The following is a 72,089-nucleotide window of genomic DNA, read 5'->3' on the forward strand; positions in this document are numbered from 1 at the left end:
CAGCACTACAGCGTAAAAAGCCCAAGCACTTGATAAATGCCACTAATCCCCCCTTAGAGAACTCCACCCCCACCCTATCCTTCGAGAAAAACTATATAAACCCCATCTTCTGCTCTGTTTTCTGCTGTTTTTCATCCAAGTAGTCAGCAACCGTGTTTTCCCTTCCAATAAATTTCTTGCATGATGTTTGTTGTGCAGTGTGACGTGGTGTTCCTTGGCTCCTGACTGCCAGAATACCTTTCCATCTAAGCTGTAACTCTTTATCTACCAAATCATTGTAGTCTATCTTCATCCTACCCCACTGTCTCTCTATCTTCACATGTTACATTCCCGTCAAAGTGGTAGAGAATATCCTTTAAGTGTATCAATCAGATTATGTCTACTCTGAATCCACCAGTAACTCTGCCTTTCACTAAGACTAATCTGTCATGCCTGCCTTATCCTATGGATCTTGGAACCTATCCCTTCAAACATTTCACACATTTGTCAGCTTCCTGACTCTGGCTGGGATCATTCACAAATGGGTGTTTTGTTTTCCTCTCTGACATGTTCTTCCCCTCCCTTCCTGCTGCATTACTAGGAACTGAAGGTAAGGCATGAACTTGGAAGGGAAATGCTACATAACTGAACCATATCATAGCTCTGCTTCAGGTCTCTGTTCAAATATAACTTCCTAAGCTAGACACATCTTGCCCGCACTCTTCAAAGGTGTTACCACAGGGTCACCCATCTCATTTACTCTGCCTTACCAATATTTATTACCAGTCATTACTTTTTAACATGCAAAGTATCTATTTCTGTTAATGTACTCTTTCTGTCACTTTTCATTTGAGTATGAGTCCTGGGAGGCAAAGTTATGTCTTAAGTTTCTGTGTATATATTTAAAACCTACACCAGAGCATGGTACTACCAGTGTTGACAATTTATTCAACAAGTGGTGTGGGAAGTCCTTCTACATATGTGTTGTTTTTATTGGTTAATGAATAAAGAAGCTTCTTTATTCTGCGATAGAGCAGAATAAACTTAGGTGAGAAAACTAAGCTGAATGCTTGGTGAAAGTAGGCAGAGTCAGTAAGAAGCCATGTAGCTCCCTCCAGACACAGAATTTTAAAAGTGGGCCACAACCTCGTGGTGATACACAGATTAGTTGAGATGGGTTAGTTTATGATATAAGAGCTAGCTAGAAATATGCTTAAGCTATTGGCCAAACAATACTGCAAATAATATAGTTTCTGTGAGATTATTTTGGGTCAGACAGCCAGGAATGAATAAATAACCTCAACCAGCAAAGTAGTTAATATACAATAATGATAACAATTCCAATGGCCACATCTTGAAAATTTTTTGTTAAAAACTTTTCTGTGTGTTATGGGCTAACAATTCTTTTAAATTCTTTGCATACATTGATATTTAATCCTGAAAGAACACTAGGTTGTCAGTATTAATTTCACAAATTAAGAAACAGGCCAAGTTTAAAAATTAACAAATGGGCCAAGACTATTGGTAATCTTCTTGTTTAAGTTCAAGTTTTGAAAAACGTTAAAATGCATTTCTTTTATAACACAAAAAAATTTAGTTCAACTATCTCTACAATGTCTCCTCACTCAGTAATTTGCTACTAACATACTATGTTTAAATGCATCATTTCTTCCCTTATATTGACTATTCCAATGTATGTTTTCTGTGCATTTTATATATGTAATTATTTGCTACAGTTATAACTATTTAAAATATGTCTCAAAGAGTTTAATATAGTGATCACTTATTGATGTTTTAAATGAGTGTTGTATGATAAATAAGTGAATTATGCAACTTTGAAACCAATGGTACTCATAGTTTTAAGGCAATATTCTATTTGTAGGGTGGCTTAAGAGAGTAACATTTCTTACTATATTGACTTCTATGGTTTAAATCCATTGACAGTACTGAGGAGATTTCAGGAAACTAACATCTTTAGGAAGCCTCCCCTGACAGTTCAACAAAATAGTGCACAATATTGCCTTGTTTTTTTTTTAAGATGGCCCATTACTTATCCTATAGCTACACTGATGAATATCTTGCATATCACCATAGAACCTTCATCCAGTGATGGATGGAGATAGAGACAGAGACCCACAATGGAGCACTGGACTGAGCTCCCAAGGTCCAAATGAGGAGCAGAAGGAGGGAGAACATGAGCAAGGAAGTCAGGACTGTGAGGGGTGCACCCACTCACTGAAACAATGGGACTAATATAATGGGAGCTCACCAAGGCCAGTTGGACTGGGACTGATGGAGCATGTGATCAAACTGGACTCTCTGAATGTGGTTGACAATGAGGGCTGACTGAGAAGCCAAGGACAATGGCACTGGGTGTTGATTCTACTGCATGGACTGGCCTTGTGGGAGCCGAGTCTTTTTGGATGCTCACCTTCCTAGACCTGGATGGAGAGGGGAGGACCTTGGGCTTCACACAGGGCAGGAAACCTTGACTGCTCTTAGACTGGACAAGGAGGGGGAGAGCGGGAGTGGAGGAGTGGGAGGGAAATGGGAGGAGGTGGAAATTTTTAATAAATAATTAATTAAAAAAGAAATGTTTTTAAAAAGCAGGATGTTTAAATACTGTATTTTTAAGTGTCTTCAATTACCTGTACAATTAATTCCTAAAGTGGATGCACATATGGTTTACAATCTAGCAATCTGATGGTATGGAAGACAAAGGACCAACAAGTTTCTTATACAAAAAGACCTACCTTCAGTAACAACCATTAAAAAATCTCAATGTGCTAAAATAACCTAGCTATCATATATAATTGTAGTCATTATTTAGATGAACTTAATAATGGAGGTCAATTGAAAATCAACATAGTATAAAGAAAAGCAAATTTTGAGTTAGTTAAAATATTCCATGTAATTCATTCAACTCTAGTTGGACAGGGAAGGAACCAGTATAGGACCAAATTAGATCCTCTGAATGTGGGTGACAGTTGTATGACCTGGGCAGACAGTGGGGCCCTTGGCAGTGGCTCTAGGATTTATCCCTACTGCTTGTATTGGCTTTTTGGGAACCTATTCTTTTTGGATGGATACCTTGCTCAAACTAGATATGGTAGGAAATGCCTTGAACCTTCCCCATAACAATGTGCCTTACCCTCTCAAATGAGTGGATGAAGAGTGGGGTAGGTGGGAAGGTGGAAGGGATGGGAGGTAAAGGGAGGGGGAACTTGCATTGCTAAATAAAATGAAAAAAGAAAGATAGCTTGTTTTCTATTTTTAAAAAAAAATAAAAATAAATTGAAGCAAAAGAATTCGAGCTTCTTCCTGGGTGCCTTGTGAATGCCTGTGGGATGTTCCCACTATGAAAACAGACACCATGCTGGAATAGAGCTCCCCAGAGAACCACTTGTATCTGTTCTAGTAGAACATGAAAATGAGCTCCTAGGTAACAGCTAGAACCAATGAACATCAATAAGAATGAATCAATTTTCACGCATAGCACAGAAAGCCTTTAGACAATTCTACCTCAGTTTCTAGTGTACTGAAGCTTCATGAGAAATCCAAAGTGACGATTAGTGACTGAGAACCACTAAATGTACAAAACTGTGGAGAATAAAAGAAAGCCATGTCAGTCCACTGATATTGGAAATTTTTTTCTCCATGGCAACAAATATATGTAATAAATGGTAGTCACAGAAGTGGAATTCTGCAATTATGAAGTTTAAAAATATGGGATTATTATTATATAACTAGATGCAGGTACAAACTTGATGAATTCAAAATGATTATGACAAATCTGAAGTAGGAGAGTGGATATATACCACAGGATGAGGTAATTCCTCAAGTTTTTCCTTTGTTGTGTGTGTGCATGTGTGTGTACAAGTTGTGTATGTACATATGGAGGCAAGATGAACATGTAAGGCTCTCCCCTGTATATTCTAAGAAAGGGTTCCTGCACTGAAACTGTAGCTCATCGATGTGGTTAGACTGGCTGAGCAGAAAATGCCAGGGAGTCTTCTGTGACTTCCTCTCTGGTGCTGGGATTCCAGAAGAGTCTGGTTCAATTGGCTTTATGTGGGAACTCTAGTTTTTTTGTTGCCTTTTAAAGATTTACTTGATTTTTATTTATGTGTATGTGTTTATTTCCAATAAATTATATTCTGCTCATTTGTGGCTACCTTTGGAGACCAGAAGATGGCACTGGATCCATCGAAGCTAGAGTTACAGGCTTACAGTTCTATGCCATGCACTGTGGGTAATGGGGACAAAATTCAGAACTTTTGGAAAAGCAGTAATTACTCTTAACTACTGAGTCATCTCTCCCATCCAAAACTTGAGCGTCTGACAAGGGTACCAGGCACCAGGACTCAGATTCCCATTCTTCTGAAGCAAACACTTCATATATTTAGCCATCTCCCCAAAATGAGCAACAGCAATAACTAACAGGGGTGCCGCTCTGGTGCCAATTTCATTTTTGTTCTTTGAGAATGACATAAAAAAATTACTTAATAGGAAGAACCATACACAGGAAGGTAATTCTGTTAATTGAAACTACAGATTATCAAACATATGCCCAATTTTGTGTCTGTGATACCACTTTTTGAGCCATTGTTTAGGAAAAGGTCCAAGAAACCTTTCCAAGGGCACTGGCCAAGTAATAATTTAAAATGATAGTTGAATCCAACTTTCATCTATCCATCTTCTTCTTCTTTCTTTCTATACTTAAATTTTTAAATAATTTTGTATACTAGCCCCAGATAACTCATCAACTCCTCAGAGTAGGCAAGGTCTGCCTTAGAGAGTCAAAAAAGTCTGGTTTACCAAATTGGGTCAGGACTACACCCCTCCCCGTGTACCAAATCTGAACAAGGTATCCCACCTTACGGAATGAACTTCAAAAAGCCAGTTCGTGCACCCAGGAAAAGTTTTGCCCTACTGCCAGCCACCCCATCCAAAACAGATGAGGACACATAACTGTCACCCACATTCAGAGTGTCATCCAGTTCCATGCAGGATCCCCAGCTGTCTCCAGATCTGTGAGCTTCCACTGTGTCAGGTCAGCTGTTTCTGTGGTTTTCCCATCATGGTCTTGTCTCCCCCACTTGCTCATATGATCCCTCTTTCCTCTTTTCAACTGAACTCCAGAAGCTCAGTCCAGTGTTTGGCTATGGTTCACTGCATCTGCATCTATCAGTTACTGGATGTAGGTTCTATGATGACAATCAGGGTAGTCACCAATCTGAGGATTGGGGAAGGGGCAGAGACGGGGAGCAATGAAAGAGATACGTCGATAGAGGGAGCCATTATGTGGTTAGGAAGAAACTAGGTGCTAGGTAAATTCTTAGGAATCCACAAGGATGACCCCAGCTAAGACTCCTAACAATAGTGGAGAGAATGGTGAACTGGCATCTATATATCTTAAGTATTTCCTCTTGGGAATTCTTGTAAGTGCTATTAAATTGGACATCATGGAATAATCTCCAAAAATTCTTTTGAAAACAAAAGTCTATTTCCCTTATTAACAAATTTGCTTTCCTATCATGGCTATCAAAATTTTCTCTTTGCCCAGAGTAATATTTCAATTATTAAGGAACTGTTTGCTTATGAAAATTCACATTAAAATGCAGCCACATTTGGTAATTCTAATCATCTCAGTCCTTCACTTTGTCAAATTTTATCAGTTCCTATGTTTAACAACTTAATCCAACACACCCGAACCTTAAACTATTATCTGATTTTTTTTTTTCTCTTGGGACATTACTGGAAGCCTAAGCATCTGTCAGGAAATCTATGTATTAGCATTCTGCATATTTTTTCCTTAAAACACTCTTATGGAACCAGTGTTTTGTGGTTATCCCTTCTTCTAGTGGTTTCGAAACTCAATAGATAAGAACTGAAATTGTGAGTCTACAGATGTCACAGACAGCCACTTCCTGTCTTAATTTCACTAACGATTTCAAATTTTCAAAATAAAATCACTGTAATGCATGCCTTAAAGCAGATTTTTGAGAACAAGAAACCACATATTTAGTTTCATAGCATTAGTAAGTACCTGATTCTGGCTTTTTTATAATTGAGCCAGGAAAGAGCATGACCATAGAACAAGTGTTTCAGCACTAAAGATTCTCCCTTGCCTTTACATTGCTCCTTTCTCAGTAAGTAATAGTCATTTTATTTCATGAAGAATTAAACAATCATTGTCCATATAGCAGGCTATGTTACAGTTGATGGATGTATATCTATATGTAAATTAATAAGTTACTTATTACACAACAGTTTAACTTCCAGGATTTTATATATGAAACCATAAACATTGATGAATTCACTATCAATATTATCATACACATCTCCTAAAATTGCAATGTGAAATCAGCAAACTACGTAATAATTTGAGAAGAATTCAAATTCATCACTTTCAAATATTTACAAACTTCAATACTAAAGGCTTTTGCTAAATCACAAGATTGCTCCATGGATGCCATTAAACATTAATGGAAAACACCAGATTATTGTAAGTGACCATATAGGAAACCCATGATGACTGCCTGTAGGATTTCATCAGCTGTAACAAAACCCTGGAACCCTCTGAACCCTTGGTTCTGTGGCACAAAGCCTGGATCTAATTTAGAGAACAGTTGTTCATATCATCTAGGTGTAGGAGTGACAAGCGTAGCATAGTAAGTATGTGAGAGGTTTTATCCCATTCCCAGTATTCTTCTTTCTGATGGAATCACTCTGTCTAGAGACTGGTAAGTATTAAGTCTTGAATTTTGTGTATTTACCAGAGGTTCCCTACTTTTGGAGCTATGTAGGAAATTTCCAAATAGTACTAGGGCAAATAGTATGCAAGGACAAGTTGAACACTGCTAGAATTTGAACTATCAATATGAAAGCCAAGCCCCAATACCCAGGTACACATGGCTTCTTTAAGACTGAAGAGAGATAAGGTATGCGTAGAACCGCCAGTTCCTATATATTTGCTAGCACATACTAAAAAGCAATTGTGCTTAACATTTTAAGAGGTATGCAATATGTCAAGACACTTTATTGGCCTAAAGACAGTATCTAGAGTTCATTTTAAATTGTGAAACACACGGAGAAAGTAAGAAAAAAAGACTCCATAGAAAAATCTTAAGTAATAAACATGATCAGACTGAGACATGAGTGAGACATCAGAAATGACATCTATATAGGGACAGGGAGACAGTTGGGTGACAGGTTTAAAGATATGGCTTCAATGGCTTTTGACTTGTTTCAATTTATTTCTTTTTTTCCTCATTATCAAATAGGTATAAACTATACTTCAGACAGTCTCACTCTGCTTTCTGGAATGGTGCGGGAGAATTGTCTGTAATCTGTCAATTAAGTTATAAATAAATGCTGATTGGCCAGGCAGGAAATATAGGCTGGAAAACCAGACAGGAAGTAGAAGTATGTAACGAGAACAGGAGAATTCTGGGAAGGAGGAAGTTGATTCCCCCCCCACTCTTGCCCAGACCACGGAAGCAGCAGGATGTGATCTGCCCACTGAAAAAAGGTACTGAACCACATGGTTAACATAGATCAGAAAAATGGGTTAATCAAGATGTGAGAGTTAGCCGGTGAAAGGCTAGCGCTAATGGGCCAATCAGCTTATAATTTATGGAGACCTATGTGTGATTTTCTTTGGGGCTAAACAGTTCTGGAGTACCTGGTGGGAGGACAAAAACCCCAACAACAAACAAGCCAGGCCCCCTCATGTTATACTGGAACTAAGCTAGAAATGGTTAAATGAACAGTACCACAAGCTTATAATAGTGTCCTGAGGGTGTTGGTTTTATCCTGAGGTTTTGGCCGTCACCTAGCAGGCTCTCTTTTTCATTGAAATATGCTTATAAACTGTTTTATCATGAGTCAAGTCTAAAGTTAGAAAAATATTTTCCTGCTTATGAGCTGTGGCTCATCCTGCAATTCCAGCATCCAGGAGTTTTCACAGGAGAACTACTGAAATTTCAGAACCAGGCCAGAAAAACATAGTAAGGTGGGATTCCGTGTTTCAACAATGAGATGTTGTCACAAGAGGAAACCTTCTCTTATGCCATCCTGCAATTTCCACCATGTGAGATTGTTCATAACCAAGTGGCAGAGCAGGCCTAACATAATTGACAGCAAAGGAAATAGAACTTCCGTGCTGTGGTTTTACCAAATAAGGACTCATTTGGGAACTCTTTGCCCAGTCGTTAGATCTTGAGAGGTAATAAGCCATAATATTCATCTGGAAAGGAGCAATGCATTGTCTACAAATTCCAACAGCACAATGACCACCCTCCTCTCACTTTTTTCATCTAAGAATTATTATAAATTTCCATACTGAATATTGACAGTAAATTTGGCATAGAGAAAGAGAGGAGGTATTTCTCAGTATAAAGAGTTCAGATGAATATGCAGCACAAAATCCACCTATGCACTAAGTAAGCTATTTGTGTCACTAGAATTTTGCAGTAGGCATTTGAAAGGAGCAAAGCTTTTATGGCAATAATAGCTGTCTCCTGTGAACACTGAGTGAATTTGGAGGTAAGGATGGATGACGTGTGTCTTAAAAGAGGGAGGTGGTCAAGTAGGCCCTTGGGCAGAATATAAATCATGTGGAAAGCAAATAATAGAGGAAGCATAAAGAAACCACAGGAATAAAGACAAAATTATAAAAACATGTGAAGTTTAACCAAATCCTTTAAGCCAGGAATTGATAAAAGACCATGTAAGGAATTTGAAGATTGTTAAGTGGACCTATGCCCTGGCTAGTTCTATATCTAATATTGAGCTTCATAGTAAGTCTGGAATTCTCTCTCCACCCCTTTGCATCCCTCAAACAAGCGCGTGTGTGCGCGTGCGCACACACACACACACACACACACACGCTCATAGTATCCAGAATTGCATCTGGTATATATTTGGACTGAGTGGGAATTACGCCATATTATTTTTTAGAATTGTTATACCTTTATGAAACTAGATCAAGAAGACACACACGTATCTGAGTGTTTATTCAACACAGCATATTATCTCTGTGACTAAAGCCACCATGTTGGCTTTATGGATCTACATACAGCTGAGTCTCAAAGGAGTGTTCCCAAGCGACTCAATTTTTCTCTTCTGTTGATGAGAACTTCTCATTTTTAATTGTCATCACACTCGTATTCCTGTGTGTTGTGCACTTACCTTTTTTTGCTTCATTTGTTTTTAAATTTAGCAGACTTAAAACCTATTAGAGGATTGAAGTTAATATGCCAGAAAAGGTCAGGAGCTTAACAATTTGTACTTTTATTGCACTATATTATTTGCTTTAATGTGTTCAAATATACAAGCAACTTAACCATAAATGGAATTACAACTCAAAAGAGTACCATGACTAATTATCATTCAATTGTTTAAACCACTGAAATTAAAGCTATGTTACAATATTCAAATGAAGATTTTACTAAGGAAATTTATAATTAAGACCATATTGCTTGTACTTGTAATTTCCTATTATTTTATACATATTTCATAACAATGGCAATTTATGCATATTTAGCACTTAGCATATTTGTCCCAACAAGAGACTCTCTACTTAAGTTCTTGTCTGATAAATGATACTGTAAATCATTCATGATTAAAGAGTTAATGGGTGGATGAACAAATGCTATGGTTATTACTTTTATAATATATCCAATACTATGTGCTGTCTTTAAACTACATCAAGTAAAAGTTTTGGTTTATAATAAACAAGCAAAAAAATATACTTTAAGCCAGACTTGATGGTGCACACCTTTAATTCCAGCACTCGGGAGGCAGAGGCAGTCAGATCTCTGTAAATTTGAGGTCAATCTAGTCTCAAGTGAGTTCCAGGACAGCCAGGGCTACACAGAGAAACCCTGCCTTGAAAATCAAAAACAAAAATAAAAAAAAAATAGAAAAAAAAAGAAAGAAAGAAAGAGAAAAAGAAAAGGTTCTTTTTTCCTAACGACAAAAGCAGCCTGACTAGCTTTGTATAAGGGTGTACACAAGTGGATATACTTTCTGTCGTCTACTCCGAGGATGTTTTAGTAGAAGAGCTTAATTCCTGTGATTTCCTTCTCTATATATGAGATACCGTCTTTCTATCTCCCTATATCTTGGTGCACCACTTACAGGATGATGGTTAGAATCCTAATACTAAAGCAATCAGCACATGTGAATGTGGCTTCAATCCTAACTAAATGAACAGTGTCTGGGTGCATGGACTCATCTTCTCTACCAGCTCATCCACAATTATGCCGCATTCTTTTATTCTCATATTGATAGGTTATTAAGTCTTGAAAGGCATAGGATTCTTAAAAATTGCAGGCCTACACATATTATTGAAAAAATAATTAATTGGTACTATTTTATAGACACCCCACTGCTTCCTGGAGAATGACTTCGATTTCAGTATTTTATGGTAACAACATCCATTGTAAACTTATTTCTTATAAATATATTCAAATATAGCAAATATTCCAAGCTATGAAATAAAAATTAATATAAGTTAATTCTTCAGTGAAAATAATATATTAAAAGCAAAAGCATTGCAAATGTATATAATTAATAATTCCAACTCCTTTTCTATTTATTACAAGTTTATAGATATTAATTTCATGCATCATCTTGGAGAAGCAATAATTCATGCACCAATTTTATATCAATATTGTTTCAAATTAACAGTCTGTCCCTTAGGTATACATTTGTATAATCACATATGGAAAAGCATATAGATATATAATTTGTACGCAGCTAGAAACCCTTATTCTTAAGTTTACCTGAGCTAAATTGTTTTTAAGTCATTTCAGGTTAATAAGTTCACATCCATCTGGTGGTAAAGAAAAATGAATTTGGCAATCGCTGAATTCAAAGGAAGTGACTGCAGATTCCAGTTTGCTGAGCCAAGGCATTATTTTATTATTTTCTTAAATGTAAGGGCTGAATAACTTAGTTCATTAAAAATGATGGTGCACTAAGTTGATTTGCATATTGCTTCTGCATCTATGAGTTAACATTTGATGTACCCTCTTTAGTCAATTTGTGCATCTGCACAGACAGATTTTCATTAGATCTTTACAAGCTGCTGCCTGCCACACTTGAGGCCGTCAAAGGACAGCTCCTCCCCAAGTGCTTGAAGCAATCTTCAAGATTAATAAAATGCTGGTAGTTGAACCTCCTGGATTTAAAAATTAAAGCTACAAGAAGAGGAAAGATAACAAAACAAAGGGAAATAGAGAGTCATAGTTAGATTTTTCTGTGATGGGGTTACTGAGGCGATTAAATTCTGCTTCAACGTGTGTGTGACACACAAAGCTTAGAAAGTCACTGAAATGAACTGGCCCAAGGAAACATTACGCTGGAAGCAGTAGTGATTTGATTCAATTACTTGTCTGAGAATAGAAATATAGTTTTACCATGGCCAATGCCAAGAGTGTACACACACACTGAGGGGGGGGGGAGAGAGAGAGAGAGAGAGAGAGAGAGAGAGAGAGAGAGAGAGAGAGAGAGAGAGAGAGAGAGAGAATGGGAGGTAAGGAAGAGGGAAAAGGCAGAGACAGACACATAAATATATAAATGTACACTTATATACACAGTGACAGACACACAGACATGCAAAGAGTTTAAGTGGGTTGTTACTGATCACAAGTAATGAGACTTGGTGATTCCTTGTTCTTACAAGTAAGGCCTGGTTGTTTCTTAAGCAAAAATGAGCTTTGCTGGTCCTTGCAGCCCCAATGCAGTAAATAGGGGAATGTCCTGAGCACCCAGTTTCTCAGTATTTGTCTTCCTTTTTACCTGTGAACATTAGGCTTCTCCAATATACATCCTACAGGTTGTGTGCCTGCGGCATTACTTTTAGCATTGTGTAGAAAAAAAAAAGATGAAAAGACCTGGAATTCTAAATATCTTTTACTTTATTTTATTTTGAAATCTATAATTTCTACCGCAGACTGCCAATTTTTTAAATGGTGAACAAGGATTACCTTTTTTAGGTTGTTGGTACCACAATCAGTGATTTTCACAATTTCTGTTTGAACAGTAGCTTTTCTAAGCAGTTACTAACAAAATATTAATATTCTCTAACAGTTTAGCAAGTACTTTGTGTGGAAACTGGAGATTGTTAGGCAGCGAATAAAGATGTTTGTGGTAAGCAGTTGATTCCATTACTAACATGCATAGATACAGATCAAGCACTAGTTTAACACAGAAAAAAAAAAACCACAAATGACCAGCAAAGAGTTCAGTCCTATAAGTAGAATAATTTGAGGTCCCTTCACTGGGTGAAATCCAGTTACACTGCAACAATTAGGAAAGATTAGAAAATGTTCTAATTTTAATTGACATAATGAAATTTGGAATACTATTTATCAATTTGGGTTTAGGATTAGATTGGGAGGTTTTCACATTTAATTTGACTATGTAGTACACTGAAAATTAGCTAAGAATCACAAATGCAAAAGTTTTGAAATTGGAACTGGATCTAATTGTTTCTTAAAGTTTGAACTTTTTCAAGAGTTTGCCACTATGTAATTATACATTGTAGCTGTTGGGGCTTGTTGAAAGGTTTCTTATCTCCCCCAGACCCTCTCTGTAGGATTATGCTGGCTTTTCAGAAGATCTGGGGAAAACACAACAGATCTAAAGTTCTTTCATCTCTGACTGAGCAAATCTCTAGCTTGGACAGGACCAAGAAGTGCTGCAACTTTTCGTGCCTGGAAAGAGGTTCTGGTGATCCAATCTCCGGGGCAAGGCATAAAAAGGCAGGAGCGTAACCCTGCTCCTCGCTTCCCCCTCACGCTGTTGGAGGCTGTTGAAAGAAATTAATCTGAACAGATTTAGGACTCTGGGCTTTATATCCATATGGATTGGCAGTTGGTGAGACCTCGCTATTAACGGTGCACAATTAATAAATAATATGTCTCTGTTTGCTTCGGTAGCTGTTCCAGCAATAAAAAGCTTATGAAAAGATTGCTTAGACAAAACCCCACATATGGGCAAGGTCTTGATCCATGCTGGATGTCTTCCATTCAGGAATCCCATTAGCATTTAGCATGGTACATCACCTCCCAAATACCAATTTGTTATTCGTTTTTTACCAAAACGGACCAGATGAGTTAGGTATAGTTATTAATAATTCTTTCACATAAATGAATGAGAAAAGAAACAAATAGTATTAAAAATTGAAACAAACAGTTGTGGCCGGATGGCTTGTTACTATTAGAACAGCAGGCAAGTTTGAAGGCTAAGAGCATCCACTCAAGTTTGTTGCCTCACCAGGCCCCTTTGTGAGTGACATGCAAAGGACTCCTAGCTACTGCTTTAGCTCTTTTCGCTCTGCTTTCAGAAACAAAGTGGATGTAAAAATTAAAGCATTTATTTCGTAATGCTTCTGTCACACTCTTCTATAGTCGACTTACTCATAAATCCTAGAGGCTCCGCTCCTTCGAATTAAATTGCAAAGATGTAGCCTTTCCTCAACTGCCTCCTCCAATAGACTGAGGCAGGCTTGCACATCCTTTGGTACTGGAAAAAGCTCAGTTTGTGTCATGTACATGTTCATCAGTTAAGAGGGCATTTTCCAACGCTGCTTAAATCGACGACAAATAGAAACAAATGCCACCAAAAGACAAGGCATCTACCCAACTTATGTTGCTGGCAATTTTGGAAATTAATTGTTGTGAAAGAAATGGAGATGGAAGACTGCATCCTTCGACGTCAAAGATTGACTCACATATTACCTGCATCATTTACCAGTATACAACACGGGATTGCAAGGATCTCTGCACTTTTTTTTAATCTTCCTGTAATTTTTTTTGGGGTGTGGGGGGGTTGTCTGTGTATGTGTGCTTGACTTTCCTTTACCTTTTAATCTTAGTTTAAGGGAAAAAAAAATTCTATCTCTTTCTACAATTCAAACTTTTCAGGAAAGCTTATTTGGCATTGTTACTATATGAATGACATTTGCAAATATTGAGCTTAATTCAGGCTCCTTTGAAATTGGTCACAGCTTTTTCTCCAAGAAGCTCAGTTATCAGACAGGTTACAGTGACTGCAGATAAGTTGGGTAGGTTATTTTGGGTAGACTAAAGACAGTCAACTGAAGTCTCGCACGTTTTTCACTGTACTCTTGCATAATGCATACACTGAAGGGCAGCCAATCTTACAAGCATTACATCATATTTAATTAGTAGTTAATTTTCATCATTTCCAATTCACTTATTACCTTTCTCTAAATGCCAAAACATCTGGTCAAGAGAGCAATCATAACAATTAACTGAAAGGAAAAGAATTAACTTTCTTTTCTTAAGGAAATAACACTTCTGAAACCTTCAGGAAAAAATATGGAAAAAGTTGCTGCATCTTCTTAGAAACTCCACAGCTGTAGGTAAACACTTCATCCGGGATGTTCAAATGCAGATATAAAATGTCAGTCTGTGCTCAACTGAACCCCATCTTACCTTCAGGGAAAACCACCTTTATGATGTGCTGTCGATTTAATGTAAACCTAGTATAATGTGGCAGGCTTCCTTCTTGTCCATCGTTGATTTACTGTTTGACTGTAGGAAACACTTTAGAACAACACCCCCAGGACCTCTGTTAAGTTCTTTATTGTCAAGGTGTCAGAAAGTCTGGATCAGATAGCCTCTCACCATACAAAGAATTTATGAGGAAAACTCAACAAGAACTGATCATACATCTCAAGCACCCCCAGAACAAAATAGTTTTAGGTTCTATCATTTGCCTTCTCTGTACAGTGCAAGACAATCCACAAGGGAGCAATTAGTTGATCAAGAGAACAAGCATTAAGAAACTGTTGTAAATATGCACACTTTGCTTGTATTTTATTACTCAGTCGGGTCCATGTCCAGTTTCACAAAGATTTATTGTTCACATACTTAATTTTTATGCCCATAAAACCATCTATTTTAATATAACCCACCATTCAGGAAATGATCACACTGGACTAAATATTTTTATATTAGCCTGAAGTTGTGAAGTGGAATAGAAAGGTGAACGTGATTTTAGAGCCTGCCGTATTTCACACTCTTCTACTGTCAGCAAAGATCCGAAAACAACCTTTTTGTGATATCATTTGGGAGTTTTAAAATCCTTGTTTTGAAACTATAAAATAATTAATGAAATAAGATAGGTAGAGTCAACAATGAGCATAACACTAGTGTATGTTTTCTTTTGTTGCTAACTTCTTTTCCATTATTAGTGCAAAGAACTTTTATTTTGAAATACAACATACTTATAAGCTGGAACACCTGTTTATAAATTAGCATTAGACATTGTCCTTACATCAGGCACAAAAATGTATTTGCTAATCAAATTTTTAATTATAAGCTTATGTATTTTAGAGAAATTACAGCTATTACCAAACATGCTAGTTACATTATTCATGAATTTTCCAGCTTGTGTTAAAATTTGACTTTTGAGTTATAGCTATGTAACTTATTGACCTTATTGACCATCTGGAAGAAACTAAAGGAAAGACTGCTACAACACTAGTGTGACAAAGAACTTACCAGGGGATATTCTAGAAAGTTCCATTAGAGTTTTGTTAAGTCAATTTATAAGGATAGGTATATTTGAGAGACACCAAAGAACATAAAGTTATCCTTGGTGTGAGTGATGAAAGAGAATCACCCAAGCTGAGTTTTCCAATTCTCACTTTCTCATTTAGATCCCTGAGCTGATATTGCAAGGCATTCTGTAGCCAGGCTTCTCTGAAGATACTTTGAAGAATATATTAAGATTGGTGAAGCGTACCCTGTTCCCAAGTTAGGATATGTTACTAGTGGGTACCACATAGATACCAAACAGGATCTGGGAATGTTCCATGGCTTTAAACCAAATTTTAGAACAGAACCAGGAAACGGTATCTCAGGCTTCATTCCATTCCAGAGCCATCTCTGCATTGAATACATTGATATTGCAGATACAGACCTTGGGAGCCCAAGTGACATAACTATCCTTAAACTATATGTGTATATGTAGACCCATAACATACAGAATTTTAATTAATTAAAATACAATTCTTTATGAGTCTTTCCAACATCTTTAGTAGTATATTTCCCACTTTTCTCCTTCGCTTCTGTATTGACTTTCCACCTCCGGTCACAGTAAAACTTCCTCCTCTGATTTTCTAATTTTCTCCTTAGTGTTATTGTGTCCTGTTGTTCTCCTTTCCACCCTCCACCCACATGATACCCTTTTCATTCCTGGTGTCTGTGGTTGTTCCAGGTTATATATTCAAACCTGAAGTCATGTAGTTACAAACTAGAGATGATCAAGAATGTATGACACTTAGATTTCTGGGTCAAGGTTACCTTACACAATAAAATATTATTTTACTTATATCAGTTGAACTGCAAGTTTTATTTTTCTTTACACCTGGTTAGCATTCTATTGTGTACATGTATGACATTTTCGTCATCCACTCATCAGTGGAAGGTAATTTAGATTGTTTCCACTTCCTACCAATTGTTAATAGAGCAGCAGTGAACATGACTGGACAAGAGTCAGTGAAATGAGTATGAAGTCAATTCCTTTTGACTTGAGTCAAAGAATGGTATAGTTAGGTGTTTTAATTAGGTTTGCTAAGGAAAACAAAGGTTTTACTTCAGGGTTCTGATTTTTTCTGTTAATCACAGCTGATTTTTCAGACCCAGATGACCAGAAGCACAGATTCTTTACACAAATATCCCAGTGGGATCTTTGCTTCCTTGAAGGGGTGGGGGCGGAGGAGACAAGTCCTTAGGTCTACAAAGCAATGCACTAGTCCCTGGTAGCAACTTGTCTTAGGGTTTCTATTGTTGCAATAAAACATCATAACTAAAAGGCAAATGGGGGAGGAAAGGATTTATTTGTCTTGCACATCCATATCCCTATTCATCATCGAAGGAATTCAAGACAACACATCAAAGGAGCTCAAATAGGGCAGGAACCTGGAAGCAGAAGCTGATGCAGAAGCCATGAAGAGGTGCTGATTACTGGTTTGCTGCCCATGTCTTTCTCAGCCTTCTTTCATATAAAACCCAGGACCACCTGCCCAGGCATAGCACAATCCACAATTGGATGGAAACCATGCATCAAACACTAATCAAGAAAATGCCTTCAAGTCTGCCTAAAATTCCACCTTATGGATACATTCTTTTAATTGAGGTTCCTTCCTCTGCGATGACTCTAGCTTGTATCAAGCTGAAATAAAAATACCCAGCACACTGGGTCATATGATAAATTTGCTTTTAGCTTTTTAAGAATTTACTACAATGATTTCCAGTGGTCGCACCAGTTGTTAATCACAGAAGTAGTGAATGAATTTTCCTCTTTCCCTACAACTTTACTAGGATTTTTTTTGTCTGTTTTGTTGATTTTAGCCATTCTCATTGGGATGAGATAAAATTTCAGTGTTGTTTTAATTTGCATTTTCCTAATGGCTATCTCTAATAAACTTTTTGTGATATTCTTAAGTATTTTTATTTTTTCTTTTGAGAATATTCTGTTCGGGTCAATGGCCCATTTTGTGAATAGGTCATTTCCTTTAACTCTTCTTACTTACCACACATTCTCAATAGTAACCCTGGGTCATATATAGGTGGCAAAAATCCCCTTCAATTTTGTGGGTTTCCTCTTCACTTAATATAACAGTTTCTTTAGTTAGGCATAAGTCTTTTAGTTTTGTGAGATCTCACTTATTAATTGTTGGCCTTAATTCGTTGACAAATGGTGTGAACCCTATTCAGGAAGTTCTTTCTTGTAACTATATCTTATGGGTACTGTCTGTGCTTTCTTCCAGCATCTTCGTTTTTCACACTGTGGTAGTTCAAATGAAAACCATCAACAGAGTATTAAACTGGCAAGGATTTTTGGGATCCTGCTACAAGTAGGAACTGTTCTTGCTTCAAAAACAGAGATCTTTCATTGATGGAGGTTTGTTTACTTGGAGAAGGCTCCTGTGTAGCATGTTTTGTAACCTGCAAGGGATGGGAGAGGAATTCCAGGCATAGATGATGAGGAAGGGCAGGAATGGGAATGGTGTCAGAGTAGTCTCCACCCATATATACTTGAGTGGACCTTTCCAATATAATTTGAGAATGCTCCTATAATAAATGCCTTTGCTTTGTTCTGCTGAAAAAAAAAAGAAAAGAAAAGAAAATGGCCCCCATAGGCTCATATGTTTGAATGCTTAGTCTCCAGTTGATGAGCTGTTTGCGAAGGATCAGAAGACCTGGACTTGTTGGAGAAAGCATGGCCTTGTAGGTGGAGGTTTATTACTAGGGGTGGGCTTTGAGACTTTTAAAGCTCATACCACCCTCTCCCTCTGCCTGATGCCTGCAGATCATGATCAAAACTATCATCTATTGTTCTAATGTCATTCCTGTCTGCTTCCCACCAGGATAATGACTAACCATCTGAAACTGTAAGCAAGCTCCCAATTAAATGTTTTCCTCTGCAAGTTGTCTTGGTCATGGTGTCTCTTCACAATGACAGACATATGGGTCTTTGACCTATTTGGAGTTATATTTTTGTGCATGGTGAAAGACACAGGTCTAAGTGCATTCTTCTGTATGTGGACTCCAGTTCTCAACAACCTCCTACAGTGTTTTTGAAGATGCTCTCATTTCTTCAGTATATATCTTTTGGCACTATTCTAAAATATCAGCCAGCTATTGTTATGTGGATTCATGTTTGGGTCATCTATCTTGTTATATTGGTCTATATGTCTGGTTTTGAGCCAGTATCAGATTGCTTACGCTGTAATATATTTTCAAATCTGGAGTAGTAATCCTTCCAGAATGTTTTTTTTTTTTTGTACATGATTGCTTTGGCAATTGTCGGTCTTTTGTAGTTTCATATGAATCTTAGGATAGTTTGTTTTACTTTGTTTTCTATTTCTATGAAAAAGGAGGTGGGGATTTTGATTGGGATTGCAATGAATCTGTATTTTTTTAGAGTGATCATTCATTGAATTTTATTTCTACTCATTCATCAATATGGAATATCCTTCTTTTTCAAATGTCTTTCTCAGTACCTTTCTTCAGAAATTTAATGTTTTTTTGTTGCAATGAAACTTGAATTTGTGAACTCTTTTGTTAGTTCTATGTCTGTAATACACAGAGAGTACTAGGACAGAGTGTGGTATGTACAGTCCAAGTAGAGTCTGAGGGTTCTGATTGTATGAAGTCGTGTGGACAAGGAGTCTGGTGTGTTATGCATGTTGGCTCAAGACTGGAGGTTAGGAGTATTATGTTTGGAGCTGATCAGACTAGACCTGAACACTGGATACAGGACTAGAATTCTGGATCTGGGGATTGAGGATGGTCTATGGATGGGGGTTCTGGTGGACGCTTCAGGCTGAGTCTCACTCAGTGTAAGATGTATGAGTCTCTAAATGGGTGAAGGTGATTGGATGGGCAGAGAGGATTTGGGTGATATTTAGATTCTCTAGCTAGGCATAAAATTTCTTTGAGAGAGGACAGTGGATGGGATTAGCCATGCAAAAAATGGTATAGGCTAGTGGTTCTGAATCTTCTGAATGCTGCAGCACCTCATGTTGTAGTGACTTGAAACCATAAAATTATTTCATTGCTACTTTATAATTGTAATTTTTCTACTGTTATAAATCATAATATAAATATCTGATATTCAGGACATCTGATACAATGACCTATCTGATAGGGCCATTGGACCCCCAAAAGGGTCATGACCCACAGGCTGAGAATTGCTTGCATAGGGAGGCAGAAAGAGTATATGTTCCCAGGGCAAGTTGAAAGGGGTGGTTCTTTGTAACTTGTATATAATAAAATAGTCAAAGTAGGATGATTATCAAGAAATAATGCCTATTTTTATACATGATTCTACAATTTAATTTGGTTATAGTCTGCTCACCAGAATTGTCTCACGATAGCAGAGTGCACCACACATAAAGTTAAAGTGTGTTTATGTATGTGTGTGTTTGTGTGTGTGTATACTTAACCTTTAATCTTCTTAAAAATTCATCACAATTTATTTATGAATCTCCACCTTAGTGACTTACGTAATATTTATTGCTTTCTAAAGATTCTAACTTTAAACATTATGGTTAGATTAAGCTTCTTCTCTTAATATCTAAAATTGACAATAAAATTTGATGAAAACTTAAAGGATATTTGGACCATATCTAATCAAAGTAATAATATCTTTTTTCTTCAAATGATAGATCAGTTTTATACTCAAAAATCTTCAGTGACTTCTAAAAGTCTATAACACAGATAATAACCATTTCATTCAACAATCACTGCATTATAGCAACTGCAGTCCTGGATCAAGACTTGAACAGATGAAACCAGTCAACAGAACAGTGCAGAGAGGGATAGCACTCCCAGGACCCAGCCAATATTGAGGAACTACTGACATCTGATATCCATGAGGGAGGCAAAGTGAGTTTTCTTCAACAATGTGTCTTGCTGTGTATCACTTATGATCTAACAGATAATGTGCTACACCCATGAGGACATGACCAAAACCAACTGTACTCATGACTGTGGAGAGACAGAGAAAGAGGACTGGAAGAGAAGAATGAGGAGAAGGATGAAGAGGAGGATGAAGTGGAGAAGGAAGAAAAGAAGAAGTGGGACATATATAAAGTAGAGAGGGTGCTGTGGGAGAATTGGGCTACAGGAAGAGTGGGGGGAAGCAGGAGGTGACTATAACATAAAAACATGACATACATGTATGTTGTAGTAGGAGCGGCGGGCTGCGTCCCCGGCACCCGGCCGCCCCCATGGCTAGCTTTACCCGAAATAATTACACGGAATCTGTATTCTTTTAAACACCGCTTGGCCCATTTCTATCTAGCCTCTTCTAGGCTAGCTCTCGCACCTGGACTAGCCCATTTCTAATAATCTGCTGTAGCCCACGAGCTGGCTTACCAGGAATGATCTTAACCTGCATCTGCCTGGGGTAGAAGAATCATGGCAACTCCTGACTCAGCTTCTTTCTCCCAGCCTTCTGTTCTGTTTACTCTGCCTACCTAAGGGTGGGCCTATCAAATGGGCCTAGCAGTTTCTTTATTGCTTAACCAATGAAATCAACAGATTGATATATGACATTCCCACATCACTTCCCCTTTTTCTGTTTAAACAAAAAAGAAAGGCTTTAACTTTAACATAGTAAAATTACATATAGCAAAACAGTTATCAAGCAAGAATTACAGTTACAATATTTATATCTATTTTATCTTTTATCATAACTAAGGAAAACTATAACTATCTATTCATTCTTCAACTCCATCAAAGACTCCAGAAGGATATAATACTACCTAAGTAAACAAGAAATAAGAAAACTCTAGAAACGACAGAGACATCTCACTGCCTGGACAGTCACCCAAAGTTCTTTTGTACCGTTGGGGCATCCATCTTCAGCCTTCAGGCCCAAAGTATCCAGCAGATATTTTCATGAAGCAGGCAATTTCAAAGACAGTTCAGTCACTATCTGCTGTGTCCTGCAGAATGTCTCACAGACTCTTTCATGAGTCAGGAACCCCAAAAGGCCATCTCACCTTTAGGCAAGTTTAGCAGTCCTCTCTCTGTGGGTTCTCTGTGTCCATTTTATGCAACAGTCCAGGCAAGAGCAGTTTCTTGCCCAAATGGCTATCCAACTCCATAAGGATCCTCTTCGATGCCCATCTTCCTCTCGAAGTAGATTGGTGCCGCCAGGAGCAGACATGTCTCATTGTCATGAAAAGTCCTAAGTTATTAAAATATTTTAAATGCCATATTCTGCAGTCCTTGAAAGATATGAAGAATGTCTATCTAACTGAAATACATCTCTATATATCTAGAAAATCTAACTAACATGACTACAAGCTTTACTATTATTGATGATTATTCATTAACAACCTATATTTTCTAATTATACATTATACTTTTAAAATGAACTACACAATCACAATACCTTAATCAAGAGCAGAAATACATATACATATAGCAAAATTGACCTTAAAATCCATACCAATGCAAATTATTCATACCTATATCATTTCCCCCTTTAAGTGTAAAAGAACATTTATAAACAATATTTTGGGAACATGGGCGCAGTTTTTTCTCTCCAAACTGCTTCCTGCTGAATGGGGGCGTCGTTAATCATGGTATAACCTGTGTGCCAGGGTCATCTCAGTTGGCAGTTAAGCGAAGAAATTTTTTGAGGGTGTTACAGCAACCTTTCAGGAGGGCGTGGTCTATCATACCAAATTGGAATAGAAGAAATCCACAGGGTCTGGTCCTCTGTGAAAACAAAAGAAGACCCTTTCCAAAGCATCATATCCTTAGACCCAAATTTTGAAACCGTAATACCCTTATATCCATTCTGGTTTAGCTTGGCAGCCCATGTAATGAAATGTCTCTCTGTACTTAGCTCCTTCACAGTCAAAAATTTTAAAGAAAACACAATGTACATAATCCAGACTTTCTGTGAATTTTCCATTTTTACGTGGCTTATTTTTCTTTATTTCTTTTAATCTCTTAACTATCTGTACTCTGTCTCTTTAAAGACTTTACCTTTTTTTTAAAACCATTAACTTTATTCTCTATATTCTTTTTCTTCTCTCTCTCAAGCCTACGTACATTCATCAAACAGTGTGACTCATTGAGGTCTGTTATGTCTGAATCTGTTTTATTGTGAATCTGTAATATTTTTACTATCCAGGAGCATTTCTTAAAATGTTAAGCAGCTTTTAAAAACTTAAGTTGCACCATGTACAGGTAATACGGTACTGCCTGTGTCCTGCCCAGTCTAAACCTTAACTGCGCTGTTTTTTACGGTAATTACGGTAGTTTCTGCCTGAGACCAGCACAGTTCATCATGGCGGAGCCCAGCAGCTCCTGCCTCAGAGCCATTTGGTGTCCCTGAGCCACACATAGGCCACACACAGTTCCAGGCACACAGCAGTCCACATTGCCATCAACCAAGCCGTAGCACATTACTCCAAATGCTCCATTCAAAAGCTCTGTCTCCCACAGGAGCCAGACAGAGATCGCAATGGCGGCACAGCCCAGAAAGCCAGCATTTTAAAACAGCCAGTTTTTTCCTGCTGCTGAGTCAGGACAATTTCTTTGCGGCGCGCAACCCACAAACAGCAAAAAGCTGTCGTAAATTCTCTCTCTCTCTCTTTCTCTCTCTCTCTCTCTCTCTCTCTCTCTCTCTCTCTCTCTCCTTTTTAAGCCCTCTCAGGTTTTACGTGGAGTTCATTAGCACGTTGGCTGCCACTCTGTTGTAGTAGGAGCTGCAGGCTGTGTCCCCGGCACCCGGCCGCCCCCATGGCTAGCTTTACCCGAAATAATTACACGGAAACTGTATTCTTTTAAACACCGCTTGGCCCATTTCTATCTAGCCTCTTCTAGGCTAGCTCTCGCACCTGGACTAGCCCATTTCTAACAATCTGCTGTAGCCCACGAGCTGGCTTACCAGGAATGATCTTAACCTGCATCTGCCTGGGGTAGAAGAATCATGGCAACTCCTGACTCAGCTTCTTTCTCCCAGCCTTCTGTTCTGTTTACTCTGCCTACCTAAGGGTGGGCCTATCAAAAGGGCCTAGCAGTTTCTTTATTGCTTAACCAATGAAATCAACAGATTGATATATGACATTCCCCATCACATGTATGCAATTATCAAAGAGTAAATAAATATTATAAGAACTTTTTGACATGGTACCAGATGTCATTGCAAGTATTTATAAAATATTCCATTGCACATTCAAAAAGACAGAAAATGAAGAAAGCAAGATAAAAGAAGCCACTGTCTTGAATTTTGTTCCTTCTTTAGTGCCAGAATACTCTCTTAACCTCCTATTTTGGCACGTATTCCATTTGTATTTTTCTGACAGTCTTGTATTCATGGATATTAACTTACCAAGTTAAATTGCAAACCTTTTGAGATTGGTTGCCTTGTAACGTATCTCAGCTATATCTACACTAAATCCAGCATCACAGTGTAGTAGACACACACAAGGAAAAACCAAATTATATAGTTTTTATACTTTAATATTGCATTCTGTTTACAGCGGATATCCTAGCCTTAAACTCTCGTGTAGGGAGAGATAATCATTCTTGGTATGTGAGAGTGACACGTGTTATGAGTGGGACTACCATATGAATGACAGAAACCTGGCTCCCTTCTTGCTGTGAGAGTTTTTTGTCATCTGACTGATGTCTTGCTTGTTTTGATTAAGGCTCTGTAACTTGGTATTGAGCAGTTTATACATTGTCTCCTTTAGGTGGCAACTTGATGAGAATCAGTTTGCAAGAATGATTTCTCCAAGAAATTCTTATCACAGGCAGAGATGAGACGCAGTTTGTGTCATCTTGATAAAAAAGCACCAATAGGTGTGAGGCCAAGATCATGATACAGAGACAGATGTTACTGTTCTAGCATGCAGGAAGATAGTGATGGTCAATCATCATACTTGTTATCCCAACAAAAATTATTTTAAGTATCAATTACCATAAAGTGCTAAGAAGGGGTACCTTTTGCTTAAAATATAAGTATTTTAGTTGTTCCTATCATGTAGAACTCTTTTCTGCTCTCTCCATCTCTACCCCCCACCTCATATGTGTGTCTGTGCGTGCACGTGTGTGTGTATAGCTTCTCTGTGTATATGTTTAATATGTATAGTTTACACATTCTCAGTTGAAATATTATATTTTTGTCATAATTTAATCTAAGTTTTTCCCATGCATAATTGAATCGACATGTATAAAGTTACCGAAAAATTAAAGCATGGTACCTGCCTCGGTAGCTTCCCTCTCTGACTTTCAGCTTTCTATCTTCACTCCTGGAGCCTTACCTTCATATCTCAAGAGCTAAGCCTGTGTGTTTAAAGTGGTGCTCCTTGAATACTATCTAGGAAATCTTGGTGTCTTGAAGCTGGAGAATATTGATATTCTTTATATTACTTGAAGTAGAAAGTTTAGTCTCTCTTATATTTGAAGAGTGTTTTCTTTATTTGCATCTTCTGGCTTTGTGTCTGGATTTTAACATGCAGGCATCCCAGCACCAAAGCCAAAGAGAATTGTGGAAAAAGAAGTTGATGCTAGTTCAGCTCTCAAGATGACCCTACCATCTGCACCTGTTGGCTTCTGGGGTGCTCTTCCCCTTGAGCTGTGCTCTGCTGCCTTGGAAGTGTGAGACATATGTGGGCTGCATGGTTTCATTTCCGTCCCTAGCTCTTCAGGTCTTTGTGTTTCCGGCTGTTCCTGTTCTCAGGTTGCAATACTCGCAATCCCTCAGGTTCAGCTCAGGCTCAAAATAGTTCAACCTCAGTGTGTGGAGACATGGAATGGGTGGATTATACCCTTAGCAAGCCCACATATGTCTCATACTCCATTCTCCATCTGAGAAATACCGTGGTGTTTCCTGTACAACACACTTACCCCTTCATCTTCTGCTTTCCTTCATCAGTAACATACTTCCTCTCCTCATACTAGGCAACAGTTATTTTAACCGACATCACAGTCAGAAAGTGAAAAGTTATGCTAACATCATATTCACTTTTGGAAAATGTCCTAGTCACATGGTTAGTTTCTGGGAAGACTGAACATATCAATGCTATAACTTATTGTTTTAGCTTGGTATATTCTAAAGTAATTATGAATTCTTAGCTGCCTTTCGTTGTAGGCATCCATATGCAAATGTAGACACACACATCATTTACATATTTTCAAATCTGCTATAAGTTGAAAGTCATAACAAAATGAAAATTATGTTCAACTAAATAACGCCTCCTGCCAAATGTGTGTCCTGACTCCCAGAACTCATGGGTGTATACTCTTGTCCTATATGAATGAATAAGCATGATTAAAAGGCTATCTTCATTGTCCCTTTTAGTTCAATATAATACCAAGAGTCTTTAAAGATGTGGCCACGAGCTGACAAATCTCCATTGGCTCCAGAATCAGGAAGCACTGAGCCAGACTCCATCTTGAGTCTGTGAGGAGTCAGCATGTGGACATACTGATTTGAACCATTTGGACTTCAGTTCAGACTCCCTTTTTTTTAAAAAAAAAATTTAAGCAGTAGGGGAATTTATTGTCCTTATTTAATTTATGATAATTTTATAGGTATTAGCAAAAGCACAAATTAAGAAGGCAATGTAAATAAAAATAAAGATAAATATTTCCTTTTTCTCAAAAATAAGAAATGAGAAAAACATAGTATATTAGTAGTATTAGTAGGCTACAACTACTATGATTTCATTATTTGTAAGAACTTCTGAATAATTTTAAAATAACATTGCAAGGAGTGCACAACTATTCTTATTTTATAGAACCACAAGCATAGGAACAAATTTATTCACAGGGTAGAAGGCAAAGGCAAAAGTTGAATGTGAATCTATATGGTATCACTTTTTAACTGAACAACCTATATACAGAACTGAAACTAATTAAAATGTTTTTTTACATAGCTATTACAAACATTGAAAACATGATTGTTGCTCTTATGTGTTAAACTATGACCCTCAACAAATACTGTAAGACCTATTGTGTTACATTGTAATTACTTGTAGATTGTGACCTTACAGAGGAAGTAAAATTAAGAGATCGTTAGGTTTATTCTACACCACTGTACTGCTTTCTTGGCAAAAAGGCGAAATGTAAGAGGGAACTGCTTTGAACACAGAGAAGACACTAGATAAAGATTAAGCAAAACTTGGTGCAGTGACTAGAAGCTATGATCCTGGAACCCTAACAAGGTGCAGCAAGGGAATGAAGAAAGGACAGACATACAGACACAGAGACAAGCATATAGGAAAGCTGGGGTCAGGTAAGGATCTGCTACTGTGGCAACCTGGAAACTCAACTCTTTATTATGTATAGCACAGTGGAAGGCATTAGCTGGTCTCAGTAGGCAAGCAGCCTCAGGCTGTAAACATCTGCAATTGCCAGGTTTTGTTCATACACATCAGCTGTCCATGAATGCTCATACTCTGACTCAAGGATATCTTTGCCTCTACTCTTGAATCTGGTCTATATGGGGAAATGGCTTTGCCGACTTCCTATGGAGAGAGGCCTTGAACTCCTTTACCTGGCCGTGTTCACACATTTGGTCAAGACATTACTCGCTCGCATAGGGAGCTTCCTTCACTCCCTATAGTGTGGAGTGCTGCATACACAAGTCAATTCAGGGTTGCCAGAGATGCCATGAAAGTACAGGAGCACCTGGGTACTCTTCCACCCAGTATAGAGACAATCAACATCTAGCAGTTCATTTCACACTACCATTACTTCCAGCACCTCTGGAGAGCGGCTACAGCTGGAGGCCCCCAATGTGGTACTCTTTCACAGTATCCTAGCAAGGTAACTCAGGCAAGCAATTGTGACTAGGTGAAAAATTATTTTTACAATCATTATAGTTATAAATGTATAGATCTCACAACTCCTTGTTTTATTTTTATTAGTCTAGAAATTTTAACCATGACTTAAAGTAGGTCTTGGAATAAATATTTATCTAATTATATAATATAACTAAAGGGCAATAAATATTTTAAATTAATGCAGATAGTGCATCCTATTTTGTTAAAATACTTCATTTTCCTATTAAACAAAAAATTTTAAACATTGATATAACTTTTTAATTAATTAAATATATATATATACATACATATATATATATATATATATATATATATATATGCAATCCTAAATGGTATGGATGCTCCATTAATATATAAAAAGCCAGATTTCAACATAAAAATCACAAACTTGATATCAAGTCCTGAGTTAAACATTTTACCATTCAAAGGCCAGGCATGCCTTAAAGCCCAGGACTGGGAAGCAAAGACAGGGGAATCACTATGAGTTCAAGACCAGTCTCATCTACACAGGGAGTTTCAGGACAGTCAATCAGAGCTATGTAGTAGGACATTCTTCCAGGGGAAAAAAAATGAGGAAGGAAGAAGACGAAAATAGAAAACAAAACAAACCAGCAAACAAAACCGTCTAAACACATTAAAAACCAAAAAAGGTACAGATTCCTTAACCCAAATATATAAAAAAAAAATTGAAGACAATTTTTCCTACACTTAATTCTAAGTCTTTCTGAGGTTGAAAGACATTTAAAAGTGAAATGGGTTTTTTGTTTTGCAAACCAATGATTTGAGTCAAACCTTTACTTACTTTTCCAGATAAAATAGGTTAGAACTAATTAGATAGCTGATTTAGTAAATGCACTTGCTGCTAAAACTGATGACCTGGGTTCAATCCTCAGGGCCAGCCTAGTGGATGAAAGCATAGACTTCTCCTCTGACCTACGCGTGCACACAAACACACAGAGACATACAAAACACCTACATACATAAATGGTTTTAAATGTTAGAATTTGGATCCCCACCCATTGGACTATTCATATTTGTCTTTTGCTACATTGGCCTTTTTGTGGGCTAGGGTAGGAGTCTCCTAAAAGTAAATATCATTGATATGTTAACAAAGTATCAAAAAAGAGAATAAGTGCTAAGAACAGCTCCCTTAAATCTGTGACCTGTGACTCAACTTCCAAGAGTATCTGAGTACCATATCAGCATTAATTAATAGAGTAGGAATGATAGCTCTCCCAGCTTAGATTTTGTCACTGTGATTAAATGCTGTCCAAAAGGAAGTTAGGCGAAAGAGGCTTTATTTGGCTTAGAAAATACAGTCCAGCATTTAGGGAGGTCAGCGCAGGAGCTCAAGACAGGAATTAAAACAGCAATGATGGAGGAAGCTGCTTCCTGGGCCGTGTTTTACGGTTTTCTCAGCTTGCATTCTCAGCTTGTTTTCTTCTACAACCCAGAGCCAACTGCCCAATGGTAGCACAACTCTGAGTGGCTGGGTTCTTCTAAATCAAGCATTAATCAATGAAATTACCCACACACATGCCCACAAGACAATTGGATGGAAGCAATTCCTCAACTGAGGTTCTCTCTATTCGGGGGACTCTAACTTAAGTCAGGGTGACATAATAAAAACTGAACACCACATCAAATTTTGCATGACAGAAACATCTTGTGTCTGGATCAGAGAGGTGGAGAGCCAGATAGTTCATCATTCCCACAGTTAACGAATTAAGGCAAAAGAAGATAAGCTGTGATAACGTTAGAGGATTGAAGCTCCTGAACATCAGTAGATAGAGAACACTTGCTCCTACAGCAGGGGTCTATTTTGTTTTCCCGACCTCCTAATTCTCTGGTTGAAGGTTCAGAGCCTGTCTCACATGAAGCTGTTCAGGACTGATTCACAGTGGACATAGAGACAGAGTTCATGATGAAATAGTGACTCTAAATGGCTGTCCAGACCATGACTGCCATAGGTTAAATCACTATGTCCTTCATTTTTACCTTGCAACAGGAGTTTGGGGAAGTTTATAATACATGAGTTAAATAATTTCAAAGTAGAAATATATTGTGGTAAACATTCTAATGATAAATATAAAATTCAATATTCACCTTTAAATTTTCTATTCAACATAGAACACAGTGAACTGAGTATGTGTTTCAGGAAAGCTTTCTTATCTTCTAAGTTTACTAATGTTTTATATGTTTCCTGTTTTAGGATTCTTATACAACCATCACAGATTACAAAATAGCAAACTGATTGTTACCAAAATAATTGAGACGTATTGTTAACAAGAAACAAAGCTGTAGGTCATTCCAGCTCCAGGTGCCCAGAGTTGGGGTTGTTTCCTCTCCTCCCTGCCCAGTGATTTAACCAGCCTTTGATCATCACATAGAACCTCTGTTTGGGGTCTAGGAAGAAGATCTTTATTCAACTGGATTCTGAATTAAAGGAACAAGAACATGGCAGTTTTGCACTGCTTGCTCCCTACCCGCAGACAGTGTTAAAAGGCCATGAAGATTTGTGTTCAAAAATTAGCAATATGGAAAACAAATAAAATACCTTAATATATTAGTACTATAATGTTTCAGTTGAGAGGGAGGTTCATTTTCAAAAAGGAGGAGAGGGGAGGTGTTCCATCACGGTATTTCAAACAATCAGATTTGAATAATGGCAACCTTTCTAATCATTGCTGCATAATGACTCCATAGCTTGGTGCAAATCTCCCCATTATTGCAATGATTTAATGCATTTGGCATCACAGCCACTTACATTTTAATAAGATAACAATTTATGGCTAGCAGTTTTTACTTAAGCTATTTTTACTCTTCTTGCATCTGTGAACTGTTGAAAATACTCCTATCAGTATGTTCCATGCTTGCCTTGATATGGAAATAGTATGTGCTACTGAAGTTTATTCATCTTCTTTCGTTTTAGTCAGAAAACTAAAAACTTTTCTGGGTAATTTGTTTTCATCATTACCTTTTTTCTTTTAATTTTTTTATTCATTTTACATACCAACCACAGTTCCCCCTCCCTACACTTCTCCCACTGCCCCTACCTTCCCCCCAAACCACCCCTAATCTATTCCTCAGAAAAGGTAAGGCCTCCCATGAGAAGCCATCTTTTAAGAATTTGTGTTCATATTTATAGAAAAAAATGCAATTATCTTTTATACCATATGATCTACAAATTATAAACATACCTCAGAAGTCCCCAATATAGAACATACATACTTTTTACAAACTAAACTTAAAACTTTAGTGTATAAAATTTCCAAAACTATAATTCCCATATTTATTATTTTAGCAGATTTAATTTAAAACATTGTCAGGGTCAACATTCAACAGATTTAATTATAGTGAATTTTGGCAGAACACTTGATGGGCAATGAAGACATTGAATAAAGATTCCCACATCAATGACCAATGTCTATATTCTACATGGATATCCTGATTGACACCAGACTCTTGCCTCTAATTCCTCACATAAAACTCATGTAGTACATTAAGTGACTATTTGCAGTAAATTATATTAAATATTTTGTTATAATTTTGCATTTTAAGTTGCATAGCTAGAAAAGATTAATAATAAAATATATGTGGCTCAGAGTGTTTCGTATTAATCATGTGAAGCCATGGGTATTCACCAAATAAAAATAATATAAAATTGCCTATATACCATAAATTGTATTATGACTTAAAATTGTGACTATTGATGAAGTTTATATAAGGTTATTCATCTGCAAATATTAGTCAAAATTTAATTAAATATTTATTAGTTTTCACTTTGTGTCTTTGAATCTCTCTCCCTACCCTCTCTATATCCCATCTCTCTTCCTTTGTTTGTCATTATTCTCTGGTATGCCACAAAATATTATGAAAATATAAATCTGATATGTTGGACATTACTAGCTGTGTCCAGATCTCCAAATTTCAGCTTGTGTAAAATTTCTCTGACCCAGCCACTGTTGGGAGAGAGCTCAGATACACCTTTAGGGCTGTCTTAAGGTAGAACTTCTTCTTAGGCCATTGATTCCAACCTGAATAGTGTCCATGTCCTCTTCCTTCCTCACAGCCAGGCTACAAATGTTCCTGTGTGTGCCATGCTAGGATTACAGGCTCAGTTTCTTGCCAGAAGCTCTAGGTTTCTTTGATTTATAACTTTCATGGGGTGTTGTTTGTATCTATTCACCCTAAACCCTTGTCTTTGGCAGACAACTAGAGAGCGTATTAAGATGCTCTTCTCAAGGGCAATTCACTACCAGAGCCATGCCATGATTGTAGTCATAAATATCTGCTGAAGGTTTGTGCTGCCAGATGAAAATTGTTAAGAATTCTTCATACAGTAAGGGCTCTGGTATCATCAGTAGATTAATGAACCAATGAGACCTAGTCTGATGGCATTATCAACTAGTAGTACAAACATAGGGTAGGGCCAAGTTGGAGGAGGTAGTCAGTAAGGGATGCCCTGGAGATTGCTATCCTCAGAACACACACACACACACACACACACATGTTCACATGCACACACACATATACTTGCACGTGCACATGCGTGTGCACACACACACCTGCATACAGGCACTCAAGCATGCAGCTATCTGGCCACTATGAGGTAATCATCTCTTCTCTGTCTTGTATTTTTCACCATGTTAGCCAGGCCGGAATTCCAGAAACAACACAGCCAAACTAGCAGGAATTGACCTGGAAAACTGTGAGCCAAAATTCATCTTCCTTGACCTGGAAAACTGTGAGCCAGAATACATCTTCCTGCTTAAATTATTTATACCAGGTGTTTCCTGCAGAGACAGGAAGCCAACACAGCAACTTTCTTTTATCTAGATGTGACCATGTGATTAGGTATTTGGCTTTTGCAATCTTGCAACATTTTGGAAATTACTTAGAATTCTAGCTATATTATTTTTTTCTTAAAATATAAGTTTCCAGAGAATAGAGAAGGTTGGTTGCTGTATGTTTATAATGAAATTTACTATATGGAAAGCATATATATAAACTGTAGTCTTTTAAAAGATGCTTGACCACACTTTAAGCTTTACTTGTTATCTGGATCCTTTCCTGTGGGAAATGGAGCAAAACTTGTTCCCTGCATGAATCACATGATGCAACTCTTCTCTCTCTCTCTCTCTCTCTCTCTCTCTCTCTCTCTCTCTGACTCTCAGGAAAGGGGCATCCAGACCCAAGTATAAAAAGTCTCTCACTCTCAGAGTCTGAGCCCCTTAAGTCGGGCTTCTGAGAGCTTTCTGGAGATAGCTCAGTGTTTCTGTGCTTTGCTCTGCTCCCTTGGAGTTTGCTGTCTCAGGCCTACTTTGGCCTAGGTTGCCAGCTTTGCCCTGTTTCTGTAAATCCTGGTTTGGATCCCCTCCTACAGAAGTCCCTGGCATGGAGCTGGACCTGGAAAGGTTTCTGACTCAAGTCTACTGCCTTGGAAGTCCCAGGCTCACGTGTGCTTGGTATTTCAGAGGACCTGCTTACTCCCTCAGAGGTTCCAGACTCACGCTTGGACCCACAAAGCTTCCAGGTTCCTTCCTCTTCCCTTTGATGTTCCAGACCAATGCCCGGACCCACAGAGGTCCTGGCTCAGGCCTGGTTCCTTGGAGGTCCTAGACTCATGCCCAGATCCACTGGGGTCCTGGCTTAGGTCTACTCCCTTGAAGATTCCAGATTCACATCCGGACCCTCAGTGGTTCCTGGCTCTGGATCACTTGCTCAGTGGTTACTCCACTGTACCTGTTCTCGTGGAGATCATTGACTCTGGATCTGGTCACTGGCTCAATCCTGATATGCCAATGTCCCAGGACTGGGTTGGCTCCTGGGACTGGAATTGCATCAGGCTTCTGTTACAGGTGGAGCTTGTTCCCTCTCTGTCCTAGGTAGCTGGTTCAATGCCACTCTGCTTGCAATGGAGGTTACTGACTCTGGTCAGGTTGTTGGTTCAATCCTGATCTGCCAGTGGGACTGGAATTGCATCAGGCTTCTGCTCCAGGTGAAACTTGTTCCCTCTCAGTCCTAGGTAGCTGGTTGAAAGCCACTCTGCTTCCAATGGAGATTACTGACTCTGGTCAGGTTGTTAGCTCAATCCTAATTTGCCAGTGTCCTGGGACTGGGTTGGCTGCTGGGACTGGATTTGTTCCTGGCTTCTGCTCCTGGTGGAGCTTGTTTCCTCAAGCCCTCAGTATTAATTTTGGGTAAGACATACATGCAGGCAAATACTCATTCACATAAAAAATGAGAAATATTGGTGTGAAAACAAATTTTAATATGTAATATGCTTATACTTTCTGTCAACACTCATGAAACTGTATTTTAGGAATAAAAGTTGAAATATTTCTGTTGTATTAGGAGCGGTGGGGCTGCGTCCCTGCACCAGTCCGCCCGCACGGTTAGCTTTACCCAAAATAATTACACGGAAACTGTATTCTTTTAAACACCGCTTGGCCCATTATATCTAGCCTTTTCTCTGCTAACTCTCGCACCTGGACTAGCCCATTTCTTATAATCTGTGTAGCCCACGAGCTGGCTTACCAGGAATGATCTTAACCTGCATCTGCCTGGAGTGGGAGAATCATGGCGACTCTCTGACTCAGCTTCTTTCTCCCAGCATTCTGTTCTGTTTACTCCACCCACCTAAGGGTTGGCCCATCAAGGGGCCTAGGTAGTTTCTTTATTCCTTAACCAATGAAATCAACAGATTGATATATGACACTCCCACATCATATTTCAACTCTGAAAAAATACATAATTGATACATGTAATTTTTAAAATGTAAAACTAGAATGGATTTTGAAAAGGAAGATTACTGGTAGGTTTTTGTTAAGTTGACACAGATCTTGACTTATCCTGGAAGCCCAAATCTAAATTGAGAAAACCTATGAAAGGTTGGCCTTGAAGCAAGCCTATAGAACTTTTTGTTAATTGGTGATTGATGTGGGAGGTCCCATCCCACAGTGGGTGGTGGCATCCCTGGATAAGAGGTCTCGACTTGTATTTGGAAGCAGGTTGAGCAGATGATGTAGAGTAAGCTAGTAAATAGTGTTTCTCTGTGTCCTCTGTTTCATTTCTTGCCTCCAGGTTTTTGCCTAGTGTTTTTCCCCAGCTTCCCTTCATGAGGGACTATAATCTGTAATATAAAACAAACACTATTCTACCAATGTTGCTGTTGATCATGATGTTCTATCATAGCAATAGGAACCCCAACAAGACAATATAAAATGCTATTTGAAATGAAACTTAAGAAAATACAACTTTATTTAAATGCTTTTAAAATATGGAGTAGGTAAAAAGTACTTATTCTAAAATGATTGGGAGCTATGGAAACTGTAGAAGGGATAATCATCGAGGTAAAGGTATGAATTCTATAGACATTGCCTCCTGCTGGTATTCTTCCCATGATCCTCTTTACTTGACTGAGTTATGTCTTGTACACTGTTAACAAAATACAATAGAATGAGAGACTATAACCTTTAATATTAGATTACCAAAAATATTCAGTCCTTGTTTTGCATAATTCTTGTGTGTGAAGAGTTTGGTTACAATAGGCTTAGGTAATAACACTAAGCTTAACTCAATAAGACAAATAGAGTTTACCACAGAACAGTTACTGCAAGTAATTGCAAGACAATTCTGATCAGGAGGCTAGTATTCCATTGACCTATAGCTAGGCATATAGGTGTATGATGTGGCCATTGCCTAGTCATGTCACTTCTTTGTTTTAAAATTTTAATTCCTGTTATTAGACTGAAATGTGTAAATAGAATATCACAAACTCAAAACAAGACACAAAGTATTATACAAGTTAGAATAGGCATTTGGAATAGAAGCTGTGGAGGTTCACATTAAATTTTATGCTTTTGATATTGAAAATATTTTATATACTTAATCTACCAGCAAAATTAAAGTTCAGAACAAAATTAGAACAAGGAGCATAATTAGTTTTATATCATGTTACTGCAGTCAATGGCTTTTGATAATTGTTCATTACATCAGTGAGTTCTTACACATATAAACAGTGAAGTAGATAGTCAAGGAGCCTTGATCTTTACTGATAAATCACATAATTGGTAGAGGTGACTATAAAACATAAAAATATAGCAATAAATGAAAGAAAATTAGAAGTGATTGATTTCTTTCTTTTTTTTGAGGCAGAGTTTCACAGTGTAGCCTGGAAATATGTAGAGCAGAATGTCCTTAAATTCATAGAGCTCTACCTGTCCTTATGTTCTGAGTGCTAAGATTAAAGGGGTATGCCACCATGTCCTACTTGATAAGGTTTGAACTTATAGAGAGAAAAGTAATTGTGCAATACTTAACCCTACATGAAGCTGCCTTTTCAACACTACTTAAATAAAACTCATTAAATAAGGACAGATCATCTGATGATAAGAATCCCTTAACATAAACTAGAGTAACAATCATGACTCACTTAAAACTCAAAGCTGGCTTTGGAGCTGGACAATGGCTCTATTCTTCTCTAAATCCAAGCATGTTGCTGAAAGAAAAATTCAGAGTTTCTGTCTCATGTCAGGAGCTATCTGGTATGGGACAGAAAGAAAAAAGAATTTAGAAAAAATTTACTTTTCTTCATAACTATTTTTGTCTCTATCATACCTTTCATTGAATATATGTCTTATAAATAATGTTTAAGTATCCCACAATGAACAATTAATTTTTCTGCAGTAATCTTTGACATTTTCAGGAAGAATATGGGACCCACAACAAAGACTCCACCTGATTGATGTTACATCATGATGCTAGTAGTGCTACTTTAAGACATGTTTTGGGTACCAGCTGCTTAAGAGGGTTCCAACTTGGTTAGCTTAAATAGTATACCTTTTTACAATATTCTGGCCAGAACTTCAAATAGGAACCTCAGAAAAACCCAACCAAATACTCAGACTATTTTCAATTATACCAGACAGCAATCTTAAAACTTAACCATCATTTTACTTTTACAGGATCCCATAGAAAGAAAATGACAGATGGAAATAATTCTAGAAGATGGCATCCCCTCTCCCAACATTTGTCCTCTGGGTTAGGGACATCAATTAGGGGTTGATTATAATTGGTATAGGGTAAGGCATTAGGGGGAAATTATGAAAGCTCAGGGATCTCTTTGAAAAATATGGGAAACTGGATGGAAAAATAAATTAGTGTGAGCTTACTCACACTAATAATGGAGCTATCATTTATAAGCAATTTACATTGGTATAGATTCTTGTATATTGACACGAACTTAAATTACATTGAATATGTTCCTATTTTGTCTACAATACTTGTATACCTAGGCAAGTTATTTTGTCATATTGTATGCATGCATGATTCTACCTCTGCCTAAGACATTTTGTATATTGATACAGTTTTTGGAAATGTTTATCCTATTGGAATATGCATTTCTACTTCTGATCAAGATACTTATGCACTGTTTACATTTTGAGGTCTTTGTCCTCATTTGTTGCACAGTTGTTTAAAGATTGTTTAATATGCTAATATGAAGTCTTATTTTTTAAGCTATATAGGTATTAAGAACTATAGTCAAAAGTCGTCCATGTTTGTCATACTTATAGTTAGACTAAAGATGTTCTTTAGATACACAGAGATTGTATTCTGTATAGATGTGTAATCTTCAACCACTTCAAAAAGCTGTAGAATATGGCATTTAAACAACTTAGGTTCTCTTGATGTAAGACACATTTGTTCCTGGCAACACCAATCTATTCCTGAGAGAATGTTGATCACTGAAGATGCTCCACTCAAAGCTTGTTTTCTTCTTGGCAAAACTGGTCTTTGGGCAAAGAACTGCCCATGCATTGACTACTGAAAAAATGCATGATGTCCAGACAGGACAAGGAAGATACAAATAAAAAAGACTATCAAATCCTGTCAACACAGGGTAAGAAGATTTTGAAAATTTTCCTGCCTCTGAAAATGGCCTGTCAGTTACTCTAGGCCTTAGACAATGTTTGCTCCCATTGCAAATAAGACTTTGGGTAATGGTCCAGGCAGAGAGATGTCTCTGCCAATACTAGAGTTTTGGAAGTTGCTTACAAGGCACTTCCTGCTTATTCAGGTAATAGTGTATCCTTCTAAGTTCTTTGATGGAGTTGAAGATGGATAGTTATGGTTTTTTTTCTTTATGATAAAAGATAAATCAGATATGAAACTTTAGACTCAAAAGGAAATACTCTAACTGTAATTCTTGCTTGATACCTGTTTTGTTATAGGTATTTTACTATGTTAAAGCTAAAACCTTCCTTTTTATTTAGACAGAAAAGGGGAGATGATGTGGGATTCCCCTTTGTATGTTGTGAATATGTTTTATTATCATTGGTTAATAAAGAAACTGCTTTGGCTTATGGCAGGGCAGAATATAGCAAGGGGGGGATCCAAGCAGAGATAGAAGAAAGAAGGCAGAGTCCAGAGAAAAGCCATGTAGCCCCACCTGCAGACAGATGCCAGAAATTTACCCAGTAAGCCATAGCATCACAGAAATACACAGATTAATAAAAGTGGGTTAAATTAAGATGTAAGAGTTAGCTAATAATTAGCCAGAACTAATGAACCAACCAATGATTTAATTAATACAGTTTCTTTGTGTTTATTTGGGGAGTCTGGGCAGTCAGGAGAAGAACAAGCAGCCTCCTACAACATACTTTAACGATGATTACAAGTTTATGTGTGTGTGTGTGTGTGTGTGTGTGTGTGTGTGTGTGTGTATACCTCAGTATGCAAGTTATGGTCCCAAGACAAGTGTTGAAGTCTCTTCCCACCTTCCTCTTGTGGATCCTAGAGATAGAACTATAATACTCTTGTTGTCAGCTCTGGTAGCTGGCATCATTACTTTCTGATCCACATTGCCATCTTCTAAAAATATTTTCTTAAAAGAAAAAGTTTTCACAGATGTTATAAATGTGATTTTCATATGCTACCTCAGGAAAAATTGCTAAAGTAGAGGAGTTACTTCTATCTTTGATGGAAGATTATGATAAAAGTCGTGATTGCTTTGTATACTTGAAATAGCTATTTTTTGTATAGTTGTGGGAAAAAAAGGGCAGCTTAAGGACAGGATAGAGGAGTTTACTTTGGCTCAGTTTGAGGTCTCAGACCATCACGAAAGGGATAGTATGATATAAAGGTAATGAAGAAGTTTGTCAGAGTGTCAGCGTCACCAGAGAACAGAGAATGAGAGATACTGGTGCTCAGCTTACTTCCTCTTTCTTTTTAAAATGTTTTTGTGACTTTACTTTTACATGTATGAGTGTTTTCTTGGATGTGTATCTTTGTACCAATGGATAAAGTGTCCACAGAGTCAAGAAGAGATGATAAAAGTCACTGGGACTTTGAGCTGCTGTGTGAGTGCCGGGAACTGATTCCAGGACCTCTGAACTATCACTTCAACCCTTTTTTTTAAGTTTACTTCTAAATTTCATTCAACTGAAAGATACCACCTCTATTTAGGATGGGTATTCCTATTTTAATTAACACATATCTACAAAATTCCTCACAAGCTTGCCTAGTTGTTTGTCTCCTAGGTGAGTCTAGGTAGGTCCCATATTTGCCACCACAGTACACTCTTTATAAACTTGAAACCCAAGCATATCTATTGTTTTTAAATCACTACTTTTTATTCCTTGTCCCCATAGAATTGTGGTCATTTCATAATGCAAAGTGTACTCACTTCAATTTATTAAAATCCCATAGTCTTTAATCATTCACAAACTGTACAAAGGCATAAGTCAGTATTTCTTCTGATACTCAGGCAGTCCTTAAATATAAGTCTCAATCGTACCAACAAACAAAATAATGGGACAACACCAGTAATAGCAACAAAAGTCCAAGCTTCATACATATTTTATTGAACAGCAGTCTAGAAATAGTCCTATTCCAAAAGATGGGAATGGGGCAGGGCAAAAAAAGATGTATCACAGAAAGACTGAAACTGAACAGGGAAAACATCAGATCTCCCAGCTGCATGCTAGATACCTATGGTTCGTAATAGAATCACATAGACTAAAAAAGACTTCCAAATCTGCTGAGTGTGGCTGGCCTTCCCTTACAGCATTACATTCTATGTATGCACCTTTCCTTGGAAGATGCCCACATTTCTGGAGTCTTAAGATATCTGTCATAACTTATACTGCACCTTCCCAGTTTCACGCAGTGGCCCTCAATGTCTCCTTTCATGGAATGCATCTGAAGCACATTTTGCCTAGCAGCAAGGGCATCTTGAGTTTTTGGCATAAGCCTCTCTGCTTTCTTTTATCTATCACACCTACAGAACCAATATGACTTGGTGATGTTTCTACTTTATTCTTAAGTTGTGTTTTGTCTCCTTTGGCTGGTGTGTGCTTTTCAGACTGATTTTGGGAAAACACTTCCATAGATCATTGTTTTTGAGCAAGAGACCTTCAGTCCTTCAGAGTGGTTCTTTAATTATTATAGCTGTTTCCCTAAGACTCGTCTTATTTAAACTTTTTTCCCATGCGAAACAGCACAGTTTTCATATCTCTTTGTAACCTGTGCTGCTCTTCCTCACTGTAGGCTTACATAAGATCAGAGTGAAATAAATAGATAACAAACTGAATGCTATAGTGTCTTGATATTTCCACCACCAAACAAATTAACCCATTAGTTTTGAGTTTAATCTTACTCGATTTGTCAGAAATTGGAAAGGGTATAAACAAATTCTTTGCTAGATTATAATAAGAATAATATCTTTCCCAGTAGTCAATAATGTCCTATTTCCCATTTGCAAACCCATGAGCTAGGCCTCTATTGTTCATATACCACTTGGCATTGTGATCTTCCAGACTCTCCCTAGAATGGCCAACTGAGCTCTGCTTACACCATTCAAGGAGTTTTCTAGCCCAAGATTATGCCCTCTTCTGTATTCCTTCCGCAAACTAATTCCAAATGCCTGAGGCCTCACAGTAAGATTTATCAAGGTAATGGCCACATTCCTCAATATAAAGGTTTTTGCATTACTTCATTTCCTCAATAATGTGAAAAGATATCTGAAAAACTACTTAAGGAAAGAAGGGTTTTTATTTGGCTCAGAATTTGAGGTTTTGGCCCATTAAATTGAAGATTAAGCAACAAAAGAGTGGTAAGTTTTGTGCTCAGCTCACTTTTGTTTTAACCAGTCTAGGGCCCCAATCCATATAATGATGCTGTCCATATTCAGGGTGGGCCTTTCCACTTCTATACACTCCATTTCAAAATTCCTTACAGATATAACCACAGGTTTGTCTCCTAGGAGACTCTCCATTGTGTCAGGTTGACAATATTAATCACCAAAATTTCGTTCATTGTAATGTGGTGAAATTAGTTGTCTAAGTAAAAGAATGCTTTCTGGGGTTAAGGCAGTAGTTTTTACTTCCAGTAAATGCTGAAGCTCCATAAATTAATCAATATTAACTTAGCCGGTGAAGCTGCTAGATGAAATAAGACTGTGGTTGTGGCATTTGCTCTGGATCCTAATGATTGGTTAAAGTGGATAAAATGATTGGTAAATGTATAATGCTGATAAGACAAGTCATTCGGGAGGAAATCTCATTAAAAGCTTAAACACAAAATGGACAGAGTTTCCTGGTGAACTTGAAAAAGGATATATATATATATATATATATATATATATATATATATATATATATATATATATATATATAATGAGCAAAGACAAACATTTAACTGTGAATGTGAATTTGAAGGGTAGTTGTGATCAAACAATGCCCTGAGGAAGAGTTCCTAGAAAAGTACCTCACATTTAATGAGATCTTACAGATGTCTCAGACATCGAAGGCAACAGTTACAATTTCAATTTTACAGCACTCTCTTAAGATACAGATGGTAATTTTATTAATATGATGATAAATGCTGATGAGCATATTCTAAAGTATGTTTGATAAATGTTTCATTTTTCTTCTTGATGACAAAATGCCTGTTTAAAAAAAAAAAACTTAAAGAAAGGAGGGTTTGTTTTGCTTCCTAACTTGAGGTACTAGTCAATCAAGGCAGACAAGGCATAGTGGATAGAGCATAATAGGACCGGTTAACATTGCAATAGCAGTCACAAAGCAGAGAAATATGTATGCTGAGTCCTTCTCTTCTGGGAACCCACCTCATGGGTTGGTGCTGCCCATACTTGGGGAAAGTCTTCCCAAAACTTATACACAATCATGCCGTAAGTTTGTCTTCTCAGTGACTGTGACTTCTGACAAATTGAAAAACAATATTAACCATCACAAAGTCTCTAAAATGGAAATAAAAATTGAATTCTAGTTGCTTCATTTTTTTAAAAAAAACTAGATAGTTTTTAATTTTGGTTTATTTCAATGTACATAAAGAGAGTTTTTGATATTTAACCAAACTTTTAGCATCATAGAACTATTCTAATTAAGTACTGAGACTTCTTTCATAGTTGCAGTTCACAGAATTATTTTCCAGTTTTACAACACTGCATAAAGGATGAACTGCTTATATATGTGTATGGCTTCATCTTACTGACATACAGCCCTAAAGACATTTACGATAGCACTGAAGAACTAATCCCACACACTGTGGATTTTCAACAGAGAAGAATATAGAAGGAACCTGAGAGTCCCAACCTTACAACATAGAAGAGGTGAATTCTTCAAACATTAAATCACTATGGGAAAGGACCCAATATATTAATGAGGCCAAACCCTAACTTTGATTGCATCCTGAATAGAGTAGTTATTTAAGTTATGTCTGGTTACTAAATCAATACAAATGGTCAGATAAGGAGCTAGCACTAAGATCAACAATTAATAAATACGACCTAATGACTGAGAGGCTTCTGGATGATAAAGGACCCCATTATTCAGACAAAGTAGCAGTCTACAGAATAGGAAAAGATTTTACCAACTACACATCTGAAAGTTGGCTAATATCCCAAATATATTAAGAACTCAAGAAACAAAGTAGCAAGAAATATCTAGAAAACAAATAACTCAATTTTTAAAATGAGATATAGATATAAATAAATAAAAGAAACTCAAATAGTTGAGAAACACTTAAAGAAATGTTCAGCATTTTTAATAATCAGAGAAAGGAAAGGGTTCATCTTATACTTGTGATAATGGTTAAGCTCAGCAAAGCAAGTGACAATTCATGCTGGTTAAGTGTGTGAGAAACACTCATCCACTGCTGGAGGGAGTATAAACTATTATGGACACCATGGAAATCAGTGTAGTGGTTCCTCAGGAAGATGGTTGCTTCTGGTAAAATTGCCATTTTTACTATGTTAATTCTACCTACCCCAAATCATGGGAGATCTTTCCATATTCTGGTGTCTTGTTTAATTCTTTCTACAAAGATTTAAAGTTCTCATCATACAGGTCTACCACTTATTTGGTTAGAGTTACTCCAAGATATTTTATGCTATTTATTGCTATTGAGAAGAGAGATGTTTCTCTGATTTCTTTCTCAGCCCATTTATCATCTGTATAAAGGGAGGTTACTGTTTTTTTTTTAAATTAATCTTGTATCCAGATATATTACTGAAGTGTTTATGAGTTATAGAAGTTCCTTATTAGAATTTTTGGGTTACTTATGTAAACTATCATATCCTCAGCAAATAGTGAGAGTTTAGCTTCTTTTTTGATTTATATCCCCTTCCTCTCCTTTTATTGTCTTAATGCGCTAGATAAAGCTTCAAGAACTATATTGAATAGATATAGAGAGAATAAACAACTTTGTCTTGTTCCTGATTTCAGTGGGATCACTTTGAGTTTCTCCCCATTTAGTTTGATTCTGGCTATTGGCTTGCTGTATATTGCCTTTATTTTTATTATTATTACACTTTAGAAGCCTGTATGTCTGCTAATGCAAGACAGAAAGGAAGATCTAGACATGGTTGAGGCATGGGGAAGAACTACAAGGAGAAACTTGCAGGGAAACAATAATTAGAATAGATTATGTGAGAAAAGTATCTATTAAAAAAACAATATGATTTTCAACTTTAAGTAAAAAAAAATAGCTTTTATACAAATTTTAAACCTCAAAATGCCAGCAACTACAGGTTCTAAATGGAACTTCATGGTTGTTTATTATTTTTACTTTCCCAGATTTTTTTCATTTCTAAGAAAGAAATGACAATGAAGTCTAATATCTGACATACATTTAAACCCTAATTTCTCTCCAGCCGAGAAGGTAATGATGAAAATATTCAAAATGTTTCACACAGCCTGAGAGAAATGAATCAGTGAGTACTAGAGAATAAGCCCAAATTAAATAGATTTTTCACTTTTTGCTTCAGAGAGACACTCTCTAGAGTTCTGGGAGAAACATTCTTCTAACCCCTGAATTTACTCTTGACAAAAGCAATACTCGGTAGCTTCCCCTGGTGAACCTCTCAGAGCACCCTGCTGAACTGGGCCAGCAAAGATGCTAGGTTGTTTCAGAAGCTCCAGGCTGACTCAATCCAAACCACACATTCTATTAGGCAGCATTTCTGGGGATTGGGCAGGGAGTTTCTTTCTTGCATGTCCTTGCAGCAATGCTTACATACTCTGTTGCTCTTTTTTTCTCCTTTTTTTGTTTAGCAAATGTCCATTTCTTAAGCAAAGATGAGAATAAAGCTCTGAGAGTTGGAGGGGCTTCAAGAGAGGAAAATATTTTTTTTTAAAAAAAAACAGTTGTTTTAATAACAAAACAGTCCGTAAAAATGCTAAAATAGTTTCAACTTTAGAGAATCATACATACACATGAGCAGTATTATCTGTGTACAACACATCTTTTAAGGAGATGGTAGTGTGCCATTTTTGGTTTCTGAAATACAGCATAAAATTTGTATTCAATCATTTCTTCCCTACTCTTGGGTAAAGCATTTTAAGGGTTTGAATGAATCAGAAGTTACCTACTTTCTTCCATGTTCATTTTGGTCTTTCAAGACCTCTCTGAAATTTTAATTTTTTTAAAAAAAATTAGAAATGAGGATGGAGAGTTGGCTCAGAGGTTAAGAGCACTGACTGCCCTTTGAAAGGTCCCGAGTTCAATTCCCAGCAACCACATGGTGGCTCAAAACCATCTGTAATGAGATCTAGTGCCCTCTTCTGGCCTGCAAGGATACCTGCAGACAGAACATAATAAATAAATCTTTTGCGACCCCAAAAACTCTACCAAAGAACTCCTACAGCTGATAAACACCTTTAAAAAATTAGAAATGAGTAAAACGTACAAGAATAATAAAATTCTGGTTAGCTTTACTCACCTTCACTGAGTGTCATCTTTGGTATAGCTTATGTGTCTTTCTTGATATCTGTATGACAAAATTCTGATAAATTTGAAAATTTCATTACCATGTAATTTCAATACACATACCTTCTAAAACAGTATACATCATTTCATAGACAATATACTCGTAAGATTGGAGCAGTGATACTGGGGACATGATACTATTTGTGGTAGCACCCATATGCAACTCTTACCAGTCACCTCACTAAGCAGCACAACACAGATTTTTTTCTGTGCTTATTGATCATATTCCTTTAATATGACTCACTCTTGAATAGTTCTTCACCTTTTGACCATCCACATTGCCCACATTTGCTAACAAACTGGTGATTTTCTTAAAGTGCTTTTTCTTGCTTTCTCTGAATGTCTCTAAAGACATTAAAGGCCACACATTACTGTGAGAGCACTGGAAATGAGTCCTCATCTTCAGAGCATCACGAAAAGCATCAGATGATAACAGCTTTGGTGATTCTTGGCAAGGTGCTGCCAGGTATCTGTACTAATAATGTAAAGTTTGTCCTTATAACTAATAAGTAAAAATTTCTTACACATTGAGATTATAAATGTCCTATTATACTTAAAAGTCATATTTTTAGAGTACACTGAATGTATGGGACTGTTAGTTTCTCCAATCACAGAATGATTTTGAGTTATTGAGTTGTCTATATGTTACTGAAAGGAAGACTGTTGCTTGTTACCAGCCTGAACTCCCAGGTTATTTTGTATTATTTAGCAAATTTATTTCCATCATGTATTTTTTTTGCATAATTTGCCTTGATTAAATTTCTAGACTTATCTTTTGGAACTTTGTGTCTTTCTTGACTATTTAACTTGCTGGAATCATCATATTCCCTCAAAATCTTTCTTGACAGGCTTTCAATTAACTGTGTCTCCACAGTTCTCTGACTCTCTTTAATGTGAACACTTACATTAGAAATGAGACCCTGTGCCTGTGGGCTCATCGCTATGGGTGTCTTTGCTCCTGGGCTTCTCTGTACCCAGAGCTCATGCCTATGTCTCTGATAATGCTCCAGGAGTTTCCGCAGCCCTTTTCCCATTTCCCATTCTCATCTCTTCATTTCAAGATGAGAATTCTAGATGCAAATTTAGAGTTAGAGAAGCAGTACAATTAGGACACTGTACATTGCTCTCTACTGATAAAATGCAACTTGCATACATCCTTGAGAAGGCTATGGGATGACTTGTTTACTTTAAGTCTGTTAATGTAGATTGGGTCCCATAAAGATGAATATTAAGAGGATATTATTGAATTTCTTTTTTCAGTACAGGAAAGAAAAAAATTCTAGCTTTCAAATGGGATTTTTTTGTTAATCAAAACTGGTTATTTTTTGTTGCTTCCTTCTACTCTAAGAATATCACATAAATAAAGACAAAGGTTGATTTCTATGACAGTTTCTACACTTTATTTCTGCCTTGTAGTAGTTTTCTATTTAGATATGTAAGCGGCACATGGTGTACAAAGAGAAGCAGAATACTCGGCTTTCATACAAGAGTTTCACTAGTAAAAATAAGACAGCAAAATAAATTCCACTTACTAAAAATTTTCATATATGGTAGCTTTGCACATTGAGAAATAAATATCTTATTCTACATACAATTCTTAGCTATTGAATTTCTAGAATTTTTTTTCCAATAGTAAAAGTAAAAACTGCTACATTTCAAAATACTTTTTCTATTTCAACTTCACGTTTATTAAAACTATTTTAAAGCTGACATTTCTGTCTCTCTTTGAATGCAAAAGTAACAATACACTTATATATTGAGCACTATACACAACACATGCTTTATAATATTTATGTCAAAAACAATTGCCTGTGGAAGTAATAATTTTTCATACTTGATAGTCACAGAACTTGAGGTTTAGAGACAGTAACAATATACTTTTTTTTATTTTCTTAGTCAGAAGATGAACTTTTCTCAGTACCAAACTAGTGACCTGTCAGGGTAGCAGGAGATCTTGCTAGTTAAATCTAAACACACAATACACTATATTAAAATTGGAAAATCCATCATGTTTAAGAAATTTTGAAACACAGAAAACCTACTGCTTATAAATTTTGCTTTTGTACTCATGAAAATGTCCATTTTAATTTGCTCCTTTCATATAACAACATTCTCTTAAATCTAATAGCTAATGGTTAGTGTAATTTGCAATCTTCTGTTTTTCATTATTACAGTCTTCACCATCTCATTGTAGGATAAAATGCTAAGTTACAATTAGGCTGAATCTGAAGTATGCTCTTTCTAAAGTCTATGTTCAGAAGCTATTTAACAGAAATCAATATTGAGTGAATTCATAGTGTGATTCTAGAAGCTTTGCACCAATATGAGTCTAGAAAGAACAATTAGAATCAACTAACATAGATTTTTCTTTTCATTAACTTATTATTAAATTATTTCTTACACTTTTGCCTGAATATTAATAAATTTAAATCTAATACTTTGCTTTATGCAGAACTGCTACACATCTATAAAGCCCTTGCTGCCTTTCAAACACTCTCCAAAATGGGAAATCCTGAGCCATCTTGCCATGGGTCTTTCAACTCAGCATCTGGCCAGAAGAACACTATTTGTCATTTATCATTCTGGACTCAGAAACACCCTAAATTTCTTCAGCTAGATGGTAGGGTTCTCACTTCAGGATCCTTCCCAGAACTAAGAAAACTTTTCTTACTGGTTTCTGAGAGAGAAGTTTTCATGTTCCTATGTGACTAAATTGTGAAATAACATAGTTATAAAAATTTCCAAAGACTAGTTTTAGAGTCTTTCCATAAACTCTCAAGAGAAAATGTGAGAACTCTACTAAAATCCGACCTCATGGCTGAGGTCTTTAACCCAAGTTGCTAAGAAAGTTGAGGCAGGAAGATTACAGAAATACATGTGGGATTTATGTTTTAAATTCCATGAAAATGTATTACTGATCTGGATTTATCTCAGACAAAGACTACCTGCCTAGCATGTTCAGTACGTAGAGTATGATCCCAGTATATAAAAAAAAGTTCCTTGGGGATTGGACAGGTAGAATGTTGAATAAGATTATTGTTGCTTTTGCAGAGTACTGGGTTTTGTTCCCAGCTTGTATATACAGTGGCTGGCAACTGCCTATAACTCTAGACAGAGGGATTGTCTATCTCTGGCCTGTTCAAATATATGTATATACCTACATAGAGACAGTCACAAGCACAGAGACATAATTTTGAAAATTATAAATGAATAAAATAAATAAACAGGAATATACGTACTTAGAAATGCCTCGTTTTTTGGTATTGAGAGCTTGTTTTTTTCTTTAACAATGCTACTGTGTGATGGACAATTTTTCTTTTTACTTTAATTGCTTTTAAAATGAGAGAAAAAGTAAATTCTTTCTTAAGATAATAAATTTTAGAATATAAAAGATGGAGAATAACCACTGAGGAATAAAAGAGAATGAATAAAAAATACGTGATGGGGATAGCAAAATGTTCATTTTATAGAGTACAAGGCAGGTACTTGGTAGCGTGTGTGTGTGTGTGTGTGTGTGTGTGTGTATATGTAACTTGCTCCAGTTTTATGCACACAGCAGGTCTATGTTGCCATTAAACAAGTTGTAGTACATTGCCCACAAATACCGTTTAAATTCTTGGCCTCCTGAAAGAGCCAGAGTTCACACTGACAGTATGGCCCAGACAGCTGGCATTTCAAAATAGTGCAACTTCATTTTGTGCTGCTGCTGAATCAGGAAAAACCTCTCTTAAAGGAGCTATGGCATGCCACTAGTAAACAGCAAAAAGCTGTGTTAAACTCTGTATTTTTGTTTCAATAATTCCTTTTCAAGCTCTCTCAGATTTTTAAGAGAAATTTAGTTAACCACATTGGCACCAATCTGTAGCAGGGGACTGTTTGTTAGTTCCTGGCTGCTTAGCTCCGATATAATCACACAGAAACTGTATTAATTAAGTTACTGCTTGACCCATTAGCTCTAGCTTCTTATTGGCTAACTCTTACATATGAATTTAACCTATCTCCATTAATCTGTGCATCACCACAAGGTCATGGCCTACCAGCAAAGTTTCAGTGCATCTGTCTCTGGTGGCAGCTCCATAGCTTCCCTTGACTCTGACTCCTTTCTCCCAGCATTCAGCTTAAGTTTCCTCACCTAGCTCTGTTCCTCTATAGCTCTGCTATAGGCCTAAAGCAGTTCCTTTATCAATGGTAATCACAGCATACAGATTAAACCTGGCTTTGGAGGTAGACGGATTCATTCAAAGCCCTTCTTTCTAACCCATTTATTTTAACCCATATAGCCAAAAAAGTTATTATCATGACTAACACAAAGACTTTATGAGGATCCTCTGCATAGAAGTCAACCAAACACAGTTTAGGTTTGTGAAGTTATTTTATCCTATTTTCTCCTCCTACTATTGATTTCAATGTCATATCTGTTTCATAAACTTTTTATTTCCATAATATGTGTACCCTTTTACTCATTCTCAGCAAATCATATTACTTCTTGGCTATCAGCTGTAAACATTATTTTTCAACTTTCTTTTATTTATTCTTTGTGTTCTCCACATCATATACTTTGATCGCATTAATTTCCCCATTCATTCCTCTCTGACATTTGCCCTTATGATCACTACCCCCTGGAAAGAAAGAAAAGGAAAGATGTCATCATGGAAGCTGTCATGTGACACAGTGAATCATGCAGTAAATCCCTTTGTTCATATACCTTCACTTGCAAGTTGAACTTCATTATTTTAATTTCTCCTGTTAGTGACACCAATATTAAATGCACTTTAAAAATGTATCATTAGTTACAAGCAGATTCAAGAAAGTGAGAGACCCTGGCCCCAGCAAATCTGTAGCCATATCACAATCTCTGATCACCCTGACTTTGAATCCAGAGTTAGTGAAAGAAACACACCCACAATATGAAACCTGAGTCAGCAAAAGCAATATCTTATCCCTGAACCCAGACCCAGAGGTGTTGTAGGGAGGAGGGCCTGCTTGTTCATCCTGACCACCTGGCTTGCTTAGCCTTGAAATAACCACACTGAAACTTTATTAAATAAATTACTCCTTGGCCTATTAGCTCTAGTTTCTTATTGGCTAACTCTCATATCTTGATTTAACCCATTTCTATTAATCTGTATATTGCCACGTTGCAGTGGCTTACCAGGAAATATTCAACATGTGTGACTCTGGCAGCTCTCCTACTCTACCTTTCTTCCTCCCAGAATTCAGTTCTGTCTTCCCTGCCTACCTAATTTTTCCCTATCAACTAGGCCTAGGCAGTTTCTTTATTCATTAACTAATGAAAGAAGCACACAGACAGAAGAAACCCCTACATCACAGAAGAAAATACCCTGACCCTGAAACCAGAACCAAAGAAACACACTTGCCCCTAGAATCAGAGCCAGTTAAAGAAATAAACTCTGAATCTAAAATTAGAGCCAAAAGGCTGAAAAGGACCAGTGGTAGGAACATAGTTTGGTCCTGAAATCAGAACCATCTCTGCCCAGGCCAAATAAAACACAAAATCAACCAATCCCTCAGCAGGAAACCCAAATCAATCCCTGAGAAGGAAAATAGTTCTCTCTGGTCTAGAGGCATGGCTTCTCTCTGACCTTAGCAGGAGGATCCCTCTTCCAGTCAGGGAGGTATAATTGCCCCTGACCAACTGCTAACCTTATTTCTCTGGGAGGGGCCAATCAGAAACGTGAAGCACATCACCCCTTAAAGAGAGACCAATCAGGAAGAGGCAACACTTCTCCCTAAGGGAGAGGCCAATCAGAAATGAGTAAACAATTTCAGGTGTCCCCCTGCTGAGGCAACAATGTCACAATTTCCACAGGACCTAAGGCTGTAAATTAGCTCAGTCCAGATAACCCTAGTCAGGGTTTGAGCCAATTCCAAGTCTCTAACTGCAGTTTTGGAGGGCTTGAGCCAGTCCTGAGCCTGTAGCCATGCAGGTTTGGAATTCCCCAAGCTTCTCCTCCACATTCTGTCTGACCACTATAAAAAACCCTCCCCACACTGTAGATGGTGTCAGAGCAGATAGGATTCAGGATCACTTCCTCCAGCCTCCTGCCCCAGCATCACTTCCTCATAAATAAACCTCCCTGTACCAGGGACCCAAATTTCCCCTTTCATTTTCTGTTTAGGCAAATTTACAGTTTTCTAATGTGAAAAAAATATTAACCTTCATCTTTTCTTTATTGTGTGTCACCCAAAACTGAATTAAAGTTTCTTGAATATAAGGCTTTACTTAGATGCAATTTAATTTACAGTTTATTTCTACATTCCCATGTCAGTTATAACACTGAGAGACAATCACTAAATTACTGAGAATTTAGTTGTGTGGAATACATATAAATGAATATTTCCACTAGTAATAAAGAAAAAAAAAGAACAAGTTGCATTATGAATTTTACTTCAAAAATTTAAAATCATTGATTTTCTGTAGTAATAAGAGCAGTGGGGCTGCACCTCCAGCACCCCGGCCGCCTGTACGGCTAGCTTATACCCTGAAATAACAACACACAAACGGTATTCACTTAAACACTGCTTGGCCCATCTCTATCTAGCCTCTTCTAGGCTAACTCTCGCACCTGGACTATCCCATTTCTTATCATCGGTGTAGCACCAGTCTTACTGGGAAGATTCTAGCCTAAGTCCATCCTGGGTCGGAGCTTCATTGCGTGCATCTTCCCAGGAGCGGGGAGCATGGCATCTCCCTGAGGCGTCTGCCCCCAAGAGGAGAGCTGTCAAGTCTGAGCTCACTTCCTCTTCCTCCCAGCATTCTGTTCTGTTTACTCCTCCCACCTATCTTCTAACCAATGAGGGCCAAGCAGTTTCTTTTTATTTAACCAATGACCTTCCTCCATCATTCCCCCTTTTTCAGTTTAAACAAAAAAAAGGCTTTAACTTTAACATAGCATAATTACATATAACGAAACAGTTATCAAGTAAAAGTTACAATAATCTTTATCATAACTAAGGAAAACTATAACTATAACTAACTATTCTTAACTCCATCAAAGACTCAAGAAAGATACAATATTATCTAAGCAAACAAGAAATAAACAACTTTTAAAACTCTACAAATGACAGAGACATCTCGCTGCCTGTACAGTCACCCAAAGTTCCTCTGTACCATTGGGGCATCCATTTTTGGCCTATAGGCCCTTAGTTTCCAGCAGACATTTCCACAACGCAGGAAATTTCAAAGGCAGTCACTATCTGCTGTGTCCTGCAGAATGTCTCGCAGACTCTTTCATGAATCAGGAACCCCAAAAGATCATCTCACCTTAAGCAACTTCAGTAGTCCTCTCTCTGTGGGTTCTCTGTGTCCACTTTATGCAATAGTCCAGGCAAGAGCAGTTTCTTGCCCAAATGACTATCAAACTCCATAACGAGCCTCTTCGATGCCCATCTTCCTCTTGAAGTAGATTGGTGCTGCCAGGAGCAAAGTGTCTCATTGTCATAAAAAGTCCTAAGTTATTAAAACATTTAAAATGCCATATTCTATAATCTTTGAAAAATATGAAGAATGCCTATCTAAAATATATCTATGCACATTTAGAAAATATTAACTAACATGACTACAAACTTGACTATTATTTATGATTATCCATCAACAACCTATATTTCCTAATTATACATTACATTTTAATATTGAACTACACAATCACAATACCTTAATATCAGAAATACATATACATATAACAAAATTGACCATAAATCTCTATCAATAAAGCAAAATCTATACTAATGCAAATTATTCATACCTATATCATATTCCCCTTTAAATGTAAAAGAAAATTTATAAACTTTTTTGGGAATATGGGCGCAGTTATTTCTCTCCAAACTGTTTCCTGCTGAATGAGGGAGTAGTTAATTAGGTCTTTCATGGTATAACCTGTGTGCTAGTTTCATCTCAGTTGGCAGTTGAGTGAAGCAATTTTCTGAAGGTGTTCACACCAACCCTTCAGGAGGGCGTGGTCCATCATACCAAATCGGAATAGAAGAAATGAACAGGGTCTCATCCTATGTGAAAACAAAATAAGAAACTCCTTTCCAAAGCATCATGTCCTTAGATCCAAATTTCAAAGTCAAGACATCAAAATATCTATGTTGCATTAGTTCAGCAGTATTTATAAATAAATATCTTTTAGCATCTGTTGCTCCTTCCTCAGCATTTAAATAATTTAAAGAGAGCATAATAGCATACAGTATCAAAATTCTCTGTGTATTTTCCATCTTTGTGCAGCTTTGTTTTAACCTCTATTTGGTTTATTTTTACTTTTAACTCTTTGATTTTTGAGACAGGTTCTCTGTATCTTTGACCTGAAGTAACTCTGTAGACCAGGCTGTCCTTGAACTCTCAGAGATCCGCCTGTCTCTGCCTCCCAGGCATTGGGATTAAAGGTGTACACTATGACACCTTGAACTCACAGAGAACTGTTTGTCTCTGCGTTCTAGGCACTGGGATTAAAGGCGTGTGCCACCACACCTTGAAGTCAAAGAGGTCAATCTCCCTCTGCCTTTCAAGTGTTGGGATTAAAGGTGTGTACTACCACACACAACAATTCTCTTCCTTTTTTTTTTGTTTTTTACTTTAAGAATTTCAACTTTTAGTCTGCATATATTTTTAACACACTTTAAACCATCCAGAAATTTTCTCTGTCTTTGAATCTCTCTTTACTGTATATCTCTCTTTTTCTGACCACATGAGTCTTTAATTTACCAAGCAATCTCAGTAGGACTAAAGCCGTGGCTTTGATGGTTGGATCCAGCCCATTCCTTAGCTTTCCAGCCTCATAGCTGAGGTACTGGCTGTAGCCATGTTTACTGCCACAACTCTATGGCATTTCAAGGTCCCTGCCAGCAAGCGAGCTTCAGCAGCCTGTGCTTGCAAACCACACGAACCGCCTGAGTAAAAGAGTCAGAGTTTGCCCTGGCAGGACAGCCCAGAAAGCCGGCATTTTTAAACGGCGCAGCTTTTTTCCTGCTATGCTTGCGTTCAGCTTTTCGTCAACACCATTTAAGTGTTTCGTGGCAGGACCTCTTAATGAGCTGCAGGGTTTTGCAGCTAAAGCTGAGTCAGGAAGCTTCTCTTAGATGAGAGCGCTTGCTTGCCTCTAGCAAGCAGAGTGCCACAAATGCTTCAAAGCCAGAGTTCACACTGGCAGCACAGCCCCAAGAAGCTGCGCTTTAAAATGACACAGCGTTTTTTCTGCTGCTGTTGCCGAATCAGGAAATCTCTCTACAGCACGCCACCAACGAACAGCAAAAATAAGTGTTAAACTCTCTCTCCCTTATTTTTAAGCCTTCTCAGGTTTTTTAAGTGGGTTTAGTCCATCATGTTGGGCGCCATTTGTAGTAATAGGAGCGGCGGGGCTGCGTCCCGGCACCTGGCCACCCCCATGGCTAGCTTTACCCAAAATAATTACATGGAAACTGTATTCTTTTAAACACTGCTTGGCACATTTCTATCTAGCCTCTTCTAGGCTAACTCTCTCACCTGGACTATCCCATTTCTTATCATCTGTGTAGCACCAGTCTTACTGGGAAGATTCTAGCCTACGTCCATCCTGGGTCGGAGCTTCATTGCGTGCATCTTCCCAGGAGTAAGGAGCATGGCATCTCCCTGAGGCGTCTGCTCCTGAGAGGAGAGCTGTCGAGTCTGAGCTCACTTCCTCTTCCTCCCAGCATTCTGTTCTGTTTACTCCTCCCACCTATCTTCTAACCAATGAGGGCCAAGCAGTTTCTTTTTATTTAACCAATGACCTTCCTCCATCATGGGCGCCATTTGTAGTAATATCCTCTGTACCGTCGGCTAGCTCAGTCGGTAGAGCATGGGACTCTTAATCCCAGGGTTGTGGGTTCGAGCCCCACGTTGGGCACCAAAATGTAACTGCGTAAACGAATGCAGACAGATTGTAAATATATATATATATATATATATATATATATATATATATATATATATCTTTAATGTAGAAATAAACTTACAGTACCACCGTTCCCACGGAGACCAGGAAAGCAGAAGCAGCCGCTGGGAGCACGCTCGCCAAATTAATAGGCAAACATTAGCCCGAGGTGAACACGCCCCCTAAGGGGCGGGACTTATCCCTACAATTTTCAAATGTTGGGATCTTGTGCTCAGTGGTTCTATTCACTGCTATTACCTTTCTACTTGCACTCAACATAGACAAGTTCATCAAACTTACTAGAAGCTAATAAAAATACATTTCCATCTTTGAATTGCATGGTTAGAAGTAAGCAGATTCAATCTGAATCCATACACACTGAAATACACACATACACAAACAAATAGGCTAACACACAATTTTCATTAGTTGTTAGAAATTAGAATAAAACTTTATAGCATTATTGAATAAAATAATACAATTAATAAGGAAATGGAAACAGTTTGATCCTATTTCTTACGTAAATAGTAAAAAGGGAATCCGAAGGTGACTAGTCGAACCTTGTGGTGGGTAGCCATGTGGGTGTGGGGTGGGCAAGGTGCAGACAAATAGGTACAACATGCAGAGTAAAGTTGGACATTTATTAGGTGGGTTATGGAGGGGAAAGAAAAAGGGGAGAAGAGGAAAGAGAGAGAGAAGGGGGAAGGGGAGAAGTGTGGAAAGGCAGAAGCTGCTTCTCGCAGAGGAAGATGGATGGAGAAGAAGGACCAAGGCTGCAAGCAGCGAGGGAGTGGGCATGGCTTGTCTATTAAAGAGACTGAACATTACACTAAATATATCTACTAAAACTTATGCTAGGAAGTCTTTCCTCTATCTTAGATATTTTAAGAAATCATTGAGGCACTCTTGACCACCACATTTAGACCTACTTAACTTGTATTTATGATGATTATTATCATGGAAATATATCATATGTTATGCCCAAATACACCGAGTCCCCACGAAAGCCCACAAGGAGACAGAGTCCTGTATGTAAAAGCAAAGAGCCTTTATTTTATGCAAGTTTGCCAACTCGGTCTCTCCACATGTCCAACATATTGGAAAAAATGAAGAGTCCCGAGCTCAGTTAGAATAGGGTTTTCTAGTAGTAAAGGAGTAAGTGAGAATTTTCTGAGGTTTAGGACCCCTGATTGGCTGACATTTGTCTAGGGGTGACCTGGTGAGTGGATACTGGCAGGTGGTCCTATTTACAGTGGTTGGAATGCTAGGCATTTCCTTTGGATAGTCTGTTTTTGGGTAATGCTCAGGTAATCACAGCTTGTGGTTCCTCCTGCAGCCAGGTATTGCTTCAGGGTAAACTCCTGAGACCCAGGCCTCTTATTAAATTTATCAGTGGCTTATTACTACTCTGGTAAGTGATAATGGTTGGAAGTAAGGAACTTCTTTTGGGTGCCCTGCCCATACTTAGCTTATTAGGGCTGGCTCTCACATTATAAAGAAAAAAATTATGTTTTATCTTTTGCTTTTTGTATGATAATTGGTAAATAACAAAATGAGCAACAACATTGCAGGTTTTATGTATTTTCTTAGACATTGTAAAATGAGGTTACAAAGTATGACAATACTGAAGGATAAGACATTTGGATTATGTAAATACCTGATAGAAAACCTACATTCAGATATTAGTCAAATAATTTTGCTACAAATAGGCCAATGATAATATCACTCAAGACAAACTCTGAGGACTTTTACTAGAAATCAATCTGAAATGAAAAGCCTAAGTTTCTCTAAGAAATCGAAGGAATACATGTAGCAGAAGCTCTATTTAAGTTCACATAAAACCAAACAGAACAGTCCCTTTAGTTATGCTAAGGTGACTGGAATTATCTTTTAAGAGTCTAGATTTCTCTTTACCGTAGGAAAATTTGGAATTTGGAACAGGTTTCTGGCCTTTCACATAGTGGTCATATCAGAGTTGAACAGTCCCTAAAGAAGACTTCTGTAGAGTTGCATAACATTGTCTCAACATTGTAGAGCTGGGGGTTCAGGTCTGTCACTTTAAACACACGCACAGACACAGATAAGTGGTGTGCAGGCACATAACTTCGTTCTGACGGATCAGCAGGCATTTCCAACATGATTTATGTGAAATCCCTTTCTCACTGCCAGTTATCAAAGCTGCATGCACCAAACATGCAATCAAACTTTATTTATTTAAGCTTGAATATATGAATTAATTCCTGCTGCTTTAACAAGTATCCAGCTGGCATTTGCTATCATTAAATGATCATCTCTACGTGAGAAATATAGTATGTCGGTAATCATTAGCATTTTATTGACCAATTTGGATCAGAGATTCAAGCTGAAACCAAATACATGGTGATTTGACTAGTAAATAAGAAAGAGAAAAAAGAAAGTTCTTTTTCCTATGGAACTATTAATTTGTTTAAAATGATTAGATTGTAACTGTGAGTAAAAGATTTAATTCACCTAGAAGATATTGCATTAGCCTCAAAATGGCATGGGTAATTAACTCAATTCTTGAAATACTTATATGTATTCAACTATAATATTTTATATGCAAGATAATATTTTACCAGAGAAATAGAATTGAAATGTTCAGAATTTATTATCTTCAATTAATTTCAATTTTTTAACAATACTAGTGTTAATCACTTTTGTTCAAAGTGCTTTAGTACCATTTTATAATATTTTCCCTACATCTGCATGTAGTGATATTTTGTTTGTAATCTAATAACTAAAATTTGCCTGAAGAGTAGAGAGCTAAGCCACTAGTTAGCAATAAAGGGCAGAAAGTGGCCACACACCTTTAATCCCAATACTCAGAAGGCAGAGGCAGACAGATCTCTGTGAGTTCAAGGTCACTGTGGGCTATACTAAATTGATCCAGCCTCAAAGAGAAACAGAGTTAGGTGATTGTGGCTTATACCTTTAACCCCAATATTTCGGAGTCACATGCCTTTAATTCCAGCACCATGGAGAGGGAGACAAGGAGGGATGTGACCTGGCAGATAGAGGAATATAAGGATGGAGGAGACAGAAGGTCAGATGAAGTCTGAAATGAAGTCTGAGAACTCAGAGAGACAGCATGCACTCTGAGGTTTTACAGAGATGCAGTTTGAGGAATCATAGAGACAGAATTCCCCCTTCAGTCTGATGGTTCAGCAGAGGTAGAAGGTCTGTCTAGTGGCTGATAGCAGTGTTTCTCTGATGTTGTAATAGGAGCGGTGGGGCTGCGTCCCCAGCACCCCGGCCTCCTGGCTAGCTTATGCCCGGAATAACAACACACAAACTGTATTCATTTAAACACTGCTTGGCCCATTAGCTCTAGCCCTTACTGGCTAATTCTGATATCCCGATCAACCCATCTCTAATAAACTGTAGCACCGGTCTTACTGGGAAAGATTCAGCATGTCTGACCTGGCAGCTTGCTTCATCGCGTGCGTCTGCCCAGGAGAGGGGAGCATGGCCTCTCTGAGAGGAGCTGCATGGTTTCTGAGCTCACTTCCTCTCCCTCCCAGCATTTTGTTCTGTTTACTCCTCCTACCTATGTTTTAACCTATGAGGGCCAAGCAGTTTCTTTATTGCTTAACCAATGAAATCAACAGATTGATATATGACGCTCCCACATCACTCTGATCTCTCAGCTTTCACCCCCTGATATCTGAATCCAGATTTTTATTACTAAGACCAATTAGAATTCATGCTACGTGGGCACACAATGGAACCAAATGTTGTTGCCTCTAGCATTTCAATATTTTCCAAAACTCAGAGAATTTTGGAAGTATGAATCCTTGAAGTAATGTACAGATTATACCATATTTTCTGTGTGTGAGAGATTGCACAATGACAGTAAAGTGTGAATGAAAATAACCAAAGTCTGAAAAGGAGGGGGATCAGAAGTTATTAAGTGGAATTTTTATGTATTTTTTTTTACTAGGCAGTGATTTGAAAGAAAATAATAATAACAGTTGAAGCCCATACCCTAGATAAATGGAGCATTAGTTGTACAGAGGAGGGTTTAGCAGTTTATACTCTTCAGTATATTCTGAGTGACCAGCACTTTTCAAAAATCAGCTTCTCAGTTCCCTAGATATCATGTTGTGAGAGGGCTTTAGGGTCCACCGATTTTTATTTATTTATTTGTTTGTTTGTTTGTTTATTTATTTATTTTAGGGGTGAAGGAGGAGAACAAACTACATTTTGAGAAAGAACTCCATTTTAGACAAGACCTAACTAGGGGGATGAATGCAGTCCAGAAAAGTCATAAACATTGCCAAGAAACTGTGCCTGCCCTGGTCAAAGTGATCCACCAGGTGTCCAAACAATATCTGCTTCCTTTAAATGTCTTTGTAGGAACCTGATTAACCACTTTTTTGACCATTTTGAAATTCTGCTACAACCCAATTCAAAAGTTGTATACTTTTAGCCAATCCCAAACACCAAGTCTTTTGCCATCCTGCTGGCAGAGTTTCCCTCTAAAATCTCCTTACCCTAAATCCTCAGGGCTGTTCTTCCCCACCTACTGTGGTGTGGTGGTGTTTGGATTGCAGTCCGAGTTAGCTAACTTGTAATTATTAAACCCCAGAGTGCTTGCATCAGATACTGTCTCTGTGGTGGTCTTGTTTGGGGGTCCTGTGACACAAAATAATAGTGAAATGCTGGGAGAGAAAGATCAGCGACTTTTGTTATATATCCCACAATGGAGAGAAAGGAGTGGGATATGCTTCCAACTCTATACTTGCAGTCTGAAGTCATTTCAGTCCTGAAAGCCACGCTGGCCTTGGTCCCATGTGAAGCCAGTTTCTGTCCTCCTCAGTTTTTGACCTTGGAGGTATTATAGGAAACTTAGAAGACTGAAGAACGGATAAGAGTCATGGCTCTTTCCCTGTATTCAGGGACTTCCAGAGCGTACTGCGTCTCCCCAGTGACTCGGTCCCTGTACTCAGGGACTTCCAGAGCATACTGCGTCTCCCCAGGGACTTTGTAAAAAGTTCAGTCCCTCTTGTGTCACTCAAAAGTTTTGCTTGATAAATTATTTGATACCAGAAATCAAGCTTCTAAATATTGTACTAAAATTTTCAATTTTGTATCGAAGGTGTCTCCACCTTATACGGTCAGAGTTAAGAGGGATAAAGTCTGATTTGCAGTGTTGAAGAGTGGTTTGGGAAGAATTTGTCCATTGAGACAGGACTGTCCATCAGGGAGACAGTCATGAGGCTAAGATTGAAGTGTCAAATCTGTCTCAACCCATTTCTTTTTCATTAGAGGTGGAAGCTACTGCTACTATCCTACCTCCCCATTCCTGACCAAAATCATCATTCCATCACATTATAAAAGTCACAAAATAACTTTAAATGATGTCGCTTGGTGATGCTGATACTCCATAGGGAGGCATGGATTTCCTTTAATATCTACTTACAACATCATTTATTGATTTCATGCCCAAAATATGAGTTAGACCCAAAGATAACACAGACAGTTAAATCAAGTCCTCTTCATGAGGTGACTGCTTCTACCACAAGAAATTTTTCAATCTGTATGAAAAAAAAAACTTAGCAAAACGTTATGAAGTAAATTGTTGAGGGCATCACCAGGATTGATGTAAAGAGCCAAAGTCATTCTTTATAAACCAGAGAAGACAGTGCATTGTATTACAGCAAATTTAGGTTCTTGCATAGAATTGATGGGACCCCAGAGTAGCAGGGGTCAAGTGTTGCAATGTAACCTTTAGCAATACACTGGGCACAATTGCCATAATTAGCCACAGAGGTCTATAGCAGTGGTTAATTATCCCCAAGGACCCTGAGAACTAGTGGGCAGCCTCCAAATATATTGTCTAACTTACACAAGTGTGAGAATTCCACGTCTGCTCAGGATAAACAAGAACTGAAATGCTGTTGTGAGTTTCATAGCTTTTCATTCAGTTCTAAAACTAAAAATTGTCTTGCACACCTGGAGTGATTTGAATGGCAGGAAGGATGATGCCACTGGGAGAGTGACCTCTCAGGGTTTTATTTATATGAGTCTTTCCCTATGTCCACTTTAAATGCTTGATAATATATTGGAGAAGAATCAAACACCTAGACTTTATAACAGTTAGATGTTGGAAACACAGTGAATGATGTAGTCTAGTCGTCCAATTAGGGAAGGATGGAGGAAAGGCAAAAATTGAAGTCTTAGTAAAGTTACTTAAACAGATTTGTTGGGATTGATTTTCTGGCTGCCTAGTTCTGAAATACTTAGAATAAAATGACACATAGTAAAGGCTAGGTCTTCTTGATTTTTGTCCTAAGAAATTGGGTTTAATCACTGGAGAAATACCCACATAATTTTATTCTCCAATATGTTAAACTAATAGGAGAACCTAAATGAAAACCAATATTGCATTCTGGAGGTGGGAGGGTATTAGAGAGATTAGTGTGTCTATAAAGGAGCTATCAGAGTGCAAATCTTACATAGTTTGAAGTCTATTTTATCTCTTTTTCCCATTTTTTAATAATATTCTTCCTGCATACTTCAGAATTTGAAGGACTCTTGGAGGATGACTCTGGACATGAAGATCTCAGTCAGAGAATGACATGCTTCCATCTGCTTGTCTGGAAATGACATCTTTATTAAAACACATCATTATACATTTCTGTCCATGGAGTGCTATGGAAAATAGTGTCTTTAACTCCCCCTTCACCATAATAAGAGGCAGTCTGAGTATCCTGGGGACAGTAGCAATAATGACGGTCTTGACTCTGATCGTTGCTATGTGTTTCATCTCTGTCCTAATCTCAGAAAAGAGAAAGGAAATTGCTTTCCTTTTCTATCCCCTAGACCACATGGAGAGCCATTATGTGTGTTAGTTGATACTGTCAGAAAGCAGTGCCAAACAGCACACTCAGATACATAAACCCCTCAAAACCCACCAAGTTTCTAGGGATCCCCTAAGTGAAGTTTCTGTGTGGAAAACTCCTCATAATGAAAAATATGTTGCTAGAATTTCTCACTTCCCTGCAAGAAGAAATAAGCATAGCAGTTTTAAGCTAAAGAGCACATCAAATCTCAGTGTTGTTTTAATATGTTTTCAGGGTGGTCCATAATGCTGTGACTTAGAGCATGACCCCAAAACTAAGAAAACACAAATCTAAGCTCCAATAAATACACTCCTTACAACCTAACACATACAATGATTCTAGATGGGACTGTGGCAGGCAAAATGCTTGCTTCTCTCTTTAAGATCTCTTGCAATTTTTAACACATGTGGCAGCACAGATCTCTCAGATACCAGGCAAAATTCATACCCAAATCTGATGTCTCCTATACTCCATTGAAAAGCAGTGCTGGGAAAGTAGACAAGAATTGTTAAATTTTGAATGTTGCGACACAGGACTTTAAGTGATTTTTGTGACTCATGATGACTAAAACGGAAAGCTAGCAAAGACCGTAGGGAAACAGAAGTGAAGTGGTTATTCTGAGTCAATTAAACATCTTCTTCCAATTCCTATTTTTATTCTTGCAGCTCTTAGCTGCATTTGGTCAGTGATGTCACTGACACCACAAGGTGGCAGGAGATTTATGATTATTAATGTCTGGCCCTATTTTCCTCCTAAGCAGAGACGTAGGCATGCTGGTGTCACTCTTCAAGCTGCTTTTCCGGTCTGCAGCAGGAGCAGCAGCAGCAGCAGCAGCAGCAGCAGCAGCAGCAGCAGCAGCAGCAGCAGCAGCTTCTCGGTTCTTCAGGCCATCCACGTTTATCCTCGAAATCTTCACTATCCTTTCTTTCTGCACTTAACTCCCTGTATTCTAAGACAATGGTTGTGTTTACCTATTAGTTTCCAAACACATAATGATTATTCCACAAAAATGAATGGCAGAGGGAAACAGGCTGTGGAGAGATGCCATCTGTATTACTCTGAACATTCCGAAGGTTTTGGAGAAGATAAAACTATCTCTATCGATAACCGCCGCTCTGAAGGTTTTTAAAACCACAGTCACACATAATCCTCAGCAACGTAACTCATTACATTGATAAGCCCTTCAAATCATTTAAAAGTTTCAATCTCTTATTTTAATATGTAACCATCATGATCCTGATGGTATTGATAATATAGTATTGATAATGTATTTACCTAGGAATAATTAAACTTTAAAGAATATTATTGTTTTTGGATTCTCATCTGCCTTTTGAGCAGCTCTCCACCCTGGAACTCTGCTTAAAGCAATGTGAGAAAACACCAGCACGGTGTGCTTTACTAATGGGAAGAGAGAGTGGAAGAGCCTGTTTCCTTTCCCGCCCTGTTTACCTTCTAGATTTGGATTTGCCTTCAGCATCCATTGCCAAAGGCCTTTCATGGGGCGCTGCCTTTGTCAACATTTTCTCATTTGAAGCAAGGGATGGATTTTCTTCTTTATCCACAGTTACCCTTTCAAAGCTTCACATTGTATTGTCAGTGCCTCACCGAGGAAATGAGCCTGCCTGTGCATGTCTTACTGCCACACATCTCATGAGAGTCAAGGCGCTAGAAGGGCTCGTAGTCTCAGCTGCTAGCCCAAAACTGAATTACAAACAAAATAATGAAAATATCTTTAGGATCTGATTCAAAATGTAGTTTAACAACTGTCAACAAAACATTCTGTCTGTCCCTAAAATTCACCATCACCTTTAAACTTGGGCTATCATTTGGTTATTCTGTAGTCACCTTTTCATAATTTCATAAAAATTTATGTATTATTCTTTCATGCTTTCATACCATTTCGGAAGTATATATTCCTGTTAAAGTAGCTTATATTATTACTAAGGAAGAATAGCTATGCGGTTGATACAAAGCTAAGCCTTTGTATCAAGCTATGGATTGGAATTTCGTTACTTTATAGCTACTACAGAATATCTTGTTGAAGTTAATAGATAGTCTTCTTACAGGAAGAGCATTCCAACTGGTTAGTTAATGACAAATAGCCCTGAAAGCATATATACAAATAGTAATACATAGACTTAGTAGGTTATGTTTAGGAACATATGTGTATACAAACATGCATGTAATAACACTTGATGAAAGGAGAGGCCGTGCATTTGTGAGAATTAGAAAGGGTACATGCGAGGATCTGGAGGTAGGGACAGGAGGAGAAAAAAGATGTAATTATAATCTAATCTCAAAATTAAAACAAGGAAAATGATTATCGACATCCCCAAGATTGACTTCCCTAGTTTAAGCAATGTTATCTGATTTATGAAATGGATGATTTTTGCTGAGTGGTAATACAGACACCAAGCGACCTTTAAAGGACAGGGAGAAGGGGAAATGAAGAAAGAAGGAGGGGAAGGAGGAGAAGGGAAGGGAGAAGAAAAAGAAGAGAGAAGAGAATGGAAGGAAGGAACAGAAAGGATGGAAGGAGAAGGGAAGGGAAGAGAAAGGGAACAGATGTGTCCACATTTTTCTCTGTCTGTATTTATATATAACACAAACACTATAACTTCATGGAAAGATTCCCATGAAAATATAGATAATAGAACTTGAAAGTGATGTCTAAAAGTTTTGGTGTTGAACAAGAATACTAATCTGAAGACTGGAGTACATTAACTCATAATGGCTATATAAGGTGAATCTTTTCTTTTTGGTGGAAGTTGATATTGTTGTTTCTAATCTTTGTGTCATAAGCACATCCTTGTGATTTTCTTAAGTCCACAAATTTAGGGAGAAAGGAACTTTTAGGAGAAGGGTCAGAAATTACTAGTTCAAACTTGATATTTCTCAATCTGTAGGAGTTAGTTAGAAATGTTTGTTTATATTAAAATTTAACGTAAGCACACAAAGTAAAGGGTTTCATTATGACATCGACACATGTATGTGGCATTACACCATTCAGGTCAGTCCACTGTGTTTTTACGCTTGGAAATCAGTCTGCTTTCAGGACAACTTTACTATAGCATGACCTACTTGCTTGTTTTTTTCTAATTAATTCTTATCACAACTCCCGACATCAAGAAAAGACTTGATAAATTCTTATCACTGTTGCTGTCATCAGCATCACTAACAAATAATTGCAATCATTGTTTGCATTGCTTATGTAGAAACAGTGAGGAATAACCATCTTACTCTTGCACAAATGTAACTTTGGATCATAAGTAAAGTCTTCAGGTGGGAACGTTGCATATGGGAATAAAATGTCCAAATACTTCAAATTATCTGTTATAAGTGGTATTGTAGCAACACACAGTCAGCGAGGTACTACTCCTGCACAGAAGTAAAATGTATGTGTGAAATGATATTTTACACTGATTGGCATGTACGAGTGACCAGAGGGGAAGATGGATTGTTGAGGCGTAAATGAATTCAGACAGATTGTAATAATATATACAGCTTTAATGGGGAAATAGACTTACAGAACCACCGGTTCCCGCAGAGAACAGGGAAGCAGAGAGAGTGTGCGGGCTCCCGCTCCCCTTACTTATAAGTAAACATTCGCTCCAGGCGAGCACCCCCCCTAAGGGGCTGGGCTTATTCCTACAATGGATGTTTGAAGTCTTTTTCTGAAGTCCTAATTAAGACTACATTAAGATGGGGAAAACCTTTAAGATGGGAAATATAATGCAAAAATATGAAAAGAAATAGTATTAATAGTAGTAAAGTCTGTCCTGAAATGTCAAAATAAACTGACCATTCTTTGTTTAGACATAACAATTGAGTTTTGCAAGAAGTAATTGCATATCTTAACAAGAAAGAATTGTCAGTTCAAACTGACAATTCTCATAATGATTGGTAAAGAAGTCATGGGGGCGGGTAACTTTTTCTAGTGGCACAAATTGTGAGCAGTACCAGGGTAAATCTGCTTTTCGTGAAGCATGTAAAACAGATTTGGAGGTTGAGAGAATTCAAAACACATTGGATGCAATTTTTCAGTGGATACAATTAAATCCAGAGTGAACATGAGTTTACTAGAACATAAATATGAATGCTAAAATCCAAGCTATCTATCTAAAATAAGTTAGTCTCTCTTCAATAACTATATCAGTAGTATCTAGAAAATCAACCCCATGAGTTAAAAATCTATAAATAAAATTTTAAGAACCCACTTCTTTTCTATTCACACAGTTAGTGTCAGATGTGGAGTTCCTTTTCTTGGTGTTCAGCATCTACCACAGCAGTAACTATACTGAATTAGAACTAGATGTTAGTCATGAAGTTAAGTTAGTGATGTTCAATACAATAGTGACTTACAGACTTTAGTTAAAGCAATGGATATCAAGAGATGTGAAAAGAAAATATTTAGATAGTAGTTTTCCTGTCTTTGAAATAACCAGTGTAGTGTTCTATTTTAGGAATTGAGAAAAAAATTTTCGAATAGACTGGTATGGACTTTTAATTTCTTGTATTTCTCAAAATGTCTCAAGTTCAATAAAACAGAATTATGAAACATCTAAACACAAATTGTAGTTGGGTTTACTTTGAGTTTATTATTTTATTTTTATTTAGAGCTCATGGAAGCACTGCTGCTTCAGGCTACATTTGTGCTGAGACACACATTACTGGTGGTGGGTATCACCTGTGTTCGTTCTGCTTTGGGATGGGGAGTTACTTCTCATCCATAACATAACATCTATGACATCTTTCTGGTTTTTCTTTGATGTTGCAATGTTGTTTTTTTTCTTATTCTCAAGGCTGAATGACAATTGACTGTGCACATATGTTGTGTTTCTCTAGTCATCTCTAGAAATGAACATTGAGTTCTTTTTTTTTTTTTTTTTTGGTTTTTTGAGACAGGGTTTCTGTATAGCTTTTGGAGCCTGGAATTAGCTCTTGTAGATCAGGCTGGCCTTAAACTCACAGACATCTGCCTGCCTTCTGCCTACCGAGTGCTGGGATTAAAGGCATGCACCACCACCGCCTGCCGGACATTGAGTTCTTTATACATCCTTTTTCTTATGCATGGTGCTACTATGAATATTATTATATACCAAATCTTCAATGTCCTGACTTTAATTCCTTTAGCCATATATTAAAGTGGGGTTTCTGAATAGTGCAATAGTTGTATTTTTTTTCTTTTTTCTCTCAAAACTTTTCACGGTTTCCCATAGTGGCTGCAATAACCATTTTTCCATAACTGGAAGGATATATAAGTGAAAAGCTAATTATTCTGTTATTTAAAGACACATAATTTATAGAGATCTACAGTGTATCATAGTGCCCATAGTTATATTGTTATTAAATAAATCAATTTTGTTAGGAACACATTACGTTTTCTTATCATAAAATGATAAAATAAATATAAAAAAGAAACTTTTGGTGGTGGAGGAATTGGTAGTTCATGTGAATTTATTGAAATGTGTGTGTGCATATGTGTGTGTGTTTCCAGACCCATGTATATATCAGGTTTTGATATTTAATCATATTACAATTAAATTTAAAATATAAAAATTAATTTGGGAGATGATTTAGTGTATAAAGCTTTTGTATGCATGAGTAGTAAAGTTGGATTCCCAAGGGACAATATAAAAGGTTGGTATGGAAGTTGTCTCATGGTAATTCCTACACTGAATAGGTGAAACACTAAGTAGGATCATTGCAGCAAGCTGTCTAGATAAACTACTCACACTGATAGTTCTGGGCTAACTTGTGAGACCCTTCCTCAATGAATAAGGTAGCCAGGGAACAAGACCAATTTCTATCATCACTCTGTGCTCCACACATACATCCATATGAGTGTACCCACATACATGCAAACATGTATCCATTTGTGCAAGTACCTTACAAACATACTTACATGCAAAACTGTAAATAAATAAAAGAATTGCCAGAAAGTAAATGAAAGAAATTAATGTATATGGTTACTTCATTTTGCAAAGAGCTTATTGATTCAGAACTAAATAGTAATATTTCTAAGTAATAAGTTATAAAGAGTAATAATTATTTTTTGATGGGAGTACATACACAAACTCATGACCTTATATCACATATGTGTGAGCATTTATAATTTATAGTTATATTAAAATTGATAAAAGGAAATTTTGACCTATTTATTTTTTAACCTGGGAGCTTCCATATGCTAGCCAAACACACTACCAGTAAATTACATCTCCAGACTCATTTTCTTTTCTTTTTTATTGCTTTTATTGAGCTATACATTTTTCTCCACTTCCCCCTTCTTCCCTTCTCACAATCTACCCTTTCCCGTGACCCCTAGATCTAGAAAAAAAAGCATACTGAGTGAGGTAACCCAGACCCAGAAAGACAAATATAATATGTATTCATCCCTAAGTGGGTTTTAGATATAAAGCAAAGAAAAATCAGTCTACAGTCTACAACCCCAGAGAAACTAGACAAAGAGGACCCTACGAGAACATACACAGATCTATATAGGAAGGTGGAAAAGACAAGATCTCCAGACCCGTTTTCAATTTATTATTTGACACAAAGATTCAGTAGTAAATTTAAGAAGACTGAGTAGGTCAGATATCCTTTAAACTTTCAGTGCTGCTTCATTTTCCCAGGTAAAGGGACATGGACCACCACCATCAGCTTTGACTGATTTCCGTAGGGAAGTTATCAAGCTTCTATTTGTACTAAGATGAAAACAGTGAACACTTCTTGTTTTGTCCCCCAGCCTTCTAAGGTTGCCTCCAGGTGTCTTGACACTGCTGAGTTAACAGTGGTAGAAAGAGTTTCTTGAATTTTTTTTAATGGATTTTACTAAGCGGCCCTTCAACTAACAAATTCCACAAGAATTATGAAATCTTCCCTACTGAAGTTTGGTCATTAGGCAGATGGATGGAATTTTTTCCTTGTGATCATTTTTAATTGTCATTGAGCTACATTTATCTTCCCTAAACCAGTGCAACATATGCTCTTCTGGGTTCAGTTGAAAGGGAAGCACCCTAAGAAAGATAAATTATTCTATTATCACCAAACATTCATTAAATGTCCACATTTTTTAGAAGACACAACTAAGTCTTATAAAGGGGAATTAATTAGGTTTAATTCCTCCCTCTGGAAGTTACAGATATTGAGAAAGTAATGATACTGGGATTTTAAGGTCATACATTCAATGCAGGAAGGGATTTTACAGGGAAATGAAGACATGAACCGAATCTTTTTTTTTTTTTTTTACAGGGAAATGAAGACATGAACTGAATATTTTTTTTCCATAAACACTTGTAACTTTAAAGAAATCGCATAAGTCAAGGGGCTTAATTGGAGTCCCTTGGGGGATGAGTGAATTGGTGACTCATAACCACCAAACAATTGATATAAAGAAGAGCTATGTCGGAGTTTGATGACTTGACAGAGGCTGTCTGAAGAAGACATGGTGAGAGGGAGTGGGAAGCATGGGATTACCTGCCCCTAAACCTTTCTTATCTCTTCTCAGACCTTTCCTATCTCTATCCACTCTCAAAATCATACCTTCTTTATCACTTTTGTGAAATAAACAAATTAACATAGGCTATTAATATTTTAATTATGTGTCATTATATAAATATCTGGTCATGTTTTTTGATCATCAATTATTGCAGTCCATACAGAATTGTTTTGACCAATAACACACTTTGTAGTCAATGAAATGCAATAATTTACATTGTCTTCTAGGGCAAGATGACGTTCAGCACAGGGTCATATACAGTCTGAACTGACATCCAGTACTAAAAATAATTCCTTTGATAACCAATATTCATGGGTCAGGAATCAAAAGAAAAATGAATGTAGTTTATTCACAATTACTAGACAAAGGAATACTTCTAGGAAAACAGCAGTGATGTTGTTGAACTGGAGGTTAAGACTTCCCCCAAAGCATTTGGAGGTCCACCTTGCTCTGAGTCAACAATCTAAGAAGAGAGTCATGCTTTGGGCTAGAATTCAGCATCCTTTCTGAGGGGAAAATGGAGTAGTACTCTACAATGGAAATAAGGAAAGGATGCCTCGAACATATATATGACTACCCTTAGGACATCTCTTAGCTTTGCTTGGCTCTGTGAATAGGTAAAATGGAAAACTATTACAACCAAATCCAAGAAAGATGATGACCAGCTCAGACCCAGAAATGGAAGCTTTGATCACTTCATAACATTAAAAGTGTGAGCATCTGCAAACAATGGGATTATAGAATATAAAGCGGAGGGCAGTAGTCACAAATTCCAGGAACAGTGACTGGAACAGAGGACTGTGCTTGTTCTAAGGACATTCTTTCAAGTATCTTCTCATTTGTGTATTTATATGGGTAGTAAACAAAGATATTAGTTTCTTTTCTTCTTTGTTTCTCAAATAACATAACATGTATTGAGTTGGTATTAAAATTAAAGTATTATTAGTATTACATCATACTATTTTATGATATGTGATGTCAGGATTGTAGAAGATAGTTGGCTTAGGTATGCAACTAGTTTCATTCAAGTCACAGGGAGTTTCATTGAATTAATACAATGTGCACTCTTTTTTAAATTGAACTTACATGTTTTATACAATTTTCTTCATAATCTGTCTCAAGGTACTTTAATCTCTTATTTCCCCAGATAGACTTACACTGTTGATCACTATTTTAACTATAATAAAACATCATATTTTACAATTTTAAGCTTAATGATCTCAAATAATGTAGATGGAGGCTGCTTGTTCTCTCCCAGCCACACGAATCCAAAATAATCACACAAAAAGTATATTAACTGTACTGCTCTTTGGCCAATAGCTTAAGCATATTTCTAGCTAGCTCTTACATCTTGAATTAACCAATGCTATTCGATTATATTTTACCATGAGGCTCATGGTTTACTGGTAAGGTTCTCGGGCATCTGTTGCCTTTGGTGGCTACATAGCATCTCTTAGACTCTACCTACTCTCTCTCTCTCTACATCTCTGTTCTGAATTCCTACCTGGCTTTACTCTATAAATTCATTGCCTGAGAGCAGATTCTTTATTAACCAGTGGCAAAACAAAAAAAAAACATATTCACAGCACTCAGAGGGGGAATCCTACATCAAAATAAATTTTCAGCAACAGACAATGGAATATTGACTAACCAGCTGATCACTTGGAATCCAAGTTTTAGAAAAGACTAGACTGTCAGTCTTTTCTTAAGCCACCTCTCCAATACCTCATTCCCTCCTCTACATCTCAGCCTATGGTTTTCTGAAATTTTCCCAATACTCAAGGATGATTTTTCTGTATGTTTTTACATTTCTTTGTGTGTTTAGAAATAGAATCCTTCTTCTCTGGCTAGGGTCTGCACTTTATCTATGACGTTATGTTCATGTGCTCTATTGTCTGACTAGTGACCTGGTATTTTGAGACTGTTTAATACTCTTTTTCTAATGATGCTTTGTTTGTCTGTTTTCAGACCTGCAGGTTTGCTAAGTTTCTCACAAGCAAACATGCTAAAAAAAAAGGTTAAAGATTTTCATTACATTTGATTGATTCTGATTTCTATGATTCTACAAACATATCCTTTTTTATTATGCTTTCACTGCCATTCAAACGTACATGGCAGAGCCAATTTTGTCCCAATAGAACAAATAAAATAATTTTCTTTTAATGATTCCTTTTTAGGTTATTCTAGATATTTTTGCTTTGCTTATACACTTTATATTTAAACTAGTTGTTGTAGACATTTACACATTTCCAGCCAAAGCAGACAGAATCATCATATCTTTGTATGTAACTTTCTTTTAACCTTCTAATGAGCAAAAAAGAAAAATCTTTTGAATTTACTTTTTATTCTGCATCTAAACTTATAATGATGTATATAAATTATGGTTTGTTTTTTGAATGGCAGTGTGGTGATTTCTCAGAAAATTAGGAAACAACCTTCCTCAAGGCAGAGTAATACCACTTTTGGGTATATATCCAAAGGATGCTCAATTGTGCCACAAAGACATGTGCTCAGCTATGTTCATAGCAGCAGTATTTGTCATAGCAAGAAACTGGAAACAACCTAAATGCCCTTCGACCAAAGAATGGAAAAGGAAAATGTGGTTCATTTACACAATGGAGTACTACACAGTAGAAAAATAACATCTTGAATTTGCAGGAAAATGGATGGAGCTAGAAAATACCATTTTGAATGATATAACCCAGACCCAGAAAGACAATTATCACATGTACTCACTCATAAGTGTTTTTTAAACATAAAACAAAGAAAACCAGCCCACAAATCACAATCCCAGAGAACCTAGACAATAATTAGGAACCTAAAAGAGACATACATGGATCTAATCTACACAGAAAGTAGAAAAAGACAAGATCTCCTGAGTAAATTGGGAGCATGGGCGCCTTCGGAGAGGGTTTAATGGGAGGGGAGACACAGAAAGGGGAGTAGAGAATGTAGAGCTCAATATAAATAACAATAATAAAAAAATTAAAAAATAAATTATGATTTGCCAGAATATCCAAAAAACTATTATATCAACATTTCAGTAAAACTTTAGATAAAAATTTATTAACTATTTTGTGGCATCAGTTAATACTGTTGAATATTTTGAAAGCATGCCTATAAATGTTCATGTAGGTGTCTTTTAAAGGAAGTAAGAATAAATTCATTTTGAC

Source organism: Microtus pennsylvanicus, chromosome 5 (assembly GCF_037038515.1).
Source record: "Microtus pennsylvanicus isolate mMicPen1 chromosome 5, mMicPen1.hap1, whole genome shotgun sequence".
Lineage (NCBI taxonomy): Eukaryota > Metazoa > Chordata > Mammalia > Rodentia > Cricetidae > Microtus > Microtus pennsylvanicus.